Source organism: Podarcis pityusensis, assembly GCF_964106645.2.
Source record: "Podarcis pityusensis genome assembly, chromosome: 2".
Lineage (NCBI taxonomy): Eukaryota > Metazoa > Chordata > Lepidosauria > Squamata > Lacertidae > Podarcis > Podarcis pityusensis.
In genome coordinates, this window is record NC_138029.1 from 75,851,138 (window position 1) to 75,923,226 (window position 72,089).

The 72,089-nt window shown below is 42.5% G+C and overlaps 1 protein-coding gene and 1 long non-coding RNA gene across 5 annotated transcripts; both read left to right on the top strand.

Moving 5' to 3' along the window:
- Positions 1-4,541: 4,541 nt before the first annotated feature.
- LOC308471421 lies at positions 4,542-13,916 on the top strand. Of its 2 annotated transcripts, XR_013982951.1 has the most exons (4): positions 4,542-4,735; positions 12,431-12,718; positions 12,987-13,064; positions 13,728-13,916. It is a non-coding gene; the product is annotated as an uncharacterized lncRNA (long non-coding RNA). The 2 variants fall into 2 exon arrangements; XR_013982952.1 differs by lacking the exon at positions 12,987-13,064.
- An 11,879-nt stretch (positions 13,917-25,795) lies between these two features.
- Positions 25,796-57,772, top strand: POC1A (POC1 centriolar protein A). Of its 3 annotated transcripts, XM_080995390.1 has the most exons (12): positions 25,797-26,114; positions 30,036-30,120; positions 31,036-31,207; positions 33,721-33,900; positions 35,314-35,421; positions 37,538-37,653; positions 39,180-39,313; positions 42,675-42,743; positions 44,755-44,907; positions 51,686-51,745; positions 53,417-53,569; positions 57,478-57,772. In XM_080995390.1, exons 1-12 carry the CDS (start codon positions 26,097-26,099, stop codon positions 57,574-57,576), a joined length of 1,347 nt encoding a protein of 448 aa, XP_080851516.1. In that variant the 5' UTR covers positions 25,797-26,096; the 3' UTR covers positions 57,577-57,772. The 3 variants fall into 3 exon arrangements, with proteins under 3 accessions (XP_080851517.1, XP_080851516.1, XP_080851518.1); XM_080995391.1 differs by lacking the exon at positions 35,314-35,421 and having other exon boundaries at positions 25,796-26,114; XM_080995392.1 differs by lacking the exon at positions 25,797-26,114 and having other exon boundaries at positions 31,040-31,207.
- The last annotated feature ends 14,317 nt before the right edge of the window (positions 57,773-72,089 follow it).

Genomic DNA, 72,089 nt, shown 5'->3' on the forward strand with positions numbered 1-72,089 from the left:
TTGTGTTGAAATACAAATATCCATTTAAAAGTCAAATACTGGTATTAAAACCAAACATCAAAATCTCAGAACTGATTCCTACATTTCACTCTGACTCAAAAAGGACTACTACATCTGAGTACTGTATACGTATTACTTTTGAATACAGCTCACTGAATTTGATATAGATTTTCAAATGTTAACTTCTTTAAGGACACAATTTCAGATGTGATTTGGGATGGTTTTTGTTTTCAGCTGCTTTCCTTTAAAAACATTGAAATTAACCTTTCCTTGCAGTGTTTTGTTTAATTAATTAACAATATGCTACTTTTTGACTTGAGTCCCCAGAACAGCTTGCAGTGTTCAGCAGACAGAACCATTCCATTAAAAATCTCACACTTTAAATATTAAAAGAAGGGGGGGAAATGCTTTCATGAGTAAAAGGTATTTGGAGCAGGGGTCGAGAAAAAAGAAAATGGATTGAAAACCAGTGTAAAAATACCAAACTAAATCACAAAAACAGGGGGGGGGGGGAAATCACAAAAACAGAAAAACCCCAAAATAAGCCAGAATAAAGCTCCCACACATGGTGAAGTCCAGGGGAGTTGAACCAGAAGCAGGCATGTGTTGACGTCTTCACATGCTTTTTTTCCCATTTGTTCAGTTGTTTTATTACATGCTTGTCTTTTATTATATGTTATTCACACATTTAATTAGCTGACCAGGTGCCTCCTGAGGAAATTTAATTTGAATTGTTTTTCATCACCACAACTGGCCACTTGCCTGTCGCTAGAAGAACAGCACATTAAGCAGATCAAACTGTACAAGGCGATCACGTTGCAAAGCAGATTAGAATCTAGACTCTTGGCACTGTCTCCTGAAGAAGCCGCACTGAAATGAATGGAGTTGCTCAAGACTCCGTCCTCCAGCTACTCCCCTTCATTCTAGATAAGATTTGCGTCAACAGATATTCTGGATGAATCAGTTTCATAATCTGAGCCTCTATACCAACACCTCTTGAACCTCCAAGAATGCCATTTCCCTCTTGCTCTTGCTTGCTCTTACCTCTGGAGAAGGAAATGGGCTTATGGCATTGGTTAGCTGCTTGGTACATTTCAGACTACAGTGGTACCTCGGGTTACATACGCTTCAGGTTACATACGCTTCAGGTTACATACTCCGCTAACCCAGAAATAGTGCTTCAGGTTAAGAACTTTGCTTCAGGGTGAGAACAGAAATCGTGCTCCGGCGGCACAGCAGCAGCAGGAGGCCCCATTAGCTAAAGTGGTGCTTCAGGTTAAGTATGGACCTCCGGAATGAATTAAGTACTTATCCCAAGGTACCACTGTACATTGGTGTATGCTGCTTTGCTTCAGTGCCCCTGTCCATGACACATTTTGCACAGTAACTGGTTTTTTCAGTGCCTTGAAAATTCTTCCTGTTAACTATCTGGTGGCACATAGATCAGATGATGTATCTCCCCTGCCTCAGTCTATGGCCTTATTTTGGCTGTGGCCTAATTAATTATATGCTTCATATGTGGATCTTATCTAAGCTTTGCATGTGGATTGTATCTAAGCTTCTGCTGAAGCAAGTTAACTTGTTACGTTGGCTTAGTGTTGTTGCTACACACACAAACGAATATGATTACCAAGCTTCTTGCTGTATCATGTTACATTCATTTCTTTTGTGAGCGGCCTACTTTAGAAACTGTTTCTTGCATATACTTAATACCTGTTTATAAAGCATTCATTCTGACTTGTTTGAGGGGAAGTTACACAATGCTGCGTCAAGTAAATGTTATCCTACACCTGGCACATTTAGGCACCAGGCGAAAATGTTCCTCTTCAACCAGGCCTTTGGCTGACTAACATCCTTTTTAATGTTTTTGACGGAGGGGGTGTTACTGTTTTGTTTATATTATATATTTTGTGTTTTTATCTTGTATTTTTATGCTGTGAACCACCACGAGATAGAGGGCGGTATACAAATTTAATAAATAGATAAAGGTAGATAAATAAATATTGCAAACACTCTGATTTTTGGAGGGGTTTGTGGTACAAGAGCAACAGTTGTACAACTGAAGCCACAAAAGCTGCATTTGCTGGTATTGTATCCCACCAGAAAATTGCCTGGAAGTGCTCTGTGATAAATACTGACCTTAACTTGGGAGAACTGGGTTCAAATATGTTATGGATCCTGACTGTAGAAAAGATGGGATACATATTCTGGCCTCTGCCATCAGGCAAGGGACCCAGGACCACTGGGAAGTTGCTCATACACCCATCTTGCAGGAAGAACAAAATGACAAGGGGCTGTTGGTCCAGCGACATTGAGAATGGGGCTAGCATGTATGCCTCTGTCCCTCTGCACACTTTTGCCCATGTGTGTCCCATCTGAATGTCTACAAGGCTTAAATCCATGCCACAAGTGATGAAATATTATCCATACAACCAGTGCTTTTTCCCAAAAATATGTTTAGGGGTTCTCTCATTTTGACTCAAGAAAATCACCATTTTATAGTTCAAATCTGGAAAAATAAATACAGTAAATGGACAAAAATACGAAGATTCACAAAATGTTTAGGGATATGTGTACCCTTGCGTTCCCCCAGAAAAAAACCACTGCATACAACCTCCAGCATGGTGTGCCTTAGCGCATTCTTTATTTGTGAACCCAGGCTTTTGGTTTGCCTCCCCAGTAGAAGCAGGATTGGGGGGGGGGGGAGTGAAGTAGCAGTGATTTTTTGCTCTGTGTATCCACACACTTGCTTCTTCATGATTAGCTGTGGTATGGCTAAGTGGTATGGCTAAGCTGGACTTTATTGTATTTATCATGGGTAATTACAAAAGAAATCTCAAAGAGTGGTACAAGTTAAAAACAGGCAAAATAGACAATAGCACAAATTCTAGTTCCACAGAAAAAGTCTGTAAATGGGAAACATGACATTGGCAACCATTTGCAAATCAGTTTTCTATAAATACCCCAAGACTTCACCTTTCCGTGATCTGGTTACAGTAATTTTATCAAATTCCTGTCTCTGGCAATCATCAAGCAGGATTGGCCAGCTTCTGCTGAGCCAGTGACAGCTCTTCCGCTTTGTTCTTTTTGAAGTGAACTGAAACATTTTTATTTGTTTCTAAGGTTGGGCAGAACCGAAGGGTTTTGCTCCGCTGGGTTTTAGAAAAGAACACAATGTTTTTATTCCACTCTGCCAAAACACTGGAAAGGATAATGCAAGTCTGGAATAGATCTTCTAATTCACTCAAGAACACTCACCAATAATCTGAGGCTGATGTTTGTGCGCACACATTTGTGAGAGAGACAGAGCACACATGCAGGAGTTCCAACGAAAAAAAATATTGCAGGGGGAGGTAGGTCAGCTACAGTGTAGTAGTAGTAGTAGTAATAATAATAATAATAATAATAATAATAATAATAATAATAATTTATTTATACCCCGCTCATCTGGATGGGTTTCCCCAGCCACTCTGGGCGGCTTCCAACAGGATATTACAATAATCTATTAAACATTAAAAGCTTCCCTAAACTACAGTACCCAGAATTCTTTCAGAGAACTCAAAAGGTATATGAGATACAGTGGTACCTCGGGTTACATACACTTCAGGTTACAACCGCTTCAGGTTACAGACTCCGCTAACCCAGAAATAGTGCTTCAGGTTTAGAACTTTGCTTCAGGATGAGAACAGAAATAGTGTGGTGGCGGCGCAGCAGCAGCAGGAGGCCCAATTAGCTAAAGTGGTGCTTCAGGTTAAGAACAGTTTCAGGTTAAGTACAGACCTCCGGAAGGAATTAAGTACTTAACCCAAGGTACCACTGTACTAGTTTTGTTTTAGCTTCCCCCTCAATAAATTGCTTCTTTGTTCCCTGGGTCTTGGTCTCAGGAAAGTTAAAATGACAAGCCACCATATGTTCTAAGGTCTTGTCCAGGGCCAAAAATATTACTCCCGTTGCAGTAGAAATCTCCCTGGATGCCTCGATATGTGGATGATTTAGCAGGGAAAGAACTGAGAGGAGGAGGTTGCCAGGAGTAACAAGGGTGTATGATTTCAGTTACAGATAGGTAGCCGTGTTGGTCTGCCATAGTCAAAATAAAAAAAATCCTTCCAGTAGCACCTTTAAGACCAACTAAGTTAGTTCTTGGTATGAGCTTTCGTGTGCAAGCACACTTCCAAACTTAAAACCATGGAGAGACCTGGTTTGAACAAAGACATTGGATTCTTATCCCATTATACATGACTAAGCCATTTCTCACCTTCTCACCCCTTGCCTTTTCCTGTAAGACCTATCACAGTCGTTAAGAGTCGTCAGCAGGCTCATCTCAGCTATCTGCCAATCTCCCATTCCCACCACCCTTCTGAGTAATACCCCTCCCCACCTTCTCACTATATAGAAGGATCTGGCAACTTCTGTTTCAGTGTATCTGAAGAAGTGTGCTTGCACACGAAAGCTCATACCAAGAACTAACTTAGTTGGTCTTAAAGGTGCTACTGGAAGGATTTTTTTTTATTTTAAGGGTGTATGATGTCACCGCAGGAAGAAAGGTGTCCGTTTGAAACAGGAGTGGTTTCTGCAAGTGCTGCTGGGAAGGGGAAGGAGGACGTAGGCAGAACTGCATGCTGGCTGGCTGGATCAGGCTGTTACAGAGAGACACGAGGATGGTGCTGCTAGGAAGGACAAGCCCCTCTTGGGATGTAAACGCTGTGAACTCTCTCTCTCTCCATAAAACTCAGGTGTAAATATGTTTGAAGAAAACATATTTCTTAAAGGAACACAAACCCTGGTTAAGTGCCAAGACCCCTGGAATCTTGCAACCGGTCAGCAGAGATTGGAGTGGCCTGGAACAATGCAAAATGAGAACACAAAATTCATACTAAAAACAAAACAAAACAGGAACAAACCAATAACCCCTTCCCACAAAAACATTTCAAAGGCCATATCAATCAGCCAAAAGCCTGGTTATAGAGAAACGTTTTCATCTGGCACCTAAAGGCGCCAGAAAAGGCCCATTCTCATGTTGCCATCCTCTGGACCTCATGTAGAAGAAGGGCCTCAGGTGGTTATCGTAGGGTCCAGGTCAATTCATATGGAGAGAGGCAGTCCTTGAGGTATTGCAGTCTTAAGCCATTTAAGGTTTTATAGGTCGAAATCAGCACTTTGAATTGGGCCTGGAAACTAATTGACAGCCAGTGCAGTTGGGCCAGGATCAGTGTAATATTAATGTAATATGCTCAAACCGTCTTGCCACAGTCAGCAACCTAGCTGCCAAATTCTGCACCAGCTGAAGTTTCCAAACCGTCTTCACAGGCAGCCCCACATATAACGTGTTGTAGTAATCTAACCTAGAAGTTACCAGAGCATTGACAACAGAAATTAGGCTATACTTGTACAGATAGGAGCTGAAGTGGGCCACCAGCTGAAGTGGATGGAAGCCACTCTGCGCCACTGAGGCCACCTGAGCCGCAAGCGACAGCAAAGGATCCAGACGTAGGACAGCATAACGTGTCTTCGTAAAAGACTCTTGATTTTTCCTTTCCCTCTTTCCTCTCTTACTGCATGATAAGGCGATGAAATGCTATGGTGGTGGAACTTGCCATTGTAATTAGACCCAAGTGATGGAGCACCATTGCAGAGAGCTGCCAGCCAGCCAAAGGAAAGGTTAACCAGAGCCCTGTGATTCCTGACAGAACCTGCAGCCACGTGAACACCATTTTGTGATTCTTCAGAGGGCTGAAATTGCAGCCGAAGGTTCTTGAATTTGTGTTTGTTCTCTTTTCTGTTAGAAACTCAGAATGCTGAGTGCTTTCTCCTCATGGGGCCATCGCTCCCATTCGTATCCAGGAGAGCTGTTTACAGACTGCACAGGGTGGGACTGCAGAAACAAGATTGTTTTGATTGTTCTCAGAACAGTGCAGTAGGAAAAGTCTTCAGTGCTTTTTTTCTCCTGTGCCACAGGGGAGGGAAGAAAAAACACCAACTGTGCTTCAGTGACATTGTATGTAGGTCATATTAAAGCTGAAGACAAGCACAATTAGAAAGTATGTTTTCTGAAACTGCTTCACAAACTTAACTGATCTTTGGAAAGAGTATGGTCACCTCCCTTTCCTTCCCCTCTTTTAAAGATTTTTTAAAAATAAGCAGCAGCAGGATAATAAGCAAACAAAGTGATAAGCACTGAAAGGGCCTTTTGGCATGGCCACGGAATGCATGTCCTCCCAACAAGTTAAAGTGCAGCTTAGCCCTTGCATCATACTCCGTCTCCCTCCAACATTTTGCCAGTGAAAAATGCAGGCGGATTATTTATGGGGCAGATATTTAGCTATGGGTCAGAGAGCCTTGTTGTAAAGGAGCAGTTATGCTGCTATTTCCTTCCCTCTCCCTTTGAAAAAAAACACAATGATAAATCTGCTTTTGCAGTAGTGAGCTTTGCAGGGGATTGAGCAGCTTTCGAAGAATGTTAAAAACCCTTTCAAATTACCTAAACATTAGAACAGATGGCTAATTAAATGACACCGTTGCTGCTGCTGAAGAGAGGGAGGTGGGTGAAAAAGAACAAATCGTAAAAGAGCTACTGTAGTGTGGTAGAGAGTGGGGAGAGGCAGACTAGAGTTCAAATCCCTGCTCAGCTGTGAAGCTCATTGGGTGACTTTGGGCCAGTCTTTTTCTCTGAGCCTCTACTACAGGGTCATTATGAGGATATACAGGGAAAGGAAGAGAATCATGTAAGCTGTTTCCTTAATGGCTGCAGATGAATTGGATAGGAAAAGGTCAGACTGCTAACATTTCAAAAACCTAAAAGATTCATTGATTTTAAAAATCTGCCAGTTTAAGACCAGAGTTAAAACTACTTCATGTTGGCTCAGATGCCATAAAGCCAGGAAATTGGAAGCTAAGGCAAATGACATAACAGATGTGTCCCATAATCAGTAATGATTTGCAATGTCATAAACTGTGCTTGCTTACAACTTAAGTGCCATGCACCCAGATCTATATTTGGAGGGTGGAGTGCCTGGAACCACGCTGTACTGATTCTATATTGCCTTATGAAGCATCTGAGCCATACTGTGTTGCTAAAGGCCTCTATTGGCACTCCCAGTCAGGCAACTTTGACTCTGAGCTTATATTTAAAGAAAGAAGTAAGTCTCTATCCCACCGAGAAAGAAAGTTAAGAAGCAAAATGTGCAGGTACCCTTCTAAGCGATTTCTGTGGAAAAAAGCCAGCCTGTCAGGATTTTTAGATAATGAGTTTTGATTGATAAGGGCATTGTTTGGACACCAGTAAGTAGGAATCCCTGGAGTCCTAAAGAGTTGTATTTTTCCTCTTCCATTTATAGCACTTTTCCAGCTTTTGTCCAGTAGTCCTTGGCATCTCCAGCATTTGCCCTTCCTTCCGCCCCTAGCAACCAGAATGCATCTTTCCTGGGTGTGTTTATTAGGTGCTTCCTAGAAGTTACTGGTATATTTTGCAAATGCTGTTATGTGATAACTGAAGGTGGATACTGAAGAATCCCTTTCCCAAATGACAGGTGCAAAATGTGAAAACTATGCACAGATGTTTTGGCAGGATCTAGAGCCAGACACTCAATAAAAATTCACTGTGTAGTTAATTACCTTATAGTACAATGTCAACTCAGAAGTGAGTCTCTTTGTGTTTAATGGGGCTTATTCCCAGGTAGATGGGAACAGGATGGCGGGGGGGGGGGGAGGTTATTGTGCCATTAACAGCTCTATCTCCACAGTCAGGACCAGCAGGACATGGCTGATTTCCTACGGCAAGCATTAATTTGTCTAGGGTATTGAGAAAAGCAGCAATGACCACATTTTTCCTAATGCCGGCTAGGGGTGATGGGTGTTGATGAGAGACCAACATCAGGCTGGGGAGAGGGGGTCTCATCTGATGAAGTAGAGATGAGAGTGGAACCACTGTGAATGTTTGTGGGTATGTGAATCCCACCTGAACAGTCTGGAAGCACTCATACTCCAACTAAACCAGAAGGCCCTGTGGGGATGGAACAAAGAGCAAAAGATAAACTCACATGATCCAGCTATGAGAGAATGCATATCCAGGCGGCAGCTGTTTATGCTTCTGGCAGCAGGGCAGATGTCCTGGGGGGAAACATAAATGTTAGTGTGACTGGAAGGATTTCCAGAGGGGTAGACATGCTAGTCTGGCTATGTGTACACACTTCCATTCACTCTACATTCTATGTGTTCCCACTGGTGCATTGGAAAGTGGTGTACACACAATATTAGCTACAATCCTTATATATCCTTGTGTTTCTTATGAAATACAGTACCGAGTCCCCCTCCCCAATCAGCATTGATCCGAATAGAGAAAGAGAAAGACCTGGCTGCGTTTTGAGTTGGTAATATGTACATAGCCACGGTTGCAGCAAAAAACAGCAAAGAATTTTGAGGCGCCATAAGTTGTCCTCAAAGTTCTCAAAAAACTTTCTTTGTTTTTGAAAGAAAGAAGTGGCATAGAATAATAATTCAGCTGTGAATTATTCCATGCTGTTTCAGAGTCATGAAATGCCCCCTCTCAGGTTGCTGTTGAGGCACTCCTTTAGGTATTTCTGCTTGCCACTTCCTCATTCTCTCCAGGAACCAGGAAGAGCTAGAACTCTGGAAATTTCAGACTTTCTCCCTTTCAGACTCTTTTTCCTCAAATGGGAAGCTATCCAGGAAGCCTATGCTGGGTGGACTGCAGGGATCAGATGGACTGCAGCAGCACCACAGATGAGCTTTGTAGTCACCCTTCCTCCTCACGTGTTGTGTTAACTTGGCCTGTGGGAAATTCTTTCCACTGTTCATAAGTCCACAGGGCAGATCCTGTTGTGAAGCCTTTCCCTGGCATGTATTGTCTCCATCACTAGAAAAATAATTTCCTTTCCCCTCACTGAGTGTGAGCTCATGTAGTTATTTGTGTTAGCACACGGAAGTGAGAATGTATGTCAGAGTTGTGTGGTGCTTTGCACTGTTCAGTACACTACCCAGTATGAGTAACCCATGCCTTGAAAATGTGTGAAGGCAATTTTTCCATTTATTTGACAGTTGATTTACATATTATTTAAATACTGTACTGGATACCTCATGCTTTCAATAGCAGGAAGAACGGGGAGTTCCACAGACAGCTTATAGTCTGAATTCAAACAGGAAACTGTAAAACAGTAAAATAATATACAATACCACAATATAAAGCAATAAAAAAATCCATAAAGTGCAGTAAATGAACAATGACGCAACAGCATCACATTAAAAACACCAACAAAAGCATAAGCACACAGGGCATCATGTAACCGAAATGTGTGCAGGATCTGGGATCAGAGAGGGATCAGACGATGACAAACCAAATGTGCTCTATGCGCTGTGAAACAAAATCATACATAGTATTAGCAGGGAATCTTGCAGTGCAGGCATGGCCTCTGGCAACAATAAGATGGAGAGTGAAGCATATGACTACCGGTCATGTGCTGTGTTGCGACATGGTAGTTTCACTTGAGTAAAAGCTGTAGGTGATTATTATTGTCCCCTGAGCATATTGCATCTAGCTCCTCTGTCGGAGCCAGCCGTTACAAATGGCGAAGTTTAGCATAAAATTATGACACAGAGAGCCAGCAATATTTTCATGATGGTAGGAGCAGCTCCTTTTCCTTCCCTCTCCTCCTCCAGCCCTTTTTATTATCCTTTGTCTCTCTCTCCAGCCGCATGGCCGTTTGCCAATGTCTCACGTTACCTCATCCGGTCAAGGCTTTTATTGCCCCCTTCACCATATAGGGTCAATCACTGCCCAGAGGAAACACAACTCCATTTAACATTCCAATACATTGTAAAGCTCAGAGTGCTGGTCAGCCGAGGTCAGGGGGCACCCTGCAATATTACAAGCCTTTGCCGTGGCTTTATGACTCCCACACTCCTCACACAGCTGACCCAAGTTACTGTTTGGTGGACCTCAAGGTTTTAGGGGGGGAAACCCATCAATGTGAAATTTGCCCACACCTGCTCTAAGCCATCTCATCAAGACCAGATTTGAACTTTGGTTACGGAAACCCACTGCCCTTGCCTCCAACTGTCTCTCCATACCAAACAGCAAAAAATTTGGCACCTGGTTTAAGGCACTCTGGTTTTCTTTGAAAGACACGTCTCAGTTGGAGAGTTGAGTTGCACAGTAAGCAATAGTGTGTGTGTGTGTGTGTGTGTGTGTGTGAGAGAGAGAGAGAGAGAGAGAGAGAGAGAATCTTGCAGGGAATAAAGAAGTGTGCTTATTATTAATGTCTACTGGCAGACGGTCTCATCAGAGTGTAATGTGCAAAGATACTGAACAGACTTTGTGACCACAAACTGATGGCCTTTTATGCTGGCCCCAAATCCTGGTATGATCAAATCAAAACCATAAACAGCCTGGCTTGCTACAGATCACCGCCTAGGATCATATACAGTGGTACTTCGGGTTAAGTACGGAATTCGTTCCAGAGGTCTGTTCTTAACCTGAAACTGTTCTTAACCTGAAGCACCACTTTAGCTAATGGGGCCTCCAGCTGCCGCGCTGCTGGAGCACGATTTCTGTTCTTATCCTGAAGCAAAGTTCTTAACCTGAAGTACTATTTCTCAGTTAGCGGAGTCTGTAACCTGAAGCATATGTAACCTGAAGCGTATGCAACCCGAGGTACCACTGTATTTACACACTGTACTGTGATTAAATGGTTGGCTTGTGCTATTTCATAACAGAGGCATTAGGCCTCTGAATACTAGTTGCTGGGAATTGTAGGTGGGCAGAGGTGTGTTCCGTTCACATCCAGCTTTCAGGTTTCAGGTTTCCCACAGGCATCTGTTTGGCCCCTGTAAAGACAGGACGCCGAACCGGATGGTCCATCTGCCTCATTCAGCAGGCTCTTTTGTTCAATGCTGCATGTGCGCGTAAGACACCTTCTAACTTATCAGGCAGATTCACAAAAAAGGTGTATTTAACAGAAAATGCAACAGAGCATAATCTAGAGGTTCTATGTAGATCACATATTACCTATTACATGGCTGCACATCCTAGCCTACAGTTTTTACCCCTGGCACTTTAGGAGTATCAGCGGCAGCCAATTCATCCCCCAAAATGCAGCTGCATGCCCTGTGAGTGCTGCACAATTGCTTCCCCTGCAAAAAAAGAAAGAAAAAAAGAAAGAATTTGAGAGGTTCACCCATCCTCTCTAAGATCCGCTACTGAACTAGTTAATTTAGACAGAACAGTTTAAGCAAAGGTTTTTGCAATGTGGTGTTTGTAGCACTGGAAAGATGGAAAATACATGTTTGCTGCAGAAAGCCAAGTTAACATCTAATGCTTTATGAATCCACGGGTGATGTGCCTATCAAGGTGGCCCTTTCTGACCTACATTTAATTTTCATAAAGTGGATTGAAAAAGTACTATTCCTAGTGCTCTTCCAGAAGAAAGTTTACATTACCCTAAGGATCTTCATCCAAAGGATGGCTGTTCCTATTCCTCTAGGTTGTCAGATGGCTTCTGAGATCTGTTGCTAACTTTCTCTACTTCATGTTTTGCCGTGTTAAATCTCCGTTGGGGTTCTTTCACCAAAAAGTACTTGCCTCAAACTTGAATCTTGGCATCCGGGAATTAAACGCTTCCCCCAACAGTATCTTCTCCCATGCTCAATCTGCAAACGGACACCGTTGCTGTTTTGGGGTTGGATTCAGGTTGCGCAATTAAAGTTGATTTGGTGCAACAAACCAGCTTTCTGCAAAATGTGACTTTCTGCAATAAGGAAAGTGATGAGAAAATGTGGGATAACAATTGCTTGGCACAATGGCATATTACCTCCCTGCAGAATGAATGCTCAGTAAACAGGAAGCCGGGAAGCAACCTATACGTGTAACTGAAGCATATATCACAAAACGCCAGCAAGATTCCAGTGACCTCTTTTCAAGGAAATGAAATGAAGAATTGGAACACATTTAACAATATGTTTATGACTCTGATGCCTGTCCTCAGGCTGCTTTGCAGGGTTGTTGCGAAGGTGAAATGCAATAATCCCATATATTCTATAGGGCTATTGGAGGAAGGACATGATAAAAATGTTAAACAGACATTATGCATTTAGAATAGGCTGACTGAGCCAGAGATATGGAGGTTGCAGCAACTTGTATTTTTCTGTCATAATCATTATCCAGCTCTCTTCATCTTGGGTGATTCAGGGCCTTTTTCCACAGAAGAGGAAAGGAACAGCATAATAATGCTGCAATACAACACCACAATAACTCATAATAGGCCAATGTGGTCGTTCTGCAATTATTTACGCTTTAAGTGGTTTATGTTCCCTTTGGCATGGCTGCTGCACAGCACATCCTGGTTTGCTCTGAAAAGACTCACCCATCATCCCTCAGCTCACTGTTCTTGACAGGTGCGTTTTGTTGTGTTTCTTTCAGAATACACTCCCTGTGCTATCAACAACTCATGGTTTTGACATCCCTTTGGTTACACTCCAAGATTTTACCTCAAGTGCCCATCATCCTGAAGCACGTTTGCTTCTAAGTGCTAAATTTTCCTCAGGTGGCAGCATCATGTGGGATGAAATGAAATCTGCTGGGTGTGCATTTCATTCTTTCTGGGGGTGTTTATTTCTAATATGCCATTTAGAAGCCAATTCATTGGGATCAGTTGGATTGTACGACACATTTTTCCTTCTGGGTCAAACCTCTCTTCAAGACCAAAGGGTGAGATGGGTTGAAGTTTCAGTCAGCACTTTTAAAAGAGATATTTTAATTATCTGCTTGCTGGTACTAATCTCCATGCTAAACCACCATCATTACTAACTACACAAAGATAACCGAAACCCTATACCAATAAAATGATTAGTTATGCTATCTGAATATGATGTACACAGTGTATACATTGGTTGTAGTTGTATAATGTTATGATGATGATTTATAACATTTGTAAAAGTACATCATGTGATGCTAAACAATAATCTGTTTCTGGTAGGTGTGGCCAAAGTGTTAACGCTGTCCAATACTGTGACACTCTGGGAACTTTGGGAGGATGGAATCTGGACATTACCCTGTATTTATTTATTTATAGTTATTGCATTTATATCTCACCTTTTCCTCCAAGAAGCTCAAGGTCTTCCCCTCCTCATTTAATCCCCATAACAACCCTGTGAGGTAGATTAGGCTGAGAGGCAGTGATAGGCCCCAAGTCACCCAGTGAGCTTCGCGACCAAGTGAGGATTTGAACCCTGCTATTCCAGTCACACTGACTCTCTTGTTGCCTAGTTGTTTACTATTTCTGGAAAGAAAATGACTTTGCTCTGACTAAAAAAGTATGTTTGCTCCATTAATTTCTCTGAACATGTGCCATAATAGGTAGATAAAGAGCAAGGCCACGTCCCAGCCAAGTGAACATAGCCCTCCATTTGTGACTTGAGGGATATTTTTATTTAGCAGCGTCGCTTTCCATCATCTGCAGTTGCTGCCTCTGAAGCTGCTCAAGGTTCTGTGGGCTGGTTGCGTCACGTAGCATTTAAATGTTTAAAATCGGCTTTGATGTTCCTGTGGAAATTAGCAGCACGCTGTCTCCCACCTCTCAAGGCTCTGGGGTTTCAGCTGAGTCTCCTCCAAGTGCTGTATTTTAAAATACAGTGCTGTGCAAGGGGATCAAGGCAGGGTGATAAGCCGTCATGAATGTTCTTGTTCTGACAGTGCTTGTTTCTGTTCTGTCACCCAGGCTGAGAAATGGTCTGATGCCGAACTGAAGGCTAGGAGCCAAAAGCACATCTGCGTCCACAGACTGATAGGGAAGCATGCGATAGAACACCACAATGACTTCAAAGTTTTGTACAAAGGAAGCAAACCTCTCGTGGGAAGACTTGGGAAATTCTGTCATTGAGAAATAAACCCAACTTGCAGAATGTGACTCAGTTCTCTCTCTCTTTTTAGACCATGTTTCAAAAGTAGGTAATTTGTTATGTTCTTTATCAGTGATTAGGATCTTTCTTTTAAAACACAAACTGGACCCTGACTTTAGAGAAAGTGCTATGCCACTTCTGGTCTAAAGTCTGCTTTCATGTGTGTCATATCTGACTCTTACAGCAGAGTGATGAGTACAGACACAGCTGTTCTTGAGCCAAGATGGGTATGTTCCCTCTGAAAGAACAAGCTGGGATTTACTGGGTTCTTGTGGATCCACTTTTGCTGCTAGAAGCTCAGGTAGCCTCAGTGGCTAGGAGTGTCCTTTACTAGCTACGGCTGGTGCATCAACTACAGCTGTTCTTGGACAGGGATAGTTTGGCCACAGAGATCCCTACACCGGTAACCTTAAGACTTGATTATTTTAGCATAGCCTTGGGTCTGGTCTAGAAGTTCCAGCTAGTGCAAAATGCAGCAGCTAGACTGTTGACGGGGCAGATGACTGTCAACATATAACTCCACTGCTCAAAAGCATGTGCTAGCTGCCCATACGCTGCTGAGCAAGCTTCAAGGCTCATGTATCAATTTACAAGGCCTTTATAATAATAATAATAATTTTATTATTTTTACCCCACCCATCTGGCTGGGTTTCCCCAGCCACTCTCGGCGGCTCCCAACAGAATATTAAAAACACCAAACATTAAAAACTTCCCTAAACAGGGCTGCCTTCAGATGTCTACTGAAAGTCAGATAGTTGTTTATTTCCTTGACATCTGATGGGAGGGCATTCCAGAGGGCGGACGACACCACCGAGAAGGCCCTCTGCCTGGTTCCCTGTAACCTCACTTCTTGCATCAGGTAGGCAGCCGTGTTGGTCTGACACAGACAAAATAATAAATAATAAATAAATAAATTGTCCAGTAGCACCTTAAAAGGTAAAGGGACCCCTGACCATTAGGTCCAGTCATGACCGACTCTGGGGCTGCGGCGCTCATCTCGCTTTATTGGCCGAGGGAGCCGTTGTACAGCTTCTGGGTCATGTGGCCAGCATGACTAAGCCGCTTCTGGCGAACCAGAGCAGTGCACGGAAACGCCGTTTACCTTCCCGCCGGAGTGGTACCTATTTATCTACTTGCACTTTGACGTGCTTTCGAACTGCTAGGTTGGCAGGAGCAGGGACCAAGCAACGGGCGCTCACCCCGTTGTGGGGATTCGAACCACCGACCTTCTGATCGGCAAGTCCTAGGCTCTGTGGTTTAACCCACAGCGCCAGACTAAGTTTGTTCTGGGTATAAGCTTTCGTGTGCATGCACACTTCTTCACATACACTGAAACAGAAGTCATCAGGCCCTTATATATAGGGTCCCTCCCACTATATATAAGGGTCTGGCATCCCAGAACATGGTGCCCCAGTTTTCGCCTTTGAAGGACCCTTCCAGCTGAGATCAGACAAGCACTCCTCCCTGTTGAATATCTGGTTTCATAGTTCTAACCGGTTTTTAACTTTTCTGTGTAATATTTTCTGTATACTGCTTAGCGACAGTTGCAGTTAAGTGGTACATAAATTGCTTAAATAAATAAATATAAACAAATATTTCTTTCAAAGCTGCTATATGAAAAAGAGAGAAAGCACAATCAAACACAAACACACACACCTGTAACTGCTAACAGACAGGCATGTGAGGTAGCACTGGCCAACAAATCAAATAAAAACCTTCTAAATGCCAGAGCACAATGGATGTTGTGGGCTTAGTGCACATGTGCCTCTGAGATTTATATAATACCAAACACCTGCGGCAAAGACTTCGGCAGCCGCAGCAAGGAGACGAAACAGCTTGACTTCTTTGTGTGGCAGGCTATAATGAGGCTCATGTGGCGAGTGAAAGCTGATGCACTCTACAGTGGACTCTTAATAATTGCTGTGGGTAAGTATTAAAGGCACATGGCAGTTCTTATGCAGCTGACTGTCCTCGCAAAATCTCCACTTTGCCAGGCCTCCTCTATACCAAGAAAGCAAGCGCAGGTAGTTACTACTGATTGCTCAGCATCATCTTGATAGGGGCTCATACCCTCCCTTGAGACAGCCAGAGAGAGAGAGAAGATATCCCTGAGTCTTACACCTCAGGTGCTACCAGAATCAAACATGTAATTATATTTCATTATAATTTAGAATAATATGTTGATAAAGTCAATTACTTAAAAAAGAATGAATATGATAGTCTACACTAGGGGTGTAGGTAGGGATATACTGGTAGATTTATGGGTGGTTTAAAGCATATCAAGGAGGATTTGTGACTCCCATTGGCATAACAAAATGACTTTCCCCCCTCCAAATTATACTGCTGAAATGAAAGCTCAACAGTGGGTGGGCTTTTAGTATGGAAGGATTGAGTGCTCAGTTAGTTCTGGTACTCAGAATAATTCTTTGACTCTGGGTTCTAGTGAAAAGCAAAGTAGGTCCCTTAAGCCAGAAGTCTGCCTTCCCATGGGTCTGCATAACATCATTGACTGCAACTCCTGTGGTTTGTATTATGCACTGTACCCTCCCAAGCATTAGAAAGCATCCTTATTCTTGTACAGTTTCAGAGGCTCCAGATTATGAAGCAAAGATATGGACTATTAAAACATTATTCTACAAAGTTCAAGCCCCTCCCTAGTAAGAGACAGACATTCCGAATATTTACAGTGCAATCTTATGCACATCTAAGCACATTTCATTTATTTCAATGGGGTTCTCTCCCGGGTGAGTGCAGATAAGATCGTAGCCCTAATTTTTGGAAGCAACTCCAAGGAGGCAACAGTCATTCAAAACAATGACTCATAAAGCTGAGCTAAACAACAACAAGAACAACAACAACAAAAGCCTGGCACAGATAAAAGTCTGCCCAGGCTGGTTTTTTTAAAAAAAGGCCATGTGGCAAGCAAACACATGGATATTTTTAAGCTGCTCAAGCAAGGGCTGCTCTTGCATCACAGTAATTCCTTCTACCCTTTCTGAAGCACTGAAGTAGACAAGTAATAAAGATACATACCAGTTGGTGGTGAAATCACTGTCTCTAAAACACGATTTTGTTTGAAGTAAAGATGGCGCTTACAGAACTCCCCCCCCCCCCCGCCCAATGTTGCACAACAGCCAAAAGCTGTTCTGTAATCTTGGCACATCTATTTTGCACCTACTTCCAAGACTTGCTGCTCTGTTCCACGCTCAAAAGCATTCTTTCATGCATGAGACATGTAAGGCAAGTTTCTCTCTTGTATTATCTATTGATTAGTCAAATAATAGTTCTTCTTGATTAGAGAGACCAACAGTACCATTCATATTTGCATTCAGTCTTGAAGTTTCATGGTAGAGATTAGGTCTGGGTGATATATCGATGTATTGTCCAAAACTGGTTTGAAGTCCGTATTGTGATATTAGTTTCATAATTTTTGACCTGGCAATATATCGCGAATCGTGATGTGTGTTAGGCCTTGTTCAAAACAGGTTTGAAGCCATGAACTTATCATGGCCAGTGTGGTTCACCAGACCAAGTCATGGAAACATCCAGAGTAATACCAAGTTATGGTGATCCTCTGGTATGGATGTAGGTTATGGTTCACATGGCTGAGCCCACAATCTGCACAAGCGTGCTAATTTTATTTTCCACAAATATGGAGCACATGATCAGCACATCTTCATTTAAATGACTTTTAGAGTGGCCTGGTAAAAATGACAATCTATATGGTGAATCACTCAGGAAACACCCATATGGATTCACTGCATACCCTAGTGACCAAAAGGGTTGTTATTTTAAGGCACCATTCGACTCCTAGTCTATTGGAATAGCCTTATCAAAGGAGGTTCTGCTACCTGCTTGGATGGTACACTTGGCACCTTTCTAGTTAGGCACTCCCAGTCAGCTCTGTAAGATCACTACTCAACAAACGCAGAAGGGTTTAAGTACTTTGCCTACAATTAGGCTTCACATTTTGCCTCCTCAATGCTGATTTCCTTTAGATGATCTTGTAAGTCCCGAGACACTTGGCTGACTTTGGTGCAAACATTTGAGAGCAGTTCTGTTCCCTGTTGTATCTAATATGTCACATGGCTTTCGCTTTGTGCCTTTTCCTCTCTGAAGGATATGACTGATTTGATGATCTCGTGGGTGAATTTCTTCCATCTATCAATATCCCTGTTGTTATCTACAAAATTGACAGGCTCTTCAGCTTTTCTCTTATGCTCCATACACATCTAAACTACATTTTTATGAAAGGTCTTGTCTTATTGAATAAATCCCTTATTGTATGTGTGTGTTTTAAAAACAAAGCCCTTGCTATCTGTATTTATCTCAGCTTTTCCATTGGAGTTTTTGCTCTCAATGCAAATAGAAACTTGTGCGGGGAGGTGGGACATGGCGGCATGAGTTTTGCCAGAATCATGGGGGGGGGGGGAGGTTAAACAATTAATTCTATGTCTACTTTGGCCTTCTAATCCTCATAGAATCATCCTTGTGCATTTCACTGGCAGCTCACACATGATTGTGATTCTTGAGCCAAACTAGACATGATGCTAAATGTGTCACATGGAATTATGTTACTTAAAACACACACAACAAAAAGCAATCTAGCAAGCACAAGGAAGAATGGGGAAGTCCTTCAAATTAGGGGCTATGTAGGGCAAGATCAGGAAGATGGATTAGCCCCAAGTCTCTAGTAATGTATCCATCCCTGCTCTGTAATTTACAGGGCCAGCCCTACCATTACAAAGAGTGTGGCAGTTGCCTCAGGTGGCAGATGTTGATGGGGTGGGCAGCTGCAATGCATATACAGTATGTTTAGTTTCTGACATCTCAAAGTAGGACTGGGAAAAGGTCCTCTCTAAAATCCTGGAAAGCTGCTGCTAGTCAGCAGACAATACTGATATACTGAGGCAAAGCAGTGGTCAAAAGCAGTGTTGCAGACACTCACAAATAACAGTGCTTACTAAGACTGGCATTAAGCTAAGCGGGCAACTTTCAGCAGTTATATGTGGAGATCTGGCTGAGTTGGTCTCCAAAGAAATGTGGTAGGAGATGAAGAAATACAACAGAGGAGCTGAGATGTTTGCAATGTGTCTTAATTCGCAATGGTGGAGCCAACATCATCATCATCATCATCATCATCATCATTATTACCCCGCCCACCTGGCTGGGCTTCCCCAGCCACTCTGGGCAGCTTCCAACAAAATATTAAAATACAGTAAAGCACCAAACATTAAAAGCTTCCCTAAACAGGGCTGCCTTCAGATGTCTTCTAAAAGTCTGGTAGTTGTTGTTCTCTTTGACATCTGATGGGAGGGTGTTCCACAGGGCGGGTGCCACTACCGAGAAGGCCCTCTGCCTGGTTCTCAGAAGACAACAGAACACCACTCATGTGTTTCCCTCTTCTGTGTTCTCAGTGGGAATGCACAGACAAGGAAACCCCCTTTCTACCTCTTCTCCTAGGCTGCTTGGACTCTTGTAAATGATTAAGCTGGATGCCATATTCCTCCCCCCCTCCCTTTCAATGGCAGAGTCCATAAACATAAACTGTAATGAGAGAGCAGCGATAAATGGCTCAGTGAACTGGACAAGTGCAGAGAAGCAGATTCCCAAATCACAGGCAATGGAGAAAGGAAATAAAGAGGAAACGTGCAACAGGAGGATTGAAGCTGGGTACAACCGGATTTTCTTTGTTCTGTCCTGTACAGTGCAAGAGCCTTCTGTAAAGACACATTTATAAATAAGCCTGTGTGTCCTGCATCCAGATTCAAGTCCTTTACAGACATCCTGCCAATTAGCTGCCAACAAAACAGCAATGGCAAACTTTCCAGGTCATCTGCTTGACTCCCACACAGAGAGGCACGTGCTCTTTAATGTTTCACTGAAAGTAGAAGGTTGGGCAACTGTCTTAGAGATATTGCGTAAGGTCTGAATTACCCATGAGAACTTTAAATATTCTTATTTGTTTGTTTGTTTGTTCATCTATCTATCAGTTTTTAGTCATGCTTTTCTATAAAATGTATGGCAACTTTCAAGACACTTAGAGTACAATCCTACGCATATCCACTCAGAAGTTAAGTCCCCCACACCCTGAATGACACAAAACGTTAATATCATCTAATGCGATAAACATATGTATAATCTTAAAAATTATGATATGAGCAGATAAATAAGCAAGCAGTAAAAAGTAATACATTTAGACAGTGGGCTGTGAGGACACACAGGCTCGCTGCAATTAAATGAATTCAAGGGTTCTGTACTTTGAACCATTGCATTCATTTAATTGCACAACCTCTTCCTGTTGTACAAAAGTGACATACATATTTAATAGTTAATAAATGACACAACATAAGATGCCCAAATGCTTGTTGAAACAAAATCGCCATGCATGGCAATACTGAATAAACAAGGAATAAAATAAGCAAGCGCATGCTGACCATGCTTGATAAAAAGTAAGCCCCAATGAGTTCCTAAGGAAATGAGCATCAACTTCCTATGCTCAGTGTATACAAAAGGCCCTTGGTTCACTTCTCAGCACCTGCAGTTCAGGCTGGGAAAGAAGTATGAGAGCTGCTTTTCTGGAGATTCACCCCACAAGACTCCTGCAATGTCCTAAGGCTTGGAACCAACTGGGCAGGGCCAATTGTGCAACCCTTTACCACACAGTCACCAGGGATCACGTAATGATTGTTGGAGGGAAAGGAACAGTGTGAGTTATTCTGCCCATATTGTGCTAGGACTACAGCAGCCCTGTGGGGTGGGAATGGACAAAGGCTCTCACCCACTGCTGTACCTGCAAAGCAAGCCTTGAAGTTGTCTGTGAAGATTCAGACATGCAGGACATCATTTGAAATTGCAGGGGTCAAGTGATAACGTATAGCGTACACTGAGCTGTCCAGAAGAGTGACAGTATAGCTTGCCTTGGAGAAGAACCCAGATGTGAATCTTGAAGTCTCCCCGCAACCACCACCCTTTTTTTTTTATTGCTGCTACTGCTGCTGGCCCAACAAGGCGAGTGAGGTGGTTCCTTCTGACTTGGGGCAAGCACCAGTGCTGTAAACACCAAGATCTACAGGAAACATCTAGAATTCCAAATCATTACACGTGGCATTCAGCAAGTTTTTATCTAGACTAGGCAATCTCTCATTGAACTTGTATGAACCAGCTGGCTCTGTGTCATGAAGCCAACCTTTCAGATTGAAAAATCTGCAGAATGAGAAGAGCGGGACAGAAAAAGGGCTGGTGATAAAAGATAAGAGTTCTGGATTCCGTTCAATGCTACAGTACATCAGTGTTACTCATCCTTTGCCAACAGGGTTCTTGGCAAGGCATAAAGCAGAAATAAACATTGTGTGTGTGTGTGTGTGCGCGCTCTCTCTCTCTCTCTCTTCTTATTTATTTCATCTACATCTCACCCTTCCTTTAGGGAGCTCTAAATAGCTACGGGTTTGTCAGGCTCAGTCTCACCAAAACCACCTTTTGAGTTAGGATAGGCCAAAGTTAGGCCTGGTTCTCATAAATGTGGTAAAGCTTGGCCAGCTTGGTCAGCTCTTTCCATTCCAGGAATAACAAAATAAATCAGCATTCAAATGGGGTAGGAAACCTGAGTACACAGAATGAAGTCCGCTTGAGCAAGGAGAAGATTCCCACCTCTCTTCTACCCACCTCCCTGAAACTGTTTTGGGTTCCACCCCCATCCAGAGCACTTTTAGGGGGACCAGGGGGAGAATTGAGGAGGGGGTCCCACTGTGTGAGCAAACCTTGTTCTGTGCACACAACTTAGCTGAATCTCGCAAAGAAGCTTCTACACACCACCTCCATATGAAACATTCTCCAGGTATAGGCAATACATACACAGGGTTATATTTTGAAGACAAAGTTGTGAAATTGCTACTTTGACTTGTGATGGGTTTGCTCTACCGACAGATGGGCTGCAAAGGGGGTGCCTGTTACCTACACACTTATAATTCTCCCAGTCCTTTGGGTGTTCAGGATGTCTCAGCAGTTAGACCTTGAGGGTAATCAGAGGGAGCAGGGAGGAGGTGAACTTCCGTGAACTCCAGTGGCGTTCACCTGATACTAATCTTGGCATTCAGCCTATTTGTGTCAATGTGTCCTTGAGTGCAGCACAGGTTGTGAACTTTGTTGACCTTCGCCAGCCCAAAGGAGTGTGTGTGGTGGTCCAGCAACAGAATGAGTACACATCAAGGCCAGAACTTTGTGCAAAATGAATGTCATGATTTCTCCCCTCTTCTTTAAAGGAATGTTTATTAAAAGGCTAAGTATCTCCTGCGTCAGACGTTTCAGAGCACTTGTTCTCGGGTTTTTGCTCAGTCATCCCTGCCTCTTTCAAAGACCTTGACTCCTCCTGAGCTTTCCAAGTGATGGTTGGGCAGAATGTCCTCCAAGCCCAGTTGCTCAGCTGGTCTTCTGCTCTTCCTTAGGTATGTTGTCACTTGTGGCAGTGTTGGTTACTCTCCTGCCCTGCTTCAGAATGCAATGAGCAGGCAAGTCCCTCTTTCCATTTCCTGTAGATCTTGCGTGTATCTTCTGTGAGAAGGGGTTTCATCTAAAGGTTTTGAAAGCCGGCTTGCTTGGAAGGGAAACATCTTCACACTATTAGAATACAGAGGCATTCATCAGTAACGATCCACTCTTACAAGAGAGGATTCTGGATTAAGAGATGCATATTTTTAAAGAGCTGCAATTATGGAACGGAGTCAGACTCATTTTCAGACAATTTAAGAAGATCCAAAACATCCATCTTCCAGTCCCCCCCCAGCTACACACACACACACACACACACACACACACTCCTCTGCATTTGCCACACAACCACACAAAAGCTGCCTTAGCCATACGTACTTTCCCTCTCACTGTTTTCCGAATTAGAGATACCATCTCTTCTTACATAAAAGGTCATCAAACTGATTTGCTCTCTGAATTTCTATGACAGGAAAGAGTCCATTATTGTGAAAACAGTTCTCTCTGCTTCTCTCCCCCCACCCACGCATCTGTTGTGTCCAGAGATGGAGGAAGGGGAGAGGACACTGATAGGCATTTTATTTTCTTCTACAGTACTTAGTGGCTGAGTCAGTATTTCATTAAATTAACCCAGATAACTGGAATTTGAGACAGACATAGGAATATAGGACACAGTCTTATACTGAGCCAAAGCACTGATCAACCCTTGCTGACTGGCAGTGGGTCTCCACGATTTCAGGCAGGGATCTCTCCCAGCCCTGTTTGGACATGCCAGGGAATAAAATCTGCATGAAGAGCAGATGCTTTTAGCCCAGGATCACCTACCCAGTAGTGTAACATTTGCTTTATATAGAGAGAGACCAGGAAATGCAAATAATATAGAACAAAGGCCCATCCCAGCACTGCTACTTGAGATCTTAAAACACACACAGAGAGAAACTGGCAATGTCAGGGATTCAGCCTAGGATCTTAGAGATGTAAAACATGCACACTTATCATTCATCTCTCTGTGGTGAAATACCAGCCTTACCTGCACTGCAGGAATTTTCTCTACCCTTCTTACAGGACTAGCAAAGAACTCAAAGGCGATACAAAGTCAATACTCAGAAAAACCGTTTGTTACAATTCAGCAGCAAACAGCAGGTTTTCCCAGGGGAAAGCAGAAGTGTGGCTGAGCCCTCAAATATTTCAGATTAGACATTGCATTCAAAAGACCATTTTACGCTGCACTTTTCTAACACCTAGCTTTTAGTCGCCATCTGGTGGCTCCAATATGGAACAACCATTGGAGGAACTTGTTAACGTGCATTTTCCAAAATGAGGGTTGATCAGTTAATGCAGTCCGTTCTGGGGGCCTAATCTGGTTCCTGTAGCAGTATATGTCCTGGAGTAAAATCCTAAAAAAGGCTCAGCAACTCCAATCCTAAAAAAAGCTCAAGAACTTTGGTCGGCCCTCACGCATATTCACTTCATCAAATCTGGCCCTCTTTGAAAAAAGTTTGGGTGCCCCTGAGTTAATGTAATTTATAGAGAAGAAAGTTTTCTTCACAGTTAAGACTAGCTCATAGGAACGTAGTAAACTTCATTATATCAAATCAAATATAACCAAACCATTGGTACATCTAACTTAGTATTGTCCACACTGACTGGCAGGGGCTTTGCTGTGGATTGAACCCGGGACCCCAAGGAAAAGGCAACTCAGTGCAGCTGAGCTCCTATATTGTTCAATGATGCATACTCCTGAATAAGTGCTTTCTGCACTTTTCCCAAGTCACAATTACTTGGGAGTAAATCTTGCTACACTCAGCGAGACTTACTTCTTGAGCTAACATGCATAGGTCTGTTCTTTTAGGCACCCTTACTTGGGAAAAAATACTGATGAGATCAGTGGTGATTATTTTTGCATCAAAATGCACTGGAAGTAGGACTGATTTACTTTTCCATTAAAACAATCACATTCATATGTTGCTGGACCACGGCTCCTATCAGCCCATCAGTGCTGGGCAATGTTTGTGGTAAACTGCTTGGTGAATTTTAACAACAACAACAACAACAATAATAACAATAATTTATTTATACCCCACCGATCTGGCTGGGTTTCCCCAGCCACTCTGAGCGGCTGCCAGCAGGATATTAGTAATAATAAAAAAGCGATAAAACATCAAACATCAAAAACTTCCCTAAACAGGGCTGCCTTCAGATGTCTTCTAAAAGTCAGGTAGTTGTTTATTGCCTTCACATCTGATGGGAGGCGTTCCACAAGGCGGGTGCCACTACTGAGAAGGCCCTCTGCCTGGTTCCCTGTAATTTGGCTTCTCACAGTGAGGGATCTGCCAGAAGGCCCTCGGCGCTAGACCTCAGTGTCTGGACTGAACAATGGGGGTGGAGACGCTCCTTCAGGTATACTGGACCGATTAAATAAATAGTAGGGCCCTCAGTATCTAGCCATTTCCAACTTGACTCCCCCCTCCCCGCAGTCTTAGGCTGTAATCTTGTACCCACTTTCCTCAGAGTAAAATTTTCTTCCTTTATTGCATTTATATCCTTCAAGGAGCACAAGGAGGAGCACATAGTACTTCTCCGCATTTTATCTTCACAACAACCTTGTGAGGTAGGTGAGCAGAGCCGGATTTAGGTTTGATGAGGCCCTAAGCTACTGAAGGTAATGGGGCCCTTTATACGTCCAGCAGTCCCTTGTCAACAACACATTGTCGCTGTCATTTGTGTTGAATATATGCTATATGGCAATTTATGAATCTAATAGGTATCTAAAGCCATTTGCCACTGTTGCTGTATGTAGTTTTTATTTTATTTGTTTTTTATCTTACATTTTGGAAATGTAATTTTTTTGGGGGCCCCCTTTAATTTTTTGGGGGGCCCCCAAGAGAGTGGGGCCCTAAACTATAACTTTTTTAAAGGTAAAGGGACCCCTGACCATTAGGTCCAGTCCCAGATGACTCTGGGGTTGCGGTGCTCATCTCGCTTTACAGCTTCCGGGTCACGTGGCCAGCATGACTAAGCCTCTTCTGGAGAACCAGAGCAGTGCACGGAAACACCGTTTACCTTCCCGCCGGAGTGATACCTATTTATCTACTTGTACTTTGACGTGCTTTCGAACTGCTAGGTTGGCAGGAGCTGGGCTCCTGGAGCTCACCCCGTCGTGTGGATTCAAACCGCCGACCTTCTGATCGGCAAGTCCTAGGCTCTGTGGTTCAACCCACAGGGCCACCCGTGTTTAGCTTATACATAAATCCGGCACTGTAGGTGAGGCGGAGAGGGAGTGCCTGGCCCAAGGTCACCTAGCGAGCTTCACGGCTGAGTTGGGATTATGAACCCTGATCTCCCAGGTCATAGTAAGACACTCTTAACTTTTGCACCACTGAACTCAAGGAGGCTTATTCCTGAGTTCACCCATCCATCCATCTATTCGAGACCCCTGCAAGCCACATTCTGGCGCCGAGAGCGTCTCTCGTGCAGCATGAGCTCCCCGCCCCCTTCGATTTGAAAACCAGGCGCCGCTTCCTCCATTCAAAGGACGCCGCTTTCCAGTCGGCGGACACTTTCTCGCTCGCTGCCCCGCCTCCCCTTTAAGCGCACGACGCCGTTACTAAGGCGGCCCGAGGAGCGGGCAAACTGAATCGCTCCGGCGGCGAACAGCAGCGGCGGCCTGTCGGTTCCGCTCCGGCTCCGGCTCCCGCAGCGCCATGGCGTTCGCCTGCTTGGTAAGGGGCCGAGGAGGGTCGGGCAGCCTGGCAAGCGGGGCTTCGAGGCGGCGGGAAGAGGGAGGCCCCTCGGAGCAGGGCGGGCGATGGAGACCGCGGCTGCTCGGTCGGCACAAGTTTGCAGAGCCGCAGCGCCCTGTTAGCAGACAAAAGGGGTCGGGGGGCGGGGGGGGGGCGGCGGCGGCGACCAGCATCACACGTTTCTCTATTGCAGTGGTTCCCAAACTTTTTTTGGCCAGGCCCCATCTAAGCACCTCTAAAATCCTAAAGCGCCCGCCCCGACATATAATTCTTATTACAGTGTTCAAAAAGTGAACTCCTATTCACGTGGAGGAAGCCTAAAAGGCCATTAACTGTTCATAACTCATTCTCGAATTGCCCCCCTGAAAAATCCAATTGCTCCCCTGTGGGGAACCATGGCTCTATTGGGGCTGTCTAAAAAGTCACAAAGAGAGGAGCCAGCAAGCTTTTTCAAAACAAAAACAAAACACGTTTAGTAACATTTCCTTCTCATAAATATATAGTGGGGCGGGCGGAGAAAATAGGGTTTGAGAGCGAAGTACGTGGTTTGGGCGCAATGTTAAACGCTCTTGCCTGTAACACGCTTAAAAATGGCACTTTGGGCTTGAAGTCGGTTGGATTGTGCTTGGTGCAGGAAGAGCTGTTTGCCCTTCTGTGTCTAGGAAGTCCTGCCGCCCGTCTCCTCCCGCCCCGTTAAATAACAGCTACAAGAGAAAAATCCTTCCAGTAGCACCTTTAAGACCAACTAAGTTAGTTCTTGGTATGAGCTTTCGTGTGCAAGCTCATACCAAGAACTAACTTAGTTGGTCTTAAAGGTGCTACTGGAAGGATTTTTTTATTTTGACTATGGCAGACCAACACGGCTACCTATCTGTAGCTACAAGAGAGTAAGTCAGGGACCATTTCGGCTTTGCAGAATCGCTCTGCTGGGAAAAGCGTCACATGAATGCCTGCCAGACATCATTGTAATGAATAAAGACACCGGCGGGGGTGGGGAAGGCTATGGGTCCTGATGTGTTGTCACAGTTTGTCAGATTTGGGATAATTCTGATCACTTCCTAAGGCTAACCCTGCCCATTTTTGCTTCTTGGCAATTTTAGGTTGTATTGTTTTTCACATTGGTCTCCTGAGTGGGTTTTGTCAGGGTTGTTTTGCCTGACTTGCAGGAACTACCTGAAAAACAACGTGTAGAGATAGGCATTCTGGAACATTTCATTTTAGTGGTGCTGTAAAAAAACCTAAAAACGTTTTTAGATCAAATACCACAAACCCCTTATTGTTACTTGGAAGCAGTGCTTTTTCAGGGGGTACTCAGGAGTATGCAGTACTGGCACCTCTTTTTTGTTGTTGAAAAGTGTAGCACGGTAACAACTTCATGGTTGTTTTTTCTAAGGGGAAAAACCACTGCTTAGAAGTAATGTTGCTTTTAGGTATTCATTCTTATTTGTTTGCACAAAGTTTGCAGGAAGGTTATTTAACAAGCATTCGTTCTGATTTGTGTTTGTGGGTGTTAGACAGCGCTGCATCAAGCAAATGACTTCCAAACTTTCCAGTGACTTTCCTGTCAATTTCCTTACAGCAAAAAAAAGTCTGGTTTGTGGGGAGAAAGTGGGTTTGTTGCATGAGAGCTCCAAATGATCCTCAATTTGCCTGTTGCTGGATTTGAGTCCCACTCCAAATAGCGATGACCTGGAAGCTCCCTAAGTCTCCGTTGATTCTAGGAGAGTTTCCAAGGAAATATACTTAGGATTGTGATGTAATAGCTGCTACTCACAATACATTTTAAAGAGACAGGTGTGTACACCTGTGGCTGAAAATATGCATGAATTTAATTGGGTGTTGCATGTACACTGTATATCAGTGATCACGTTATATAAACTGTAATTCTTAGAACTGTTCTATAAAAAGTTATCACAAGATTTAGTGATGGCCACAACTTGATGCCTTTAAAAGAGGATTAGACAAATTTATGGAGGATAAGGCTATCTCAGTGGCTACTTGCCATGATGTCTGTTTCAGAGGCAGTACAGTATGCCTTTGAATACCAGCTGCTGGGGATCATGATCAAAGAGGTGCAATTGCACTCATGTCCTGTTTGTGGGCTTCCCATAGTCATCTGGTTGGCCAGTGTGAGAACAGGATACTGGACTAGAAGTTTGGTCTGATCCAGATACCATTTGGTCTGATTCAGCAGGATCAAACTGTTGTCATGGGCACCTTAAGGACTAACAAACTCAATAGATGGTATTGGCTTTTGTAGGCTAAAGGCTATTTCATCTTCCTTTTTTATATTAAAATCCATTTTGGATAGCTTTCTTCCCCAAAATTATCCCAGGTCTATGTGTATGGTGTTTAGTAAAATAAAATTTTACACAAGAACATCCAGTTTATGTAACAGGATGAGCTGGAGTATTCAAATTAAACCAATTTGCAATTTGAAACTGCTAAACAAATGCAAGAAACCTGGCTTCTGCAGTTTTAGCAGGAATTGATAACACACAGACAAATATGGTATATCTTCACAGTCACAAGGGATAGAAACTTTTTAAAAAATGAGTACACACTTTATTAGGAAGCTGAATTCTGAACACTGCTTCTTTGGAATTATAGTTTATATACAGCCCTGCACTGATCCTTCCAAAGAAGTATTTGTGTGTTGAATGTTGAGAGTATCTAATCAGAGTATTAAAGTATAATCCTTGGGCAGAGCTCTGTAGCTTAAAATGGCCTTGTGCATCCTAAACTGGATTCTGAAGAAAAGAATCCCAGGAAGAGAGGTATACTGCAAAGCTCAGTGTACAGAATATACATGTGTGAGTCTGGTGCTTGTCATTTGTCTCTGCCGCTACTGCACTTCCCACAGAGTATGCAGAATGGTACAGTATTTAAATGCTTACATTTAAGAACATGGATCCAGCATTTTTGTGAAATAAAAAAATATCCGTATGAATTCTGCCCTTATGCTCTACTCTCCTTGCCTTTGTGTGTTTTGTAGTTGTTAACTTTTTTACTGATAAGAAATGCATTGGAAAACAAAAAGAAACAACAACTAGCAGTGCTTGATTTATAACATAGAACACAATTACTTTATAATACAATCATTGGACATCCAGAAAGTATGATGTTTTGCACAGCGATTCTGGATCACAACTAGGATTTTGTCCTCAGTATCACTTGGCACTCCTGCTCTCATTTTGAAAAGATATCTATCCATATTATGCAAATAAAAGAAATAAATTGATTGAAAATGTATTGTAACATTTGAATAAATGTTTTTAAATTAAAAAAAAAAGAAATATTTTGGTAATATACTATACTATGCTACACTGAAATGTTAAATTGTTTTTTGATTGTCATTGAATCTTTCTGCCACACTTGCCATCTTCTCCTGCCACACCAATGTGGTGTGCCACACCTTTGGAGAACCACTGACCTACAGGATTGTCTTACTTGGTTTCTACCAAGTGAGCCAGTGGAGAACAGATGGATCTCGCCAACCCTTGTCTGCCTTCCAGTTCCAGCCCACTTGGTTTCTACACTGGCTGTGGAGGACAGGACTTTCCTTCCCCTATGGCCATTGCGGAAATGCAGTGGGTGGGCGGATGAGGAACTGAGTGGCTTGTCCCTTCTCTACTCGCATGCATCCTGAGCTGATTGGAACTCCTTGTTGCCTGTTCCAAGCAGGCGAGTCACAGTAAAAGGCTGTGCTATTAATCTGAAACTAGACTGAGCAAATTAGAAAATGAAACTGTTAAACCAGTAAGAAATCACAATAAAAGCGATGCCTGCTATGGCAGATGTGCAGCATCCAGAAACATATAAAGTGTGCTTCTTGCTTCGGAAATACTGTCTGTAGCCGTACAAAAATTTAGTCCAATATCGACTTCTTTCCTCCTGCAGGAAGATCCAACATTGGAGAGGCATTTCAAAGGGCACCGTGATGCTGTAACGAGTGTGGATTTCAGTCTAAATAATAAACAGCTAGGTAAGTTGTCAGCTAAGCAGAATTTTCTTTAGTATAGTTTTCTTTCATAGAACAAAATAGCATTCAGTCTGCTTTTAGCAGTTCTCCCAAATTGTTTGGACTTGACAGCATACTAAAGTACCTTCCTTGGTTTTAGCTATCAGATATTAAGAAAAGTAGCAACAAACCTGAGATTTTACAGCAGAGCAACTAAGTCATAAGATGAAAGGCTGGTTCAACCATTCAGATCTGTTAAGTTTTATTCAGTTTTTGATTATTATTTTTTAAAACATCACATATATTTATGTATTATAATCTTATTTTTTAGTTGAAATTCCCCTTGAACTTTTTTTGTTGGATAGTATATAAATATTTGAAAACAAATAGCTTGGTGGAAGCAGCTAAAATGATGTGATAATAAAGGACATTTGTTCTAAATTCTCTAAATGGTTGCTTGTAATTCTTTGGTTTCCTTCCTTGCCTGTTTTTAAGGTGAGACTGCATATACTTCAAGAGATATTTCTCTCAGTTATGGGGATGAACTGGAAAGCTTGTGTGCTTGCTTTCAGTTCTGTGATTAGTGAATACAGTAATACCTCCGCGAATGTCCGCCCCGTCGAGCGTCCATTTCGGCGAACATCTGCGGCAAACCCGGAAGTATCAGAACAGGTTACTTCTGGGTTTGCCACTCGCACATGCGCAGAAGCGCAAACCGCTCCACGTGTGTGCGCAGAGTGGCTCTTTGTTGAGCGTCCCTTTCGCTGAGCTTCCGGGGCTCCGGAACAGATCCCAGACTCAAAGCAAGGTACCACTGTACTTTCATTCAGGGAAAGGAAGAGAGAAATTGAAATAGTGACTGAAATTCCTGCCAAGTGTGTATGCGTATGATCTCTCCTTTGAGTATAATTTTGAAAGGTGGTATATTCTTTTTGTCAGTAAGTGGCTCTATGGATTCATGCCTGATGATCTGGAGTATGAAACCTCAAATGAGAGCCTACCGCTTTGTGGGTCACAAAGATGCAGTCCTGAGTGTGCATTTTTCACCATCCGGCCATCTGATTGCTTCAGGTTCTAGAGACAAAACAGTTCGCTTGTGGGTTCCAAGTGTGTAAGTATATGCTATCTGAGCACTTTGTATGTGTGTTATTTCTCTTATTAGGAACACAGGAAGCTGCTTGTACAGAGCCAGACCATTTGCTGATCTTACTCAGCATTGCACTGACTGTCAGTGGTTCTTCAGCCTTTCTTATTTCTATCCTTGCGTGGGGATCCTCGTCAGGGATTGAATCTGGGATCTAAAGTAGGTGAAGCATGAGCTCTGCCAATGAGTTACAGCCGCTCTCTCCAAAGTCTTCCAAGATTTGAATTTGGCTTTTTGTTTTAACCAAGTTCAGTTACGGTGAATATGACAGCTTATTAACGATGAAGGCGGACATTATTTTTCTGGATAAAGTGCATCGACTTTCACTGTAAAACAGATGTATATAAGGGAAGAACAATGGCAAAGACACTTGCTGTTCACACTAAAGACAAGGTTAAGAAGCCCTTTGTCTGTCAGCTCATGTGGGTACACTTATTGGACGGAACTCACATTACTGACCTCTAGTTGTAGATTGTTTTTGAACGCCTTGCCAGTCAAACGTTTTGGCTTCTGAACACCGCAAACCCAGAAGTGAGTGTTCCGGTTTGGAAACGTTCTTTGGAACCCGAATGTCCTACGGGGCTTCCACAGCTTCTGATTGGCTGCAGGAGCTTCCTGCAGCCAATCAGAAGCTGCTCCTTGGTCTCCGAACGTTTTGGAAGTTGAACGGACTTCCAGAATGGATTGCGTTTGACTTCCGAGGTATGACTGTATGGTCCCTGTTAAAAATGAGTTGACGATCAGCATATTCCTTCAACAAGAAAAAGCTACAGCTTCATGCCATCTAGTTTGTGTTGCATTGGAAGGCCTCGGGGTACACTTTCCTTGAGGAAAGGTTAACTATATGGATATTGTAAATGTTCCTTCTGCGATATTCAGGTTTTTTTGAAACATGCTGAATTAGAAGTTTTTTATGCTTGTTCCGTCTATGTACAGTAACTATGGCAAAGAGCTTTTCACTCCAGTTTTTAAAAAGTAAAAAGGTAAATGTACCCCTGCCCGTACGGGCCAGTCATGACTTACTCTGGGGTTGCGTGCTCATCTCGCTTAAGAGGCCGGGAGCCAGCGCTGTCCGGAGACACTTCCGGGTCACGTGGCTAGCGTGACGAAGCTGCTCTGGCGAGCCAGCACCAGCACAGCGCACGGAAACGCCGTTTACCTTCCTGCTATAAAGCGGTACCTATTTATCTACTTGCACTTAGGGGTGCTTTCGAACTGCTAGGTGGGCAGGAGCTGGGACCGAAAGACGGGAGCTCACCCCGCCGCGGGGATTCGAACCGCCGACCATACGATCGGCAAGTCCTAGGCACTGAGGTTTTACCCACAGCGCCACCCGCGTCCCTTTTAAAAAGTAGCCACACACTATTTGAGAAGAAAATACAGTGGCACCTCGGGTTAAGAACTTAATTCGTTCTGGAGGTCTGTTCTTAACCTGAAACTGTTCTTAACATGAGGTACCACTTCAGCTAATGGGGTCTCCCGCTACTGAGCCGCCGCCGCACGATTTCTGTTCTCATCCTGAAGCAAAGTTCTTAACCCGAGGTACTATTTCTGGGTCAGCAGAGTCTATAACCTGAAGTGTCTGTAACCTGAAGCGTCTGTAACCCGAGGTACCACTGCATGTGTCAGTTGGCAGAGCTTTGGGGAAGGACTGTAGCTCAGTGGAAGAGCTTCCATGCAGGAGGTCGTGAGTTCAAATCCTTGCATGTCTAGGTAGAGCTGGGCATATTTGTGTTTGCAATCCTGGAGAGCCACTGCCAGGCATTGCAGACAATATTGAGCCAGATGGATGGGCGGTCTGACTTGCTACAAGGCAGTTCCTATGTTTCACACACATTTCAGGTTTTTTTTACAATCAAGTGGTGTATAAATTTTATGAAATATATTTAGAAGAGGGAACTCAATGCCCTTTTTATTTTTTAAACCCTGGCTCTGACCTTTCCCAGCTTGATGTTCTGTACTTTCATGTAAGCAGTAGAATCATATACAAGAATACACAAATATGCTTGTAGCTTGTCACTTATTTGTGCAAAAAAGTTCAGGGCGGAATGATGTATGTGTATAATTAAATGTGAATTACTCTTGTAAAGTTTCTCAAACTCACAGTATGCCCCTCATGTTTAGACGTCTTTCTCCTTTTTGTAGCAAGACCTATGATGTGATGTTCTTACATGATTTTTCTTTAAATTGCATCATTGGAACAAGTCTGTTTGGCGTTTACCACTTTAAACATTTTTTATTATTTTTTAGTTCTGCGTAAAAGATACAAACACAGGCTGTCTTGCGTTAGGAGCTATTCCAGTAACTAGATTTAAGTAAAACACTTTTCTTCCTGTATTTGGTATGCTCCAGAGGCCTAAACCAACAGTTTTATCCTAATGTAAATATATATATTAGAAGCCAGTAGGCAAATGTTCATTAGCTTCATACTGTGTGGAATGCAGTATGTTAATCTTTTGTGTTTTCTCCCCTAAACTTAGCAAGGGAGAATCGACTACCTTCAAGGCTCATACAGGAACCGTCAGAAGTGTTCACTTTTCTAATGATGGCCAATCATTGGTTACAGCCTCTGATGACAAAACAGTTAAAGTTTGGGCAGTCCACAGACAAAAATTCTTATTTTCACTAAGTCAGCACATAAACTGGGTTCGCTGTGCGAAGTAAGTAAAACTCTTTCCCCCCTGACATTGTTGCAGTGATATATATATGGCATAAAACCAGTTTGTATAGCAAAAGTACACAACTGTAGGAAGATCTGAAATTCTGCTTAACTCACTTATAAACCCATTCATCTTTTAACCTGGCTATCAATATACTTTAGGAGTTAGCCACCTTTCAGAGCTTCAGTTGTGTTTCCAACTAATTCCTGTCTTGTTGGAAGGGAACTGTCATTGTTAGAAGAATCCGTCAGTTGGATATAACCAAGCAGCATTATCTTAACTCATCCTACTGAGTGCACTTTCTGAAATCCATAGAGTTCAATAAGTGCTTTGGTTTCTTTCTTTTTTGTAATAAATTTTTATTATTTTTTCACAGTTTTATACATACTATATTATCTCTTACATATATCCAATTACAAGGTTGTGTGAACCTTCCGATTTCCTCCCCTCCCTCCCATGGGTTCTTAAATTAAATTCCCCCCCCCCCCACATATTGTAATTTTTCCAACTATTGTGTATCCCTAATTTACCATAATCAGTTTCACGTTACAAATTTCATTACAACGCTACCAATGATTTTAACTGCTTACTGTGGTTTTTTAGTTAAACTACGAATTTATTCCAATCTCTAACAAATACTTGGTCTTCTTGGTTTCTGATCTTCCATGTCAGTTTCTCTATGTGCTTTGTTTTCGATAAGTCTACTGACTATGTCCACTGTTCTTTAAAATGGTTTCTAATAATTACTGTTACTGCCAAAGAGGCTTAAATGTTAGATAACAAAAAGAGGGGAAAAGGGGAAATAATTGTAAGGAAAAATAAGACTTACTTGTACAGTATTTCATTAATACAGTATTTCATTAATTACTGGTCCAGTAGGATTGTTTAATAGAAAAGCTTACATTTTAATGCTATGGTTTTTGTTGGTTACTGTAATATCTCAAAAGGATTGTCCATGTATAGAAAAGTCCATTGTTCTGACTATATGCATAGTTGATGGAATCTTGTTGAGATAGATTGTCAAAGAGGAAACTCCCAAGAGTTAATCAATAGCAGTATTTATTATTTATTGAATTTCTTACCTGCCCATCATTTTATAGTCCCAGGGCAACTTACCAACTATAAGTAAACATTACAATTGGTTAAAACAAATTACAATCAGAAGAGTCCTTGAAAAAGGCCTATGGGTGGTATTCAACTACGTTTTAACTCAGAGTAGACCCATTGCAATTAATGAACATGACAAAGGTAAGTCTATTTTGAGTAAAACTTAGTTAAATAACACCCTCTTTGCTTAGCACAAGTGCCTCTTAGCCATTGACTTTTGAAATAATAATCTTGTTGTCACTGAGGACAAACCAGATCTAGCTTATATTGCTCCTAATCTTGCTTTAATGAATGTATTTATTTTAGGTTTTCTCCTGATGGAAGATTGATAGTATCATCCAGTGATGACAAAACTGTCAAACTTTGGGATAAAACAAGCAGAGAATGTATACATTCTTTCTGTGAACATGGTGGGCAAGTATTGGTGCAATTCCTTGGGGCTTCAGGGGACTGGCCTTCAGCTTGTGGAACCTTGATTAGAGCTTTGCTATACTGATGTACAAGAACATATCTCCTTATCTGCTGTATCTTTCATTCTGTGAACATTCTCTGTAATTTGGTCACATTCTCTAAATTTTTCAATATAACGTTTTACACCACACTAAGCTTAGAAGCCAGATAATAACAATTGCATTTGTGCATAGGTTGTTTTTTTTTTTTTGTAGACTCGCAAACATTTATTATATGGGTTTTAAGCCTGAGTCACACTAGTGCTCACTAGTTGTCGCAGTTTCTTTAAAAACAATGTTGGTTTTACATGGTGACTGTGCCCATTTGAATGTACCCACGTGTGATAGAAATTTGTATTGTGAGGGAGTCTTGTTGAAGACTAGTGCCATAAATATTATTTGTAGTCTATGCTTAAAACGTGTCTGTGTTCTGGACGTTGTTTTCGCTTCGCTCAGCCATGCCCCTTAGGACAGCTCCTATTTATCTCAAACATTTCTATCACACCTTTCCTTGAGCCCCAGGTGGCTAACAACATAATATAATATAGAATACGTAGAAATGAAACAATGAAAGTCACTCCCACCCGGGATTTGGGATAAGGCTCACTTTTGTCCCCAATGGGGGACTTGAGGACATACCACAGAGGGTGTTGGATTCAATTGGGTCATGCATGAACTTGTCTTAGTGTTCTAGCTTTCCTTGTGTGATGGGGAATAGCAAATACAGCTGTACCTTGGATCCCGGACGCCTTGGTACTTGGACGTTTTGGCTCCTGGACGCTGCAAACCCGGAAGTGAGTGTTCCGGTTTGTGATTGTTCTTTGGCACCCGAACGTCCGACAGGGCTTCTGAAGCTGCGCTTTGGTTTCCAGACGTTTTGGAAGTCGAATGGACTTCCGGAACGGATTCCGTTCGACTTCCAAGGTACGGCTGTACTTCTCTTTTTTAGGCTCTTTTGTGGCAATGCAAGGTTTTTGTGATTCTTTCTCAGCCCTGAAGTTATTTGGGTGACCATGGGCCTTTCACTGTCTTTCAGCCAGCCTACTTCATCTCACAGGGTTGTTGGTTAAGGTAAAGCAGGATAAGTGGGGAGAAGTGTAACCTTGACTCCCCGGTGGAAGACTGAAGCAAAATATAATAAATATTGATTGTCAGCCAAGGGCTCAGCAGTCACTTGCATCTGGACCTTAATTGGAGAAAGGAATGTTTAATCTTTGGGGTGATGTTGCTTTTTTTTTTAATGTCTGTTTTAAAAATCCGACAACAAAACAAACCCAGTTACAAAAACAAAGTTTTATCTAACGTAACTTGAAGATTCAAATTGCAATAAGCTATCAAATTCATTTATTGACAACATTAATAGTCAAAATAGTTGCACCATTAATGGTCTCAGCAGTTCTCAGCTTTCAATTACTCCTGTTCATTTTTCCATGTCTGACAGCTCAGATGTTTCAGGAGACTATAGGAGACTGAATGTTGTTCCATTTTTTAAGTCCTCAGTATTTTAGCAGGAATCGGTAATTTCATAATCACTGATTTCAACACGTTAGGCTAATTTTATTTATTAATGTTATATAATATCATTAAAGGCTCTAAATTAAGAGAATATTGTGTTACCTGTGAGATTGTATGTTACAGCTTTCAGTAGTTTTGTGCAGAGAGGACAAGACCTCTCTGGAGTGAGCAGTGTTCTGTAGGGCTCCTTATAATCACATCCAAAGAGATAAGTGTCCTAATGGAAGTTTCTCTAATCCCCAAACCATTGGAAAGATAGTGCAGTTCACCCTTCTGTGGCTTTCTTTGCTGCACAGAGAGCCAGTGTTGCAGTGAAATAGTCAATACAATGGGCTGAGCAAAGTCTCATGGTGACTTTACCATGTGGGAAAGCAAATACTGGCTGATAAAAACCTTTAATATCCATCTTACACGCTTTAGGGGAAATTTACTATGAAGTAGCACAATGTTTTGTAAGAACAACTTTTGAGGAGCTAGTATTTTTCGCTACTTGCTTAGATTAAAATATTGTTTTCTTCCTCCAGAATAGAAGAGAGATTTGATCTTGTCTTCCCATCTTTTTGCAGCTTTGTGCCTCATGTGGACTTCCACCCTAGTGGTACATGTATTGCTGCAGCTGGCACAGACAACACAGTGAAAGTATGGGATGTTAGGATGAATAGGCTTCTGCAGCATTACCAAGGTAAGCAATGCGCTGTCAGAAGTCTTCATTGCTAAACTTGTAGCTTGATTCTTGGAGTGGATAATTAAACAAAAAAGGTAGTTTTGCCATCATAGCTTCCAAGCATCAGAAAGAGCTGCATGCAGAATTTTGAATTAGAACCATTGGCTTAGGACAGGCATAGGGAAGGGTTGACCCTCCAGCTGTTGCTGTACTACAATTCCCATCATCCTTAGCCATTGACCATGTTTGCTCAGGCTGATGCGAGTTGTAGTTCAGCGACATCTGGAGGACCAAAGCTTCCCCACACCTGGCTTAAAAGAAGATAATTTTTCTAAAACGCACAGTACCAAAGCTAAAGAAATTAAATAAAATGTGATCACACCATTATGCAGAGAGAGTGCGCTAGTTTTTAGTTAAACTTCAGGAATGACATTTTTGTTTCAATAAGGTATTTTGTGTATAAAGCTTAATATTCATAATAAAATGCTACTGCAGCTGTAGGGAATTCCTCTGCGTAAACAAATTGGATTGAAGACTCCAGTTTCTCTCTTCCTTTTCAAATATACAGAAGCTGGTTTAGGTTGCTTTTAATCCAAAGATATTTCACATACCATGGTCTTTTGAATTACACTTTGCTTATGGTATCTGGGCCATACATACTGTTTAATTTAATAGATGATGCTGATGAACTTTGGATTTCCAGGTCTGATGTCTGTCTCCACAACTCTCCCTTACTACTTACCGTATTTTTCGCTCTATAGGACACACTTTTTCCCCTCCAAAAATTAAGGGGAAATGTGTGTGCGTCCTATAGAGCGAATGCAGGCTGCACAGCTAAGCCCAAAGCCAGAACAAGCTCTTCTAGCTTGGGGATGGTTGCGCGCAAAGCCTGTGCAGAGCAGCGGGGCGCTGCGCTCCAAAGGCTTCAGGGATCTTTGAGGCTAGCGGTGGGGGAAAGCAGTGCTTCCCCCCACCGCCAGCCCCACAGGCTCGGGTGAATGCACCTTGAATGCACCTTGTTTTAGAGGGGGAGAACAAGAAACACCCCCCCCCCCGTTCTCCCCCTCCTATGGTCCGGTGCCTCCTATGGTCCGGTGCGTCCTATAGAGTGAAAAATACGGTAGTTGCCCTCTCATGGCTTCCCACACCCTATCTGACATCAGTGCAGCTAACCAGAGGGGCTCAAGATGGGTGTAGTGGTCAGAAATCTTTGAAGAGTTGCTTATTGCTACAACTGGGACTAATGTGTTTATTCCGTTAAAAATTAAAATTTGGAGGAAAAGAAGTATGTATGTGTTTTAACTTGCAGTTATGGCAGACCTTGAGCTTCTGAGGCAGTGCCAGTTTTCATAGGACTAGATTTTTCTGAGGGTCCTTGAAAACTTACATAGATATAGGATGAAAATCATAAGAAGGGGAAAAATGCCATTCAGCCATTTTTTGTATGGATGTATGGACCTTATCCACCTTTCTATTTCAGTTTGTATTTTTTAATGTCAAACTGTATTGGTAACTTGCGCTGTCTTTCTTTCTTTCTTTTTTAGTTCACAGTGCTTCAGTGAACTGCCTGTCTTTTCACTCCTCTGGAAACTACCTCATTACTGCTTCCAACGATTCAACTCTAAAAATACTGGATTTACTAGAGGGGAGACTGCTATATACACTTCATGGCCATCAGGTGAGGAGAACTTCTTTAGACATGAGTTGTTTATTACTGTAGACCTTTCAAAGCTCCACACACATGTTTGTGTACACTACACCTTCTCCTGTGATATTATAATGGACTCAAGTAGATTTGCCTCCCCTCGCCTCTCAAAGGCAGGAGTGCAGTTGTCTCAAAAGTCTTTTTGGGTCTCCTCTCTTATGTTCCTGCCTTTGCTTTGAGTGGTTCACTGAGAATTCTTCTCCGTATTTCTTTGTCTTCTCCTTTCTCCTTCTCTTTGGCTTCCAAATAGTCTGAAACTCCATTTCATGGAGTACGTTTCAACCAATGCTTGCTTGGCAGTACAGAAAAGCCATTGCTCTCGTTGCCATACCTTTCTTCATTTGCCTTGCTGCCTCACCTGGATCCAATGTAAAACAGAAATAGAGCAGGGAGTGTAAAATCTCTGACCTTGCTCATCAGTTTCATGTAGGTGCTAACAAGCGTGGGAGATGAGATGGAGTTCTGTGGGACCTAATAGCATAGATGTTCTGAATCTTATAGGACTAATAATTAGGCTTTAAATGGCTTTTGATAGAAATGACAGTAAGTCAAGTGACTAGTCTACAGGGAATATTCGTTACTTGGATGAACAGCTTGTTAAATTCTTGTAATTTGCGTGTTAGTGCCTGGTTCAGATTTGGTTCTTGTTCTGACACTGGACTGGTGCTCTGGGACAATTACTCATGAGAGAAGCCTCGGATTCCTTAGAAGCGCTTTGCTTTGACGCAACTATTGGTTTACCAGGAATTCATTACTAGCTGATTAGTACTAGTTTACATAGAGAAGGCTGCCAAGTTTACATTGCTGTCTTCAATTATAATGGTGCTTACTCTTCATACCAGAAGGATCATTGGGGAAATGGTGTTTTAACTCGCTGCTGATATTTGCAGCTGCAAAATTTGGTTTGCTGTGATTGCGTCTTAAGGCTTTCAGTTTATGGAATACATTCTTCTTGAAGTACAAACAGGACTTGGAATGAATACATAGGCCCACTGCTGACATTTTACTTGTACAGAAACAGAACGTTTCAGAGCTAAGCAATTCTTGGGTGGTCATTAAAACCTGTGCAGAAGTACAGCGTCTCTCTCTCTCTCTCTCTCTTTGTGTGTCAATTGGAGGGTTGTGGGATTTTTGTTTGTTTTTTGATAAAGCTGTACTTGCTGTCTAATTTGTCCTACATGATAGAATAATTCATCCTTCCCCAAGCTGGTGCCCTGCAAATGTTGCTGGACTCCAACTTCCATTAGCCCCACCCAGCATGGCTGATGGCCAAAGACGATTCGAATTGTAGTCCAACAACATCTGGGGGGCACCAGCTTAGGGAAAGCTGGAACAATTATTGGGATAGTAGGTTTGACCCATTCTCAGGACATGTAATTGGATAGATAAACCAGGCTTGATACAGACAAAGCTATAATCATCTTTAGAGAAACAACTTTTTTTTAGTGGGGAGCCATAGAATATAACGTATAGACCACAAATGAGAGTCTGTTTCAAAGAATTAACAAGACTGAATAGGTGTGGGTACAACACAGGAGTACTGTATAATTCAAGTAGAAGCAAATCTAAGCATATTTATTGAGTAGTTTTATCTGGAACAAGTCCCAGTGGATGTGTCTATATTAAATCTGGACTAATATTAAAATGCTTCTATAATGCTACTGTTTTTTATGGTTTCTCACATTAAGGTCCCATCTGCACTATATATTAAATGCACTTTAAATGGTCGTGGTTTCCACCAAAGAATCCTGGGAATTAAGGATGATGAAAGTTGTTAGGAGATCCCTATTGTTCTCATAGAGCTACAGTTCCCAGAATGGAAATTGTAGCTCTGTCAGTGGAATAACAAATAACAACTTTCAGCATCCTTAACAAACTACACTTTGAAAGTTTATTTAGGGGAAGCCATGGTTGATTAAAGTGGTATCTTAGCGCTTTAGATGCATAGCGCAGATAGGGTTTTAAGATTAGTTTTGCAGTAGAATCCATATACTCACTGTGGTTGCTTTGTTTTAATTTAATCAAATCAAGGAAGATAGTTGTGGGAATTTGCATTGCTCATTATTATAAAAAGGCCCCTAAGCATAATGTTGAGGATAATGTACAATTGCAAGTACAGTATCTCCCTTGTGTGAAAAATTTACATAGATTATAATCCGTTGAGGTAGGAATCATCTGATAGTAAAGCTCAGTAATGCACATTTCACGTCTCCTTCAAAATGAGATCTGGCAGATACTGGACATAAACGTTTGGAATTATATTTCCCACACACTTATTTCTAGATTAATCATACCAGTGACAAAACTGCCCTAAACAAATGGTTAGTCTTTTGTTTACATTCAGTGGCCATGATTTGTCATCTGGGGATGCACAGATGGCCCTGTGCATGTGTGTTATAAGTCCCATTGAGTTCAGAAATAAGTCCCATTGAGTTCAGTGGAGCTTAATCCCAGGTAAGTGGCTAGAAGAGTGCAGAACAAATCTGTGGGTAGATTCAGTTTTTACTCAGGGGAATTTATGGCAATATCTTGGGAGAAGCACTAACCTTGGAATATTGGGATTGAATGACTACGCTGGTTGAGCATAACATTATTGTAACCAAGTTGTATTCCAGCTACTTCTCAAAAGTTTGCATGGCATGACTTTGTTCACATAATTTAATCAGCCAGCAATTTTTTTGAGGTTAAATCTAGTATTTTAGTAGTTTGGAACCTATCGTACACTCTGGAGATCTTTTTTTAAAAAAGGTAGTAGGCACTTCTAAATTTTGCATCTTCCCTTGCTCTGCTTGGCTGTGGGTGGTTCTGTGCAAATATAATTGAAGGTTCAAGATACTATCACTGGGTAAGGTTATTTAGCGTGTCATAGCTGTACATTCTCAGCTCCACTCCCTTGCCTCCGAGGACGTCAGTGGGAGTTGTTGCCTGCCAGCAAGGGAAAACATGCTGCCATCATGGGTTGCGTGTGTTCTAGCTGCTCAGCCTCACCCCCTTGCAGCCTCAGAGGACCTCAGTGGGATGCAGGTGGGAGGGGGAATGCCACCTGAATAATCTTGGCATTATGGGGACACCATGTTATTTCTGTTCCTGACTCCAGAGAATATTTTGTAAGCTGCTGCAAGAACCTCTTTGCTTTATAGCCTCTCGGGGTTGCAAAGCAGGATATAAGTATGCTTTCAGTCAACATTAATGCTTAGTTGTGATTGAACTACATGGGGATTGCAACAAATATTTTGCAATGGATAGTAGAGAAAAGCAGGTCCACTCCCACTGCCCGTTTCAATATATAGTTTCTGGCTGTTCAATCCATACTATATGAGTTGTTCTCTTACAGGGACCAGCTGCCTGTGTTACTTTCTCGAGAACTGGAGATTTCTTTGCTTCTGGAGGCTTCGATGAACAGGTATCTGCTTCATGTTTATTTTCTATTAAACTCCCCACCTTTTTTTTCTAATTCATACACATCACTCAAGATGGATTACAACAAATTACAAGTGCAATTTCACAATAAAGACCTATTTTATTTTATTTTAATATATATATACAGACAAAATGCAGTGGGTCAAGGGCAGGCATCACAGATAAGAGTCTCCTCTGATTCCTTAGAAAACTTTTGTTCAGCAAACTGTTTTTCACCTGAGTTTGGTGACTGAGTATAAAAGGCCACCAGCATGTTAGTATTGCCCAGCCCTTTCATTCCTTTTCATCAGAGTCCAAGATTGTGGGCTGTGTTACAGTGTTTGGCCATGACTGGTAGTGGAAGACAGGAGAAACCAGCTGAAATGGAGCCCGGGAAAATGAGTTGCAATAAGTTAGATAAATATAACTCTGTCGTGTCTCAACAGTGGGATTTTAGGGCCAGTTGGAAGACCAAATATTTTGGTGGTGTTTCTAGGCCTAAATGGGGAAAGAGAGAGAGCAAGAGCTTTAGCTATGGTCATGCTGTTCTTCTGTTTACTTTCTTCTCTGTGTCTGCAAACTTGCCTTAAAATATTGAAATCTTGTTTTTTATTTGAAAGCAGTTGAATGCAATTTAGAAAAGAAAAATTGCTACCTTTTCATAAAAATGCCCGAGGCAGAGTACAAAAGAGTATTGCAACTAGAAACAAACAAGAAGATATCAAAAGCAGCCTTTTAGAAGCCTGGAAGAGTGGAAATATGGCAAATTGGTGTCAGAATTAAGGAAGTTCTTTGATGAGCTTGTTCTAGAAGTTGCAGCACTGCTAGAGAGGAAGCCCTGGCCTCCTGGTACTGATATGTCTGGCATCACTGGGGTGATGGAACTTCGAGCTGACACTTCCAGCTGATCTTAAAAGAACAGGGAGATATGTATGAGGGAACGCATTCCCTCAGGTGTGCTGGGCCTAAGGATTCCAGTACAGTGGTACCTTGGGTTACATACGCTTCAGGTTACATACGCTTCAGGTTATAGACTCCACTAACCCAGAAATAGTACCTCAGGTTAAGAACTTTGCTTCAGGATGAGAACAGAAATCGTGCTCCGGCGGCGCAGTGGCAGCGGGAGGCCCCATTAGCTAAAGTGGTGCTTCAGGTTAAGAACAGTTTCAGGTTAAGAACGGACCTCCAGAACGGATTAAGTACTTAACCCGAGGTACCACTCTACCTACCTACCTGTATTCCCCCTGTAGTCTGTCCTTGCCAAGAGGTGCTAATAGGAATCACAGACATTGCCCAAAGGATCTAATCTATGCTTCTTACCTATTTATTATATAGAGGCAACTTACTAATGGCCTAACTTCTCATTTTTGTACTGAGCGGCTCTCTCTCTCTGTTTCTGTTTCTGTTTCTGTTTCTGTTTCTGTGTCTGTGTGTTATTAAAACAAATAAAAATGGGAAAGCATTAATAAGTGGATCTTCCAATGAAGGCTTGTTCGAGCCCCAAACATTCTGCATGCTTTTGAAAACTTTTTTAAAAAGTAGCCAGTTTATTTACTAATCTCAAAATTGCTTTTGATCATCTGAAGGCAGCCCTGTTTAGGGAAGTTTTTAATATGTGACATTTTAATGTATTTTTAATCTTTGTTGGAAGCCACCCAGAGTGGCTGGGGAGACCCAGTCAGATGGGCGGGGTACAAATAATAAATTATTATTATTATTATTATTATTATTAGTTTTATTTTGCATCAGTGCTCTCTGGCAATACGGAATCATAGCTTCAAAAACTTAATAGCATCATGTGCTCTCTGGGCCAATCTTTCAAAAGCTTTTTTAAAAAATTAATAGCTTGTAATGAAACTACTCTGCTGGGGAGGCAATCTTACTTAAACATAGTTTGGAAAAGCTTCATAGTATTATTTATTCTGGGGAAGATGTAATCTTAATCCTGTGAATTGTACACAAGCTATTACCCAAATCGTTGCATGTTTGAAAGCTGTTTCAAAATGGCTTTACAGGTAATGGTGTGGAAAACAAACTTTGATGCCGCTGATTATGGCGACCTGCTGAAAACACGGAAGTGCAATATGAATGTGAATGGCACTGACTATGGTGATGCACTGAGAACACAGAGGTCCAGTATGAATGTGAATGGATCTTCCAACAGTGTGGTAAGTTGATGTCCTTGATGGTCATTCTAGATTTTTCGGCTCTCTGGTTATTCCACACTTTGGTAGAACCGATAGCTCTCAAGAAATTCCATTACCAGAGTTCTAGTTTTCTGGGACAGATTATTTGTAATCCCGGTTGAGCTTCTCATTGCGTGTTGATGATAAAGAAAGCAAAGCCTGGCATTCAAGTCCAATAGCCCCATTATTACCCATCTGGTTACTGTGTAAGGCACTACACTTCTTGCATTTTGTCAGTGGTCTCTTGGGCTGTTTCTGTTGCGGACTATAACATTTTGTTCTTTTTCATCCAGCTATTCTTTATATAAGCAAATTCTTCTCAAACTGCTCATATGCCAGATGTGCTTTCTGTTCTGACCTTGTGGCTCTCAAATTAGGAATTCATTCTAATTTGGGCATTGGTTCATCTCCCTCCCCCCACAGCAGATTTTTAATGCATTTTGAGGGGATGAGGGGGAGTAGGATAAACAATTTCCTTGGAACTTCTCTTAGGAGAAGTGATTAAATTAAATAGCTTACATCGTGCGCAATGTAATTCTTTGAGTATTTGTCATAAAAAGCAACTCCAGTGCTATTTTTCTAGAAAAAAAGGGTGCCAGAGCTCACCATAATAAGCCTTGTTCTCTTATAATGGCAATGGCATCCACCTGAGAGGTGCAGGAACTGAGTTCTGGCAAGTTCCGGCTGACAAAAAAGCCCTGAGCAAATTTCTATACATAGTGCAGTCTTTTATAAATGTCTGTTCAGAAGTTAACCTCACTTAGTAGAGCAGTACTTACTCCTAGCTAAGGTGCGTTATAGGATCATAGCCCAAACCTAATTTTTTTTTGCAGAGAACCAGTTATTGTTTTTATTATGTCATGCATTTTGAATTTTGTGTTGTAAACCACCCTGTGATCTTTGGATGAAGAGCGGTATATAAATTTTATAAATAACAATACTATCACGAGGCTTGTGGAAGAATGTCTTGAAGAATCAACCCAGAGTTTTGTAAGAGTTCCTCTTTGTCTTTCTTGACTACTATTACCTGTGCCTCTTAGAAGCCTACACCTATCCCTTGCTGCTATATCTTTTCTGTTTATCCTGTCTCTGTGGCCCCTGTAGGATAAAAAGGTTCATCTTAAAAACAAAGCAAAAAAATTAACCAGGTTAGTAATCATGAGAGATCTGAATACCTCTGAGCACATGATTTGGTTTTTTTCTGCCTTTATTCACTTTTGCAGTCCTCTTCTGGCCTGTATCACTCTAAACAGGTGTGGGTGAGTGTCGAATAATCCTTCCCTCTTTGGCCTGTGCCTTCACAGGTACATTTGTATACATGAAGGATTCCATACAACCTGGAACCCCAATTGTGTGTACAGGGATACCACACACATTCCAGCTTCCATTTAGAGCAGCACAGGATATGCGATGCTTCAAGAGGTCTAATGCATGACGTGCTCCTTACATAACCTTCTCAGAATTGAATGGCTCTGATCTGTTACCAGTTTTTGTCTTTAAAGTATCAGAAAAAGAAACGAGGGCAAAAGGTTATGGCAGTGTTCAGTCATTCAAACCATTGAAATGTTCTTCATATAAAAGACACCTTCAAAAACTTATTTATTTATTTATTAAACGAATGTTTTGGATTTGGGGGAAATAAAAATGAAAGTGTTTAGACTTCCTGCCTCCCTCCCTCAACTTTTCCCAGACTGTGTATAAAAGGAGTAGGAAGGAGGAATCAATGATAATTGGTTCCCTATCTTCAGTGGGGAACCTTCACTGGACTGCAGTCTCTTCTGTTCTTTGGCGGGGGGGGGGGGAGCAGCTCTGGGTCCACCCCACTGCTTATAATGAACACCACCCTGGTATGCATTTATTGAGCAACGGAGAAAGTTGCAACAAAACGTTGCTGAGGAACCATGAAATTGCTTATATTTCTAAATGCAACTTGGAATTATTGTCGTGCGCATTCTTTTATTTTTATGGTTGACCCAAGTTCCAAAAGACAGAATGCAACTTTTCGTTCCCCACACTAAACAGTTTTAAAATGGCACAAAATAAAACAAAACTATCAGGTGGCACAAATAACTCTAGAGTAGAGAATAGTGACATGGTGTGTATTGAAAGCTGAGGGTTCCCCCCCCTTTAAAGTGTTTTTTTATCCCAGCTCCTCCAATATTTGAGGCAATTTTAATTAGTTTAGATTAGAATAATATGGCATAATCCTAAAAGGACTTCATATTTGCAGAGCGCTTGTGAGCATCACCGTCATCTATTTATCATCCTCATCTATTTATTTATATCCCGCCTTTCTCCCTGACAAGGACTCATAAGAACAGCTAAAAACATTTTTAATCCTTAAAAAAATATACACTAATAGAATTAAAAATTATAAGATCTATTACCGTATTTTTCGCCCTATAGGACGCACCAGCCCATAGGACGCACCTAGATTTTTTTGGGGGGGGAAATAAAGGGAAAAAAAATTATTCCCCCCCCCAGGCGCGGGGCTGGGGCGGGGGAAGCCCGAGCTTCCCCCGACCCCAGCCCCCAGAACGGGTCGGAGAGCGATGGCGAAGGTGCGTGCACGTTCGCCATCGCTCTCGGAGCTTGCGAGGCTGCGGGCGGGGAAAGCAGGAGCTTCCCCCAGCCCCCAGAACGGGTAGGAGAGTGATGGCGAAGGTGCGCGCACCTTCGGCATTGCTCTGGGAGCTTGTGCGGCTGGGGGTGGGGGAAGCCCGAGCTTCCCCCGATCCCAGCCCTCAGAACGGGTCCCAGAGCGATGGCGAAGCTGCGCGCAGCTTTGGCATCGCTCTGGGAGCTTGCCGGGCTGGGGGGATAGCTTCCTGAAGCCTGGGGAGCAAGAGGGGTCGGTGCGCACCGACCCCTCTCCAGGCTTCAGCGAAAGCCTGCATTCGCCCCATAGGACGCACACACATTTCCCCTTCATTTTTGGAGGGGAAAAAGTGCGTCCTATAGGGCGAAAAATACGGTAAATATGTATACATAATTACAGTAAAAACATTGCAGCACCAGCCCTTTTCATTAATAGCAGTCAGTTCCCAAAAGTCTGTTGGAATAAGGAAGTCCTCACTTCCTCATTAAGTAAAGTGCTAAGCAGCACTTCCAAAATCAAAACCAGATTGTGCATTGTCTTTCATTGTTGCCTAAAGAAATAGCTTGTTTTGATTGTACAGCGCCTTACTAATTTTGATGCTTATTATTTATTTCTAATGTTTGTGAGCATACTTGACACGTTTTGTTTTGAGCTGAACCAGACTGTTGATGGGTTTGGCTTTCAGGTTTCAAGAAAGCTTTTGGAAGAATGTAGATTTATTGTCTGGTTGGATTATCTTCCAGTGACCTTGACTTTATCACCTTTTGCTTCTTATCATGCATTTTATAACTCTGCCAGTTTTCTACAAAAACTCATGCCCCAGAGGATCTGATGCTCAGTGTTTTCTTTTTCTTAGGAGAGTTATTCCACTGGGTGTCACTCTTTACTCTTTTTCTGTGCAGCTAGGGATGAAATAATCCTTTACCCATATCTAAAATAACTAGTCTGATAGGTGAAAATATTTTTATTATGACCTGACTTTTGTCATGAGATGTAAGCATTCTTTAGTTTAAAAATGAAAATCTAATGTTTCTCTTTCTATTCCTAACTAGACTATCTGATGCATTAGACTAGCCATATACTTTCAGTTGTATACAATCTCCATAACTTTGGTTACTCTGAGTGAGAGTGGACTTTCTAGTTCATACCATGGCTACACAAATTCTAGGGAGGATAGGAATACAATTTGCTTTCTTTCTCTTGTTCGGAATTCCCCTAAATGTAAAACTGCAGAGAACTCAGTAAGGAAGAGTCGTATGTGTTTGATCTTTGTCATTTTACATGGGTTTGTATTTGAGAAATGCTAGCTGGAGAAAAGAAACTTGAGCTGTGAAGCAGAAGGTCCCTGGTTCATATCTCACCTCTCCCATGAACTTGCTACAGTATGTAGTGCTAGGAGGGATTTCAGCCTCAATCTCCCCCAATTTGTGATATGGAAATTAGAACCTAATCATAAGATAACGTATAAAGTACTAAAACATTCAAAAGCAATATATAAATGCCAAGTAATTATTGTTGAATTTTATGTTTCTATGAAGGATGGCTGCTCTTTATAACCCAATAAATATGGACTGACACCATTGAAACAACTTGTGAATAAAGTTCAGCTTCTGCAGGCCCAGATAAGTTGCTGGACAAACAACCTTTTTTTTTTTTTTTTTTGCAAACACTTGGCAGGAGCGAGCCAGCAGTAAATCACACTGAGCAAGTTGGAGTTAACTCTTTGTTAACAAAAACAGGATCTGCACAGGACAGTGACTCGTCTGCGGCAGGTTGCCTCCATGAAGCAGTTGCTGAGCCTGAAGCTTCATGTCTTCCCACAGCTGCCTAAGTCCCCTCTTCGTCAGGGTTTTCTCCAAGACTTTGCCTCCCACTAAGCTAACCTCCTCCCTCTTCATTCCTCTCCTGGTTCTGGGAGACCAGTGGGAAGGGGAGCTTGTCACAGCAGGAAGGGGGAGACTCCCTTGCCTCTTCACGAGCGGGACTCATCTCTTTTTCTTGGCCTCCCTCCTCTCCTGCTTCAGCTTCTGCCCCAATTCTGGACTTTTCTCTGCCACAGACTCTCCCAGCTCACTAAGCCCTGTTACCTTTTCAGCTTCCGACACTTCCTCCCAGTCTTCTCCCTCTGAGCCTTCTTCACTTGGGGGTTCCCCAGCTGGTTCCTCCCACCATTCCTCTGTGTCCAACCAGTCTGTGACAACCCCCTTAGTTAGCAAGACTAGCCTGCTGCCTGGGAGTGTGATAGGGATTTTCAAAAGAGGATTGCTTTTATTCTCCTCCCCAACCCACAGTAGTTGCAGCTCTCATCTAGTAGAAGCTATAAATTAGTCAATTATGTTGTTGCCAATAATAGTCCCACAAACGGCTTGTCTCTCCTACCGTTCAGTGTTCTGTTCTTTTGAATATTTCCAGTACCTGTTAAGTAGGTACTTAGTATCAAATACCTTTGTTCTGTTGTGCTCTTCAAATTGTGCACAGGAACAATGAACTAAAATAGGATTATTCTCTGCACTTGTGTAATTATACAGTACCCCTTCTAAATAGTCCCTGTTTAGAATTTTGCATATTGGCTGCGAACAAGCTCTGAAAAATGTCTTGTGCTTAATTTTTCTTTCTGTGGCTTGATAACCATTGAGTGAGTGCCATTGTCTTCATGCACATGTATGTGTGTTTGCTTGGCTGAAAGGGTCTGAAGGCTCCAGCTTCCTTCATTAAAAAAGAAAGTTAAAAACTAAGTTGCGAATGACGTTAAGTGTGTGCTAGGAATTAAGGACTTTGGCACTGATCTTATGATACTGTCTAGATAGTACCAAATATTGGTTTGCTAGCATTATTTGTCTTTGATCATCGGTACTGTGATTCTGGGGTGGGGGCTGATCTTCTTAAAAGGCTTGGGAAAGCCCCATTTGAACCTTGTGTAAACTATAGGTGTAATTATGGAGAACTTGAGTCAGTTTTACATGCCCTTCTTTAAATTTAGTTTTTTACCACAGGGCTAGAGAAACTCGTGATATGCTCCAATATGCAGTCATTCTCAGGCTGAACTTCAGAATATCTGTTTGATTTTTTTTATTGGGAGGTTCTGTTTTATCCTATTTTTTAATCAGAGCAAGTTGAAAAATTCTTAAATGGAGCCATTTCACTTGGCCAATCTATGATTGCTTTTATTTTATGTCATACCTTTTAAAGGTTTGTGTCCAGTAAGGTACAGATGAAATGGGTGGCACTGTGTTCTAAACCACTGAGTCTCTTGGGCTTGCCAATCAGAAGGTTAGCAGTTCAAATCCTCGCAACGGGATGAGCTCCCGTTGTTTGGTCCCAGCTCCTGCCAACTTAGTTTCGAAAGCACGCCAAAAATGCAAGTAGATAAATAGGTACCGCTTCGGTGGGAAGGTAAACGGCGTTTCCATGCGCTGCTCTGGTTTCACCAGAAGCGGCTTAGTCATGCTGGCCACATGACCTGGAAAAACTATCTGCAGAAGCAGACAAATGCTGGCTCCCTCGGCCTGGCTCCCTCGGCTCATCCCTCGTGATGAGCGCCGCAATCCCAGAATCTGCAACTGGACTTAACTGTCAGGGGTCCTTTACCTTTACCTTTAAGCTACAAATTATGTGAAGCCTCAAGGAAACTAAAGGAAGTGATGGTGGGGCTGTTGCCCATTATGGAGAAGCCAGGCCCCTTGCATTTAAGACCGTAATCCTGGATGACCTTTCCTTCTACTCACAGTGCAGCTGCTTGCTAAGAAATGCTTACTAAACTCCCTGCTGTTCTATCACCCTCTTTTCCACAGTTCTAGTAAGGCAACTGAAATTATTCTTGAGGATCAAATTATGGGGAAAGCCACTTACTGTAGATCTTGAGGAGCAGCGGCCAATGTCACAACTCGTGAGAATAAGTGATGAAAGCGCTTAGTCTTCATTTTTTTGACTGCATTATTTGAAACAATCTTTCGGGACAGAACCCCAGGTTTGGGGGCTGTCGAATTGGACATCAGGGCACTGCTTTGCACTGTGACATTGAGGTCAAGTGTGCAGTTCAAGTCAGCAGGTAGCTAACTTTTGAAAATCTGTCAGAGACAGAAGGGAATATTTAGGGTGCATCGAGTTTCACATCTCAGGTAATGTAGAATAACACAACCCTCTTGGATTCCTTGCTTGTAGAAACCAATGGATACTGGCAGTAGAGAGATTCAGAAATCTGGAATTTACAGACAAGAAAAGGTAAGTGAAACCAAACATCTCTGTAGGGTATTTTTCCTGTTACTGTGATGAGTAGAGGCAAGCCTTCACAAGTATTTTGACAGAGCTTTGTCACAGCCTCACTTATTGACTTTGACAGAAACACACTTTGTGAGCTGTGGAAAATGATAATCAAATGTCCGCTCTGAGCTGGTTCGCATGTAATGCTAAGACATGGTTTTAGCACTACCTACATAAGCTAGAATGAGATCAAGCAAAGCCTGAAAATTGCATACGGCCCCCTCTCTATCCTGCTACACAGCCAGAAGAAAGACTTATGTAGACTTTTTTTCAGCTTCCACAAATAATATCATTGTCTATGACCTAGACATAGTGGTTTAAAGCAAACTTCTCAAACAACCACATTATAACCCATGGCTTGAAGTTAGCCTGTATTGAAACTTCCATGGGTTTGTTTTAAACCATCATCTTTGCTTCAGATGCAACAAGAAGCCAGGATTTGTGGAAACTGAAAGTAAACACTGTCAAAGTCTTCCCCTAGCATTGAGGAAAAGAGAGAAGAGGGGATTGTGCAAGACTGAGGCAGCACATGAGTCTTTGTAGCCCATGCATGTAGCTGAACTATGACTTAGCCTTCAGTGAGGTACGGACCTATGCATGCTTGTAGTGAACATTAGAATACTTGAAGGGCAGGCTTCTGCCTGCAAGTGTGATTAATAAAATCTTAGAGGCCTTAGATGTCTCCTTTGCTGCAGGAATAAATCTCCTGTTATGGTGGAAACAGTGCAAATGCTCTCCTTCCCTTTTGTGGGAAATAGCCCTATGCTAGGATTTGAACCTGCATTTTTCCAAATTCCACATTCGTTGTTGATGGACTCTCCTGGCCTGTGCACCTGACAGGAAACACTGAGGAATTATTGAAAGAGAATGTTGTATGTGGATTGAGCTAGAAAGGATGGCCAAGTATCCAGTAGGCTAGGAAAAGACTGTGCTGTTATTTAATAAACACACACTTTACGTTGTATTTTGAGTTATATTCATCTAAAGGTGCAAAATATCAACTGAAGTGGCTTGGGGTGTGAGAAATGTTCCTCCCCTGACATCAAATTGAGGAGCCAAGGGCTTCTAAATTTCTTGATGAGTATAAAAATATCAGTTGTCTGCTCTTTCTTTTGATTCTCTGGTTATATTTCACTTTTATACAGTCATACCTCGTGTTGTGTTAGGTTCATGTTGCGTCTTTTCGGCTTGCGAACGCGGCAAACCCGGAAGTGTATACTTTCGGGTTTTGCTGTGCGCGCAAAAGTGGCACTTTACTTATGGACTTTTCGGGGTGCGAACGGCACCCCGGAATGGATCAAGTCGGTAACTAGAGGTACCACTATGCTTACTTTAATTAAAAGATAAATGCTGCACTGGGAAAGGGGTGGGTGGGGATGGCTTACGGGCAGAATGTCTGTGTTGCTGTTCACTACTAAGCAGCTTTCATGGCCACCTGCACAAATTGGAAGGTGTCAGCAGTACAGCTGCAGTACAGTGACTTGAGCAGCCTCCCTTCTCCGAATTTCTGATGCACATGATCCTTAACTATGTATTTCACTTGAGCTGATGTCTCTCTCCACTAGTCTCCACCTACCCACTCCGCCAATTTTCATTGAATATGGTAAGCAATGTTTTTTTTTCATCCTCTAGCAATCAGAGATGGATTTTGCAGAAGTTCCAGATAAACATATTCAAGAAACTGAAACAGCAGAATCCGCCAGAAGACAACATGAACAAATTGACGAGGCTGGTCTTGCCAGCACCCTCCAGCATATTGTGGGACAGCTGGATGTTCTCACTCAGGTATGCCATACTTTCAGGAGTCTCTATGAAACCTTGAATAGGGTCATAAAACTTCTACATTTCCTCCCGTTATTTGTTGATAGAGCAGGTATTAAAAGGAATTACTACTTGAGACTTTTCCTTGAAATGGATGCCTTGAAATGGAATATCCCAAAATATATTCTCAAGCGATTCTTCTTTGATGTATCTTAAGTCCTTTTCTACTTGTCTAGTCCGCAAATAAAGAGAGGAAATGTTGTATCTTATAATTCAGCATATGTGTGCTTCCTATCAGCCCAAGTTTTATTTGATTTAGCATTGGAGCCAAATGGTGAGGCATGGCCTATGAGACCCTAGGAATAGTGTTCATGGCAAACCAAACATTTGTACTGAACTTCACAAATGACAGCTTGTGTGTTTTCTCCTATAAGGGCATTATCTTAGTAAAGGAAAAAAACGTCATGTGTGGCTGGCCCCATTTGGAAGGTTGCGAGGCATGGATTCGTAGTATCACCAGCTTCCTCTAAATTATAAAATGGGATATTGTGCTCAGAATAGTTTCTCTCTTTGGCAGACAAAGACTCTCCGCTTCTAGTTGTCATTGGTATGCAGCTAGCTTTATTCTAATTCCGTTGCTTTATTTGAATTCTGCATCTGGGGAGGGCTATTCAATACTCAAAACATAGAACGCACAGTTCTTCAAAAATGAACTCAGTTCATGTTTATTGTGTGTTTAATTGTGGTGTTTTTGTGTTGTGAGCTTTGCACCAGGATGGCAGGATAGAATTTTTTTAAAAAAATTAAGATTCACTGGCCTATTCTCAAACCACTGTGGTGGACGACTCCAGTTGCGGCCAGTGGCGATACTGTGGAATAGTCTGCTTCCTACTGAGACAAAAGTGTCAAGTGGCATTTCTGTGTACATGAGAACAGCAGGACTGTTTTTATTCTGTTACGTAGCTTCCATCTGCCAGACACTAATTATTTAGGAATGATGAGGCTGGAGTGGTATTACATCCTGCACAGCAAGGTGTTCATATGCAGCCTTGCTTCTTTTTGCACTTTAGCTGAAGTGTTCATTTTGTCAGCAGCCTCTGCCTTGTTCTAGCTTGCTGAATGGGCGCTCCCTGACAAGTCAAGCATATATCTCAAACCCCACAGCGATTGAGCGAGTTGGTGGAAGATTACATTAAAGAGACTTAAGTCCACCCTGGTCCTGGCCTCTGCAATTGCTAAATACAGTAGCATTATCATGAGATCTTTCTTGCTTGGAGTTATCAACCAGGAGGCTTGTCCAGATAAAGTTTCCTGGAAGAATGCGGAACTGGAAATTCAGTGGCCCAGAGATTACAGTTGAGTGTTTCCAAGTGGTTATAGTCCTTGGCCAGCTTGCTAGTGCTGCTGCTACCAGGGAAGCCTGCCAGAGGAGCCCTCTTTTGAGCATTCCTGGCAGTAGCAGCACTCCAGGAAAACAACATGATGTTGGGGGAACATTGTGGGAAACTAAAATGGCAGGTCCCAGTTGCTCAGACTGTATTTGTGACAGCAGTTTGAAACGGCTATTGTCCCACCTTGCCTTTATAAAAAAGAACAAGGCTGCTGATGCCAGAGAATTGACTTTAGACAAACAGAAGTTGATAGGTAGGGGTGTTTGTGTGTGGCATCTCAGAGTAACAGTACTTCCTTCTGGCAGGTTAACGTAGCAGAATGGTTCCCTTCTAAGTGAACGTCTTGTTTCTTGGGTCATGTTCTAACCACCGGCAGCCGCTAGGGCATTGGAATTGTTAGTTATGATCTGGAAGTCTCCATTTCAGACCTTAGCTCAGCCTCTCCCCTCTCCATTCTGTAATACAGGGATGATATTATTGGCCTACCGTACAGGGTGTTTCTGATGATTACTGAGAGTGTATATGATACAGTGCTTGAAGGAAGTGTTGTATAAATACTAAATGTACTGGGTAAATGATCTTTCACACTTCTTTTACAGTTCCTTCATCAGTACTTACAATGGCATTAAATGTGAATATATAGGCCTCAACTTGTATTCTGTTTTGAACCTTTAAAAACCATATTAACTGCACAAATTCACACCTGGTACTTGTCGGAGATTTCTTACTATGGCATTCCTTTGGACAGTGCCATAAAAGAACCAGCAGAGGGCCCTAATACCCAACACGCTGTACTGAAAGATATATGTTTAGCTTTATATACATGTGCCTTCTACATTTGAACTTCAGGGTCAGGTTCTAATATGATTGCTTTTAATATGTGCCTTTCTCACCCATAAGAGGCTTCAGATGGATTAAGGAGGCTGTTATTGCTGGATGCCTTAATTGGTCCTCTAATATTACATATCTGCAAACATCATTCAGCTCATCTTGCAAAATATTCTTCCCCCAGGCTTTACAACACACAATGAAGTAGCAGTTTGCTATCTATTGAAGGGTGACAGCGGCCAGTTTTAGGTTGTATATGACTGGTGATTCTTTGGCTTATAATACTTTCACTGTATAGAGATACCTGTAAAACCAGTTGTCAGCATCCTGTGACCAAGAAACGGAACCCAGGGAATGGCTAGGCAGATCTGGGTTGATTCTCACTTGCTCCCATTCTTCTGCTTTAAGTCTGTGTGGGGCACACTTAAGAGGAGGCAAGCTCTCCTGTCAATCCAAGCACCAGGATTGCTAGCAAGCTAGACCCAAGGCTAGCTAGCCCTATTACCACCCCAAGCTTGTCTCTCAGTGTTTAATAATTTCTTTTTTTAAAATTCTTTAATTTTTTTTTTATTACTCTTGCTTTTCTGTCATATAACTGAATTGCTAGCATTCATTCCTATGGGACAGATTAGAGCACCACATGGAATGTTGCAGGGGGAGGAAGAACCTGCCAGTCACTCCTGATGTGGCTGGAGTGGCCTCCACGATGGTGAGCCCGTGGAAAGGGAGCCCACCCTCCTTCCCAAGTCATTCAGTCATTATAGAGTTCTCTCCTTGCCCCACCCTGGCCAAAGAAACTACCTCCCCATGCCAGACAAAAATCCAAGATTTGACAGCTCAGTTGGTAGAGCATGAGGCTCTGAATCTCAGGGTCGTGGGTTCAAGCCCCATGTTGGGCAAAAGGTTCCTGCATTGCAGGGGGTTGGACTAGATGTCCCTAATGGTCCCTTCCAACTCTAGGAGTGCTAGGATTCTATGAAAGGGCGTGACCTTTCATCCCAGGAAACACAATTCCTGATTGGGGAATGGCGGTATATCTGTTGTTGGCTTTGTCGTCTTGAGGGCTGCAGGCTATATTTGCTTGGGGAACGAGGACACCAGCCCTGTTTTCACCTCTTGCTGTGCCTGATGCAGTAATGTCAATGAATGGGAGTGTACAGGTTGGGTGTGTGGTGGAGGAATTCTCCCTGCCTTCCCTGTGGCTCAGACCCAGTGGTCCTTTAGTTAGTGTACAGTAAAAGCCACACATTCTTTCACACAGTGGCTTTTTTCAGCGGGACAATATTATGGCAAATCCTTTTAATTAAGGTTATTTTTCTCGGTCGGGAATTAATTGTGGCATGAAATAGTGGAGAGCAGCAGGGAAATGATCTGCAGGGAAATAATTCCCTCCCCCTGATCATCCCCCCAAAAAGTCTGTGTCTAAAATTGAAAATAACAAGCTGCTTTGCTCCCATGTTGTGCCAGCATCCTACATCTCAAAAGTAGACATTTTAAGTTCTGTTGTGTGATTGTTATTATTCTTTTTGGAAGGCTGTTTGGTAAGGCAGCAAAACAGCCCACAATGCATAAATAGAAGATGTTCTACACACCCTGATCCTGGGCATATTTGCTCAGAGTGAAGTCCCACTGAGTTCAGCTTTGTCCCAGGTGGTAGGTTTGCATGCTAAGGTTTTCCAACACCTTTCAGCTGTTGCCTTTCTCCTTTTGCAGACTGTTTCCATTCTAGAACAAAGATTAACATTAACTGAAGACAAGCTGAAGGAGTGCCTTGAGAATCAACAGAAGATTGCTCAAAGTAAATCCAACTGAGTTTGCTGGGGAACTGACGGCAGCCAGCATTTTTTGTGTGTGCGCGCGTGTGTGCGCGCGTGCGCACATTCTCAGCATATATTGTGTGACTAATTTGTAAAGTGAAAACATTTCCTTTTTTATTAGAATGAATTGTACAGCTTAATAGTGTCTGTAAATATATACTTTTTTTCATATTAAACTTTCTTACTAACGATGGTCATTTGTGATACTTGGCTTTACTACCCCGATTCGCATTTCCAGGTGTTGAGGAGTTGTTCATATTTAAAGTAACACTGGCTTTGCTTCTCAGAGCAGCTCTGTTAAGAATTAAGACAGCCTCGTTTTGGAAATGACAAGCTTCTGGAACCTTTGTCGTAGACTTCTTGAAATAGTGTGTGTGTGTGTGCGCGCGCATCTGAAAACAGTGTGGGAGTTTCCCTTCAGACACAGATTTCCCAAAGCACTAGAGGAAGAGGAGGAAGAGGACTCCGCTCCAAATGTTCTGCAAGCATTTCAAGCAGAAATGTGACTCACTTCTGGGAGATACTGCTAAAAAGCTTCCTCTTAAAATTTGAATGTTACCTGCACAAAGCAGTCCTGCTATCTAGGATCTTTATACATCTCTTACAGTTCATTGAAGCAGAAAATAACACATGAAGCACTCAGAGTCAGATCCAGAATGGTTTCCATTTTTTTTTAACATTAGCTAAGTAATGTCAGATGCCTTGTCTATTTTTCTACATGTGTATTTGTGTAGTCCGTGCCAGCTTTGCATGCATGTTCATGATCATAGATTTCTTTTGCCATGAGTATACTTATATTCCTGGTAGATAATCCCCTCCATCACCTTTGCATACATTGGAACTGTGGCGTGGGAGACCTTGCAGTGCAGCTTTTTCGCACAGTGCAAGGATGACACAAAAAGCCCTGGGTCGTGTGAAAGGAGTCCCAAGACATGGCTCCCTGCCAGATTATTGTTGCCCCTCCTAGAAGTTGGGGCAAAGCTGGCATAGGAAGGAGCCTGATGGTGAATTTCATTCATGTGATCCTAGGTGTCTGATGGTTACCTAAGCAGAATAGGAAGGGACTAGTCAGCGGTTTTACTGTTACTATAAAGGTAATCTATGTAGGGTTATTTGCCCGTCATCTTAGCTTTGGGACCTTTAGTGTTGCCGGTTTCAAAGACTGACCTGCACTGATTTCGCTCATTTTATCCCAACCCCCACCTGATCTTGTGGATAGAAATTCAAATCTCCCACTCACACTCTTTATATTTCCTAGAACCATATCTCTTCTCTGCATCCCTTTCCATGGAAGCCTGTATTGGTCTGTGTTTTGCTGAAACCTTTCTTTGGACCTTAACATTTCCACGCAGGAGGATTTAAAAAAAAAACCCAATTCCATTAAAAAAAACCCCAACACCTCCTTTCATTAGACTGTATTCCCACCATCTCAGAAAGTCTGTTAAGAAACTACAGGTTATTTTGCTCCCTGGCTTGAAATAAAATAAGGGGAGGGAGAAGATTTGTTCCCTGCTTGGTTTTTGAAAGCCATTTTTGTTGTTGTGTTGTTTTGGAAACACTTTACCCAGGGGTTTCTTGCCCATTACGGGAAGCGGGTCAAGGAGGAAGCAGGGGTGGTTTGGGACTGCATGAGTTCCAGATGTGAGAATAACTTGGCATCTTCCCATGGCAAATGCTTTTTGTCCTCTGTACGTTTATAACAACGATGGGGAAAGGGCTCGAGTGAGTTAGGCTTTCTCCTTTGCCATTTGCATAATGTGCAAAAAGCCGCCTTGCTTGCAAGAGTGGTTTTCGCATCTTTCCCTCTGGAGTTCCCTGTATGGAAACACCTTTTTGCAGTACAGTCCTGTGTGCTTGGGATCCTTCTTTAGTAGGGGAGAGAGAGAAAGTATGTACTGCGGCAGAACTTTTAAACAGAATGTTCTTATCCAGGGGAGCTATAAATACACTCTCACTCCTTGTATTTAGCTCTTCTTCCTGACAATGAAACATCTGTTGTGATCATCTTGCAGAAAACGGCTGGTGCAGGAAGCAATGGAATAGATGGTTGAGGGGGTGTATGTTGCAAATTCCACGGTTAAACGTTCCAAGAGTTGAGAGCGGATCGTTTAAGGGAATTGCTCTGGGTGGCTGGTCCGGGAGGAGCTGACAAAGGGTTAAGGATCTGCGAGGCAATCACTAAGCCAAGTTCCTAAAAAAAGCAGTTTAATATGTTGCTATTAGGTTTGCCAAACATATGACCTCACTAAAAATTTAGTAACAGCTCTTTTTATTCAGATTGGTCCCTGGGGAAGCTACATATGCCAGAGGGCTGAAGCAAAGGGAATTTTTGGCTGTCACGGGCATGGAACATGTTAAAACATACTCTGACACTGTGAAAAATAGCAGTCTCTAAGCAATGCCCACTTTTCTTCCTGTCTGGGAGTTTAAATTAAAGCAACATCACGGTTAATTCATAATTATATTGGCAGAAAGGTGCAGCGCTATGAGAGTGACTGTAGGGCTATATATAGGTCAGCTGTCCAGCACAAATTGGCTTCTTTCACAGTGACTATGTTTGTTAAGACCAATCCTAACCCCACTTAAGTGGGAGTAAGCCCACTGAATCCGAAAGGACTTTTGAGTAGCCAGGGATAGGTTTGCAGCCTGAGTCTGTAGAACGTACCCACAGTTTTTAATATTGATAGTTGTACATCTTATTTTTGCTTTTAATTAACCTCTGAAATGGCACAAACGTTTTTTATCATGTGTTATTCACTGACATGATTTCATTCACAACTGATTACGAGATAGCGGAGCTTTCCCAGGCTATTCTGAAAATCCAGCATATAGGAAGCTTTCTCCTATTTTTCAAACGTATCAAATAATGTTTGTGGGTTAGGCACACACGTTCTGTGACTCCTACCTTGTCAACGGATCATTCAGTTTTGTTTATAGCGGATAGCATTGGGGAAGCAGGTGAGCATGAATTCAGTTCTTCTGTAATTTAGTACTGAGCACACACTACCCATCCCCTTTTTGACAATTTTGTTGAAGGTTTCTAACATATTAAGCACTAGAATCCAAACACATTTATAAAAAGACAATCAAAAAGAATATATTGAAAAAGAATACAGAAAAAGAAAATATAGAATACTCATAATCCTTGCAAAACACAATTATAGAGAAAGAAGAAGAGAGAAAAATAACTAAAAAGACCCTTTATCACATTTATAGCATATATATATCATATCATTTATCTGCACATAGAAAGGGTACAACTTCCAGATGTAGGTCAGGCTTCCTCAACCTCCGCCCTCCAGATGTTTTGAGACTACAATTCCCATCATCCCTGACCACTGGTCCTGCTAGCTAGGGATCATGGGAGTTGTAGGCCAGAAACATCTGGAGGGCCGAGGTTGAGGAAGCCTGATCTTGGTAGCTGCTCTATAACAGTTATTCATGGATGCGACCAGAGGGGCCACCACAAGTATCTCCTGGGAATGGGGCTTGGGATACGATGTACCTGCTGTTGAACTGATTGGGAACTGACCATAGTGCTATCAAATTCAAACGCAAGTGGGCGATGGCCAGGAAAATCTATCACATTCAGTTTTTATTTCAGAACAGGGAACTGGAGGAGATTGGCAAAAAGGCAATTGGAAGGGAAAGTTAAGAGAGTCAAATCTCTCCAGAATTCTTGGGGGTTCCTCAAAACCACAATAGTAGAAGTGTAGCTAGAATGTATATTGTATTTCGGGAAAGTTGCTCCCAGGGGCAAGATGATGTCAGCATGGTTTCCTGAGTAGAGTCAAGAAAATCTGAATGATAAGAAGGTTCCCTTTAGAAAATGGAATTATTGTCCAAATGAGGATAAAAAAAGAACACAAACTTTAGTAAAAGAAGAATACAAAACAGGGTGCAAAAAAAGAAAAAAGAAAAGACTATCAGGACCAAATTCCTAAAACAAAGCCCAACAGCGAACAATTCTTTAAATACATTAGTTACAGGCCCTCAGCTTAGGAAGGTTATATAGACCTTTGAGTCAAAGGTGGGCTAATGGAGGGAAAGGAAATAGCAGAGAAGGTGAATGAATTATTTGCACCGATCCTCACAGAAGAATATAAAGCACTCCTTGTGCCTGAAGGGAATCTGAGGAACTGAGGCAAAAAGCGATGACAGGCAACAAAGTTCCAGGCCTTACTGCTAAATGAAAAACTGACAAATTGCCAGATGCAGATGGCATCCACCTGACCATTCTTTAAGAACTTGAATGTGAAATTGCTCATCTAAAATAGCTACATATTGGAGGACTGGAGAATGGCCAATGTAACAGTTCTTAAAAGGGGATCTTGAAATTATAGACTGGTTATTAAGTCTATTCTGGTTGGGGGTAAGCAGTGAGGTAGCCAAGTTTAGTGACAATACTAAATTGTTTAGGGGCATTTTCATTTATTTATTTTTAAAGGGAAAAACTTGAAAAAGCTAAACTGAATGAATGGGCATCAAAATGGCAAATGCAATTTAATGTAAGTGTAAAGTGTTTCACATTAGGGTAAATCCCAAGTTCACAAATATACCAAAAAGGGTCTGAACAGGCACTGAATGACCGCAAATGAGATCTTGGGCTCGTGGTGGATAGCTAGATGAAGATGTCAGCCCAGTGTGCAGCAGCTGTGCAAAGGGTGAATTCCATGTTGTTGTTTTTTATTACTTATTAAATTTGTATACTATCCTTCATGCGGAGCTCACAGCAGTCGACAACATAAAAATGCAAAATGAGAACACAAAATGCATTCTAAAACAAGAGCAAGAACAAGCCAACTCTACAAACATAGGACATCATTAAGCCTGTCACACCTTTGATGGGGACAGAGTGAGTGCTCCAGCAGCTGCCATTGATAAATCCTTGGCTGCGTACACATTCTTTGGGAACGCTGTCACATATAAATGTACTTACTACATAAATTGGCCCATTCACACTTAGCAGCATGCCAGTAATCGGCTCCTGCAGGCGTACTACTAGCCTGCTTAACGGTACATGTGAATGGGAGAAGCCTCAGTTGTGGGCCCAGCGTGGGGCAAAGATTCGGAGTGTTGCTGCTGACCCTGATGTCTACCATGTCTGTTTTCTTCCTAAATCTTGGTTTTGATCTGTGGTTTCTAATCCTGGGTGAGGATATTCCCTCCTTTCTCCCTCCCCGGACTCTCTCACCCTGACATTTTCATCTGAGAAAATGAATTGGCCTCAATGCATCTTCTAGGGCCCACATACGCGACTGCTGTTGCAATACCCTACTTTGTTTCCAAAGCTAATAATTATCTTCCAACGCCTGCATCCATCTCGGGGGTGGAGAGGTATCGCTTTAAATCATTCTTAATTGTACCATGCTGCCTGCATCCACCTCACTTTCCTCTTCCTCCTTTTCAATTCAGCCAGGAACCATCAGCATCATCCCCACCCCCACAATGGGTCACAGGAGCAGACCTGCCTGCAAAAAAAGGGTTAATGTAATACTTTTGCCATGCGGGTTGTTTGGACGGAGTTCAGCATTGCTTCACTTCCCTTTTACACTCCCTCTGTGAGTATTTTCTTAACAGCTGTCTGGGATCTGTTCCATTCAGACTTCCCCTAGTGTGGGCCTAAGAAAACATGCAGTCTGCAACTCTCAGTAAAGTTTCCATTGTCGCACCCTTTAGTGGAAAGACAGAGAAGCGTACTGCACACGGCTTAAGTTTGAACATAAAGTGAAACGTTTAATATCCTTTTTAAAAGGATTAATGGAAGAGGATAATCCCATCATGGTCTAATGCGATGATGACAAACCTGTGACCCTCCAGAACAGGGTGGTCCAGAGCATGGCCTGAGGGCTGCATGTGGCCCTCAACACCTTTTTTTGCTGCCCTCAGCAACATTTGACACTCCCCACCCCCAACCGCAGCCCTCACCCTGCCTTTCCAAAGCAAGGCGCTGGGCTTTGGGAAGCAGGCATGAGGGCTTTGGCGGGTCCTAGACTACTCCTTCCTCCTTCCCAAAGCCTAGTTAGCTCTTCTTTCCTAGGTTTGGGAAGGAGGTGGGAGGGCTCTAGGACCCTGGCAGAGCTTTGCGCCTCCTTCCCCAAGCCCCGTGCTTTGCTTAGCCACTTTGGGAAGGCAGCATGAGGGTGTCCAATTTTGGCCTCGCTCCCCACCACCCCGCATGGCAAGGCAGTGAGCAGCCCGCGGGTTCCTTGTCAAAGTACTCTTGGTTTGCAAAGTTGGGCCGCGCTGCTCCAGATGTTATTGGACTAGCTGGCATGGCCAATAAAAGGTAAAGAAAGGTAAAGGATCCCCGGATGGTTAAGTCCAGTCAAAGGCGATTTTGGGGTTGTGGCACTCATCTCGCTTTCAGGCTGAGGGAGCTTGCATTTGTCCACAGACAGATTTCCGGGTCATGTGGCCAGCATGACTAAACTGCTTTTGGTGCAACAGAACACTGTGACGGAAACCAGAGTGCACGGAAACGCCATTTACCTTCCCGCCACAGCGGTAGCTATTTATCTACTTGCACTGGCGTGCTTTTGAACTGCTAGGTGGGTAGGAGCTGGGACAGAACAACAGGAGCTCACCTCATTGTGCGGATTCAAACCACCAACCTTCTGATCGGCAAGCCCAAGAGACTCAGTAATTTAGACCACAGCGCCACCTGCATCCCCAATGGCCAATAGTCTGCAGTGATGGGAGTTATTGTCCAGTAACATCTGAAGGGCCACAGGTCCCCCAGTCCTGTTCTAACACTATCTAAGAACCTCTACGATCCTTGAACATCCTCACCACTCTGGTGGGTGTAACTGAAACTCCTTCTGAAATGCACTTAGAATAAGGAAGTAGATGAGGCTTTGAGTATGAAGTAGAATTGCTACCATTGCTACCATTATTCCACCGGAAAGTATTTGCCTTTTTAATAGTAAACAACTGCAGGGCCTGCAGAAAGTCAGTGGGCTTCACCACCATTGCATTTGCAGGCCAGGAAGCTGAACCAGTTGAGTATTTGCTGCTGAGTAGCTGCCCCAAGGGTACAGAATTCCTCCTAATGCCATGTCTTTACCTCCTTTTGTGGTTTTGAGTAAGCCACTCCCCCCCCCCATCTCCAAAATGACAATGTCTCTTGGTGAAGTTGGAAAAAGTAGCTATAAATCCATTTGCAGAATGAATGTGTTTTAGAAATCATTTTTTTCAAAATCGTCTGCATTCACATGTGGGGTTTATTGCGTTAGCATTAGTGGTTATAATGCTAGTATATCTAGCCTGACTTCTAGAATTCCTTTTATACTGTTGTGCTATGCAACGGTGGCATTTTTAAAATCAAAATACTGCCATCTTGGGCTAACTTTTAAATGGTGGGAAGGAACTGTGTGCCAGGATACCACCCCAACCGTCATTACATCAACAGTGGTGGTGTGATCATGAGAACCACGGGGAAATTACAATGCAGAACTCCCATGGATTTTCTTTGTTAAAGGATCTGCAAGAAGATTTCTTTCTGCAAACAACATGGGAACGAGCGCTAAACTTCTGCTAGATTCAGCTGGATTTCCAGAAATGGCTTTTACGTTGTGTGAAATATCACATAAAATGTGAAAATTAACAAGTAAGAAAACTCATTGAAATTGAGAAAAAGAACAACCTGTCTTTGAAGCGGGTAATGTGAACTCACCTTCTGTGAGCCATCTAATTGAAGAAATGTGTGCTTTTTCTGAAGGACCTTGTCTATTAGCAGACCAAATTGGGGATTCAGTTGTGGCCATTTGTAGCCAACCTGTAGCACAGATGCCACATGTGTGGTGCAGGCGCCAGGAGGTTGTGGTATACCTGAACAGGTTCAGGAGGGTACCAGGGCATCTCTGTGGCAGAGAGTGTGACCTGCATTCGTAGTGGCCATTTCTGTTCCCTGCTGCTGCCTTCTTTCCAGAAAAGCAGACTAGTTTTGAGGCAAAATGGTATCAACACAGCTGCACAGGAAAGTGCTTGAGGGACAGTTTCATACTTTTGATGTGACATGCTCAACGCTTGCCAAAAAAAGTTGGCCACTATGCTGCCTTCAGTCATCCACGAGAAGAAGCAAAGCCACTTCTCCTCCTAAAACCCATGTAAGCTGTTTCCAAAATAGTACATTTGCACAAGGACACACACCCCGTTTTTGCCTTTTAGGTATAACCCTAAAGTACACATCCTTGAAAGTTAAGTTCTATTTATAGCATTAATGCAGAACAGACATTTTCTTGTGCCTCTCCTTATCTGTAGTAAATACTGATGGGTGAAGTAATATATTTCCCTGCATAAAAAAGAAACCTAAGTCTGCAGAGCAGAGCCAAGCACAACAGTGGCTGACAGATTGCTCTAATTCAGGTTCATGAGAGGAAAAGTGAAGGCTCGATGGCCACTCGTAACTGATGTTTGATGGAGCCTCGCTGACCAATTACCCAGTAAGAACAAAAGGAGGCCTGCTGGATCAGGCCAGAAGTTGGTGTAGTTCAGCGTCCCAGTTCTCACAACGGTCAACAAGATGCCTCTGAGAAGCAGGATATGAGCATAATAATAACCCTCTCCCTCAGTTGCCTCGGAGCAACTAATATACAGAGACATGGCTCCTCTGAACCCAGAGGTTTCATACAGCTATCACAAGTGTTGCCATTGATAGCTTGATCCTCTGCGTGTTATGTGAACTTCAGGGCTGAATTGGAGAGACTTGTCCGGAAGGTCACCAAGCCAGCCAAAGGTCCCAGACAGATGGAAATGGATAAAGGTCGATAGACCAGCTCCAGAGCATTCGTTTATCTCCAGTTCAGGGAATGGAAGTAAGCAAAATTCAGAACATTAATTCCCCTCTGTGCTATTCTGTTTGTGGGTATTTAGGTCTGAAAATCACCAGCCTGCAATTTGCCAAGCATCTGTCAGTAAAATAGGGGGGAGGGGGGCGTGATTTGTGCTATATAAACACCAGCATGCAGAAGCCATTATGTGCTTAGAGTACTAATCTATTACTGTCACTCTACGTGGTGCTTTGCAATGTAATTTAAGAGAAAAAGGGCCAGGTACCTGTCATGAGGACCTTATGATCTAAACTGCCAGAAGTCTCTTTTCCCGTTATATGGGGTAAAACATCATGCCACATTTTTTTCTTTTATTTTTAACAGATAATCTGCTTTTTAAAAAACCTGCTACACAATTCACCAATCAGTTTGTCTCCATGCAAGGAACTGTAATATCTGTTACATTTGTTCTTTTCATGTACTTGTTAAAAGACCTGAAGTACATGAATCTGTCCATTTTGGTTTCTCGTTTTTCCATTCTTACGCTCCGTTCATCACACTTCTCCACCAGCTTGCAACTTTTTAAAAAACAAAATCCTTATAAAAATGGTTGACATTGTTAAGTGCTGCTCTAATATACCGTACACATTTCTGAATGTGCATTTGCCTTGAATAATGCATTTTAATATGCTATTTTCACCAATATATGCATTATTATACTAACATCCACCAAATACATGCATTTTTTTTCAATAGATACATTTACTGGAGAACTGTATTGCAAGATTTAAGTTAGGTCTTCTGTCCACCAGCTTATCATGTGTAGGCTGGCAATCAGATGTCAATGCCATTCAAAGCAACCATTTTTAATGGCAGGGACAAGAAGTTGGATTAATGGCACCATATTTCACTTTGCTCCATTCTGGCTAGGGTGTTTTGTTGTTTGGTCATTTGAATCCCAGATCCCAGCATAGCTCTAAGCAGATAGCTGTGCTGGCATTTCTGCTTTCCTGATGGAAATATCTACCCACTCACCCCCCTCCCCACTCTGTGCAATGTTCCATCCCCCAGACCCCTGAGCAAATTTTTTGGGTGGGTGGGCACAGGGGAAGAGAGAAGGGGGAAATCCTGTTGAACCAGCAAAAGCCATTGTCTGGCTTCTGCCCAAGGAACTGCTTGGTTTAATCTGGACCTTGATCTCTGGTTATGCCCATCTATTCATTCTGAGATGAGGATGGTAAAGAATAATGCATACAATTCATATGTGAAGAAGAAGAAGAAGAAGAAGAAGAAGAAGAAGAAGAAGAAGAAGAAGAAGAAGAAGAAGAAGCAGAAGCAGCAGCAGCAGCAGCCAGCCATCTGCCATTGACTTCAGTAGGATTTTGGGTTTCAGCTGTCCTTTACTGCCTCTCTTGTTTCAGTCTGAGAAGGAAGGCTTCTACAAAGGATAGAAGTTTATAACCTAAACTGATGGAACACTGGCATGAAAACACCACATGTTATTCTTTTTTAGATTTATAGGAATGATCTGCTAATATGTCAAAAGTGCTAAAGAACAGACTAGGCTGAGAAAAGTCTGCTTCCAACAGATATGTACTGCGCTTTCACTTTTCAGCTTTTACTGCCGAAAAGCAGTTTAGGACCTGTAAGCAGAACAGTGTTTGCCTTAACGGTTTGGATAGCATCTGACACGATCTCTCAGTCAGCTGCTTTTATAAGATTATTTTGATATGGACCTCTTTTGGGGACAGCCAGTGATTGCAGATAACCCAAGCGATTTGGACAGTAATAATAAAGTTTTGGACAATGGGTACTCTCTTTGTGCTACAGTTGCATGTCAAGGGGCCCTCTGAGACAGAGCTGGCGCAACGCAAACACTGTGGTCCGCAGACATGACACAGACTTCACCCACTTCACAAACTTTACCCGCAGACTACAGGTTTAGCTGTAGCCTCCAGCGAGATCCCCCCTGTAGAACATAGAAACTACCACAATCCCTCTTTTATTTCTTTATTTGCCTTTATATCTTGCCTTTTGACACTCAAGGCAATCTATTCACTACGGTTTTGGATCCCATGTATGTACTGAAAGGAAGAGCAGCAAGCATCAGCTTCTGGGGGAAAGGTATGCTGTTGCTATCCTCAGGTCATTTATGGAAGTCTCTCAGGCAGCCTCTTGAAAACTGATGCATTCCTTTCCCCCCGTGTTATTTCCACGGTCATAGGAAGACACTAGATGGACCACTGGTCTACCTAGCTCTGCATTGCCTACACCATGGATGGGAGACCTGGACCCTTTCATATGTTTCTGGATGACATCTCTCATCACCTCTGATCATCAGCCATGCTGTAATGGGAACTGGAGTCCGGCAAAACTAGAGTTTGCCCTCCCTGGTTTCCAGCCCTGATAGGCAGGGTCTCTTTGGGGTTTAATGCAGGACTCTCCCATTTCTCCCAGGGACCCCCTGCATGCAAAGCAGCCGTTTTCTCAATTCTGATTCACCTGGAGCCACAGCTTAAAAAAAATATTATTAGGTGCCCCTTTGAGGTCTGTTTGTGGACTGTGCTTGCGTTGGGAGAAGGACTACAGTTCCAAGCTGTCCTGGTGGACTCATTTTATTCATTATTCATTTAGAGCATTTGGCCCCTGCATTGGCAATACCCAGGGGTGTCAACTTAAGAGGGTGATTCAGGGGACAGGGGCAATATTGCATACATGATATCAGGATGTTGGGAGGACCTGGGGGCGGAGCCGAACACGGCAGCTGCATGGCTTTAATGGTTGGTGGCTCCTCCTCCTCTTGGGGCTGCTCTGACCCTCTTTCCCCTCTGCGGCAGCAGCAGCAGGAGGAAGAGCACCCACACTTTTCAGACAATGGGGGGCCCCTCAAAATGGCTCATCCCCCTGGAGCTAGCACCCCTGACAGTAGGTAAAGTCCAGTCAAAGGCGACTATGGGGTTGCGGCGCTCATCTCACTTTCAGGCCGAGGGAGCCGACGTTTGTCCACAGACAGCTTTCCAGGTCATGTGGCCAGCATGACTAAACTGCTTCCGGCACAACAGAACACCGTGACAGAAACCAGGGCACATGGAAATGCTGTTTACCTATTTAGCGGTACCTATTTACCTACTTGCACTTGCATGCTTTCAAACTGCTAGGTTGGCAGGAGCTGGGACAGAGCATAGGAGCTCACTCCATCATGGGGATTCGAACTGCCAACCTTCTGATCGGCAAGCCCAAGAGACTCAGTAGTTTAGAGCACAGTGCCACCCACTGTACAAGGCTCTCTCCTTGAAATCCCTTCCTGCTCAACATGGTAGGTGAGGGCTACAGTCATAGTTTGACTTCCCGTCCCCTCCAATGTCGGTAATTGTGCGATGAAATGTCGAAGAACAATAGGGACAAGTGAGGCATATTCTGTCTGGAACAAGAGGTGGGGATGTTTAACAGCATGTGTGTCGTGTTAAACGATTCCAAGCAATTAGCAGGCCAACCTGAACTCCCACAGCAACTGTTCGCATTAGATTGTTAAGGACTGCAGGAGACTTAGCAACCTCTCCCCTCCCCTCCCCTCTTGTCTTTATTTGGAAACATGGGCTGCACAGCCCATTAAACCTGCTGCTACTTTATGTAAGTGAAACCTCCACAATTAGAAGCTGGGGGTGGGGGTGGGGATGGACCTGGATCTAGCAATCTTCAGGGTTTGGATATTGATTTAATTCAGTTGATTTAAGAAGCCAGTTACGGAAATTGCTTTGCTTAAGAATCCATTTAATGGGAGGCTTTTTAAAAGACACCACTTCAAGCATCCTATGGGAGATATCATTTGACTGTACACTGATGTTGGGTTTTCTTTCAGTGTGTAATTTAACAGGCTTGATAGACCATAAACAGCAGCCTACTCCATAGGGGCAAAGTTACTCAAGCAAGCAGAGTCATCGCTCTTCCTATAGGGAAACTTAAGAACTATCTTCCTGCAGAGACTGGAGAGAAATCACTCCCTAAACCAAAGCATAATTCATCAGTTTACACACACACACACACACACACACACACACACACACACGCACACATTTATAGCATTTATATCCCTGTCTTCATACAACCTATTTAGGTTGTATACAACTTATTAAGACAGTCCCTGCTCACCTATTTAAAAAAGACACACACAAAGGAAAAAGGACAGGAAGGGAAGAGGAAAAAAGCAAACTCAGGCACTAATTCTAAAACAGTAGTTCATATAATGATTCCATATGTTATAGTTCCATGATATTTAACATTTAGCTCAGGGTGGTTTACAATAAGAATGAAATGCCGCAATAGAGTATGGTACAAAATACAAGTGACACACAACTTATGTGCATTTAACTTGTGCACTTTCAGCTTTACACACTTGGTAACAACAACAACAACAACAGGGCAAAAAATCTGGCAAAAAATCCCACCTGCCACTGAACCCAGCATGTATTGACTATATGTGATTTTGGCTTTATGGACTAACCCTGGAATGTAACTCTTGCATAAGTTGAGAGCTGCCTGTAATACAAAGTACAAACTCTGTGACAAAAGGCAGCAGAATGAGTTGCATGTACAATGGAAGAGCCAATGTTTAAATCATGTGCAGACCATAAACAGAAACCTTAAGTCTTCAGGAAGTATCATTTCACAATCATTCAAGAACCACAGAGAGTATATAGGAACTGAATTCATGCAGAGGAAGGGAGAAAGAATGGGAACGGCATGAGAAAGTGGTGACACACCTGACAAGGGTCTCGGATAAATAACATTGGCCAGTGCTTGAGGTGACAAACTAAGTGCCAGTCTTCCCCAACAGAGGCAGTCACTGACTCTGTTGCTGCTCCCACAAAACAACTCATAAATTCATTTCCAACTCCATCACTCCACGTAGCTCTAAATGGTCACAGGTGTAACACAACACATTAGCAATACCTTTGCTTTCTCTGGCAAGTCTGTTCAGGAAAATGTCTGTCCTGACTGCAAGAGTAGAAACCTCATTCTCAGGGAAATTCCTTCCATACCACTAATTACGGCACCATGCAACTTAATTCAGGAAAGTTATGGAAACTCCGGCTCTGTCAGTAGCTGATGAAACTTAATTCCAAGGGCAATTTCTGGCCTGTTGGTAACGGCAGCTCTGTGCAGCCTAACTCCAACAGTTATGGGATATGCAGGCCTGTCAGTAATAGCTGCACGATTCAGCCTGCAAATACAAAATGTATTGCCAATCTGTCAAACACCAGCAATGATGACAATCATTCCCATAACCGGTCATCACTAGACAAGGTGGCCCATCTCCTTCTACTGAAGGAAAAAGGCAATTATGGGAAGCTGCTCAAGAATATTAATGAAAAAGTATTGTTACTGGATTCCCCCTGGCCATCTCCTCAAAACAGGTGCCAACATGTTGAAATTCAATTTATAACTGATATTTGTCTATTCCACAGCAGGAACATATTTGCAGCTAGAGTTTAGGGAAGCTTTTAATGTTTAATAAACTATTGTATTTTAATATTCTGTTGGAAGCTGCCCAGAGTGGCTGGGGTATAAATAAAAAATTATTATTATTACTGCAAAAACTGATCTTTGCAAAACATTGCTTAGTATTTGCAAAACATTGCTTGAAATGCAATTATATCTATACGTACTTCTAGATATGTACTTTTATTTTGCTAATACAAACCTATGTGTCTGATTCCAGAGGTACAGTCACCCCTCA

What these genes read in the sequence shown, in the direction of transcription:
- POC1A (XM_080995390.1), top strand. An exon ending in CGCTTGTGGGTTCCAAGTGT is followed by an intron (nt 31,208 to 33,720) that starts GTAAGTATATGC and finishes CCCTAAACTTAG; the next exon opens with CAAGGGAGAATCGACTACCT. An exon ending in ATGGATCTTCCAACAGTGTG is followed by an intron (nt 44,908 to 51,685) that starts GTAAGTTGATGT and finishes CCTTGCTTGTAG; the next exon opens with AAACCAATGGATACTGGCAG.